Source organism: Adiantum capillus-veneris, chromosome 22, assembly GCF_014529385.1.
Source record: "Adiantum capillus-veneris isolate H3 chromosome 22, ASM1452938v2, whole genome shotgun sequence".
Taxonomy (NCBI): domain Eukaryota; kingdom Viridiplantae; phylum Streptophyta; class Polypodiopsida; order Polypodiales; family Pteridaceae; genus Adiantum; species Adiantum capillus-veneris.
The window spans coordinates 70,656,091-70,728,179 of NC_140952.1; the positions used below are offsets into that span (position 1 = coordinate 70,656,091).

At 42.3% G+C, this 72,089-nt stretch overlaps 1 protein-coding gene across 1 annotated transcript; it reads right to left on the reverse strand.

Moving 5' to 3' along the window:
- Nucleotides 1-52,521: 52,521 nt before the first annotated feature.
- LOC147429559 (uncharacterized) lies at nucleotides 52,522-56,988 on the reverse strand. Its single transcript, XM_086495807.1, has 2 exons — nucleotides 56,011-56,988; nucleotides 52,522-54,690 (listed from the first exon to the last, which is right to left on the reverse strand). The coding sequence occupies exons 1-2, from the start codon at nucleotides 56,376-56,378 to the stop codon at nucleotides 53,541-53,543; spliced, it is 1,518 nt and encodes a 505-aa protein (XP_086351933.1). The 5' UTR covers nucleotides 56,379-56,988; the 3' UTR covers nucleotides 52,522-53,540.
- Between the last annotated feature and the right edge of the window lie 15,101 nt (nucleotides 56,989-72,089).

The window sequence follows — 72,089 nt, forward strand, 5'->3', positions numbered from 1 at the left end:
TGATCTAAGGTCAGGATATTACCAAATCAGGATCAAGGAATCATATATTCCAAAGACAGCTTTCAATACTAGGTATGGGCACTACGAGTTCACAGTAATGTCTTTTGGTCTAACAAACGCTCCTGCAAGCTTCAATCGACTTATGCAGGATATTTTCAGACCTTACCTGGATGATTTTGTCTTGGTTTTCTTTGATGACATTCTGATCTACTCTAAGAACGAGGCAGATCACGAAGAACATGTTCGCAAAGTACTTGATCTTCTCCGAAAACACCAACTTTACGCTAAAGAGAGCAAGTGCACTTTTTGCTCACCTAAAGTCCACTATCTTGGATTTGTCATATCAGCTGAGGGGATTTCAGTGGACCCAGACAAGGTCAAGGACATCATTGATTGGCCTCAACCATCCACCGTCAACGAAGTAAGGGGATTTCTTGGAATAACGTGATGGTACAGGATTTTTGTCAAGGACTATGCACGTATTGCTGCACCTTTGACGAAACTCTTGAAGAAAGGAATGAGGATTGAATGGAAGACCGAGCACAAGTCTAGCTTTGCTAAGCTAAAAGAGTTCTTGGTCTTGGCTCCTATTTGAAAGCTTCCAGATTTCAGCAAGGAATTTGAAGTAGCGACCGACGCTAGCAAATTTGCTCTAGGCGGAGTTCTTACTCAAGAAGGAAGACCAGTGGCGTATACTTCGTGAAAGTTGAGAGATCATGAGAAGAATTATCCTACTCATGATTTGGAACTTTTAGCAGTTATTCATGTGTTGAAGTTATGGAGACATTATCTTCTTGGGCACAAGTTTCAACTGGTTATAGACCACAAGAGCTTAAAATGGATTTTTACTCAACCTATTCTCAATATGCGACAACGACGATGGATAGAGCTGTTACAGGAATATGATCTTGACATAAAGTATAGACCAGGAAAGGAAAATGCAGTTGCAGATGGTCTTAGCCGAAAATCCTTTCTTGGAGCTATCTCTATTCCAAATAACCCTATCTGGGATAGAATCAAAGAAGCATCTTTGGTAGATCCAGAGTACCAACGTATAGTATCTCTAGTCTAGCAGAATAAGATGCCTGAAGCTAAAGATTAATCTCTTATGGGAGGATGTCTTTACTACAGACATAGACTCTGTGTACCCAGAGACCCAGCTCTAAAGAAGAATATTCTATATGAAGCACATGATAGCCCTACATCCGGACATCCAGGCTATGCTAAGACTCTTCATGCTGTCAGGAGGAGTTATTTTTGGTTTGGGATGAAAGGAGACATACTTCGCTATGTGACGCAATGTCTTTCTTGTCAATGGATAAAGTCCAAAAGAATCAAGTTACCAGGGCAACTTCAACCTCTTGACATACCCCAGATGAAATGGGAATACATCAGTATGGATTTTGTTACAGGATTACCTTCTACAGGAGGTTATGACTCTGTTTTCGTGGTTGTTGATATGCTCACAAAAGTGGCTCATCTAATACCCGTAAAGACAACCTTTACTACTTCAGATGTTAGTCGGGTATTCATCAAGGAGATTTTTAGGTTACATGGTCTACCCAAGCGTATCGTCAGCGATAGAGATGCCAAGTTTACATCAAAATTTTGGACTTCTCTTTTCCAATCTATTGGGTCACAATTAGCCTTTAGTACAGCGTATCATCCACAGACAGATGGGCAAACTGAGAGAGTTAATCAAGTCATTGAGGACATTCTCAGAGCCTATTGTTCGCAAGAGCCAAAGAAGTGGTTACAATATCTACCTTTGGTGGAGTATGCTTACAACTCTTCCGAACACAGAAGCATTGGAATGTCACCTTTCAAAGCTCTTTATGGACAGGACTATTTAGCACCACTGAACTTCTCAGATCCGACCATCAGGGCATTAGGAGATTTCGGAGGTCTTTTGGAGGGCCTTTTGGTAGAGAGAGGAAAATAAGCTCCTCCAATGAGAGAAGAGCCTACGTTACGTAGAAAAATAGATTGATATTAACAAAAATATAAAAGGTGTCCCTCTCCTCATTTAATAATCTAGTGGTCCTTGAAGACGAGCACTCTCTTTTATTTAATGCGAGCACCTTTTTCAGAAGGTAGATGCGGTGCATTTGATACAGGATACGTCATCACTAGAACTCAAAAAGTCACAAAACTATCAAGTGGTGGAAGATTTTGAAACTTTTGATACTGCCAATGCGTCCGGAACACATATATCTCCTAGAAATGAATGTCCAATTGCCTCGCTTAGACATCCAAAGAGGCCAAAAATGTCAAACACCCCTAAAAGAACATTTTACTAACGGCGTGCGAGGGGGCATTTCAAAATTTTGGAATGCCTCCTCGCACGCCGTTAGTAAAAAGGCCATTTTTCCCTCTTTTTAGGGAGCTTTTTGAGAGAAAAATGTCCAAAAACCTCTAAAAAGGGCCTTTTTGGAAAGATAAGTGTCCAAAAATCACTAAAAAGAGCTTTGTACTAATGGCGCGCGAGGGGGCATTCCAAAATTTTGGAATGCCTCCTCGCGCGCCGTTAGTAAAAAGGCCCTTTTTTCCTCTTTTTAGGGAGCTTTTTGAGAGGAAAATGTCCAAAAACCTCTAAAAAGGGGCTTTTTGGAAAGATAAGTGTCCAAACATCACTAAAAAAAACTTTGTACTAACGGCGCGCGAGGGGGCATTCCAAAATTTTGGAATGCCTCCTCGCGCGCCGTTAGTAAAAAGGCCCTTTTTTCTTTTTTTTGGGAGCTTTTTGAGAGGAAAATATCCAAAAACCTCTAAAAAGGGGCTTTTAGGAAAAATAAGTGTCCAAAAACCCCCAAAAATGGGCTTTGTACTAACGGCGCGCAGAGGGGCATTCTAAAATTTTAGAATGCCTCCTCGCGCACCTTTAGTAAAAAGCCCATTTTTGGGGGTTTTTTGACATTTTTTGCCTCTCAGGATGTCGGAATGAGACAAGTAGACATTCGTTTTTAAGGTATTTTGGCGTTCCGGATGCATTGGTGGTGTCAAAATCCTCAAAATCTATCACTATTTTACAGTTTGTGACTTTTCAACTTTCAGTGATGACGTAAGCTGCATTTAATGCGCCGCACCTGCCTCCTGAAAAAGACGCTCGCATTAAATAAAAAAGTGACCGTTTTCAAAGACGATTGGGAATATAAATCTACTTTTCAAAGTGTCTGGTTGTCCTTTTGGACGTACTCACAAGGTGCAAGTGCATTTTAAAAAAAGTTTTTAGAGAGAGAAATACAATTTCTTACAAGGCCCTCCAAATGACCTCCGAAATTTTCTAATGGTAGAAGCTTCTAGGAAGATGTTAGAAGATATGGAAGCACAGACTAGAGCTATTTGCCAGGACATTCAGGCCGCTCAGGATAGACAGAAGCACTATGCAGATAAGAACCGTTCGGAAAGAACTTTCAAAGAAGGAGATACGGTTTTTTTGCGAGTCCGACCAAAGAAAAGCAACTTATCTCTAGGCAGATATAAGAAGCTAAGCCCAAGGTATTGTGGACCATTCGAGATCGTTAAGGTTGTGAGTGACCAAGCCTACAAGCTAAAGTTACCTGCAAACTTGAAGGTTCATGATGTATTCCACGTCAGCTTACTCAAACCCTATATTCCTAACCCTGATCAATTCTTGGACTCAGATCAGATAGTCATGCCAGCACAAGGAGTTCTCGAGCTCCAACCTGACTACGTACTGGAAACAAGGGAAAGGAAGTTACGCAACAGAAACTATCACGGAGCATATGGTAAAGTGGAAGGATTACCCTGAAGAAAATGCAACTTGGGAGGACGAACCAACGCTTATAAAGGATTACCCAAGCACATTCTTGAGATGAAGACATCTCAATTTTTCACGTTGGGGAGGTTGTAAGGTCTCTGACCCCGATCAAAAAGAGCACCCTTGTACCATGAACTGAATATAATGAAATAAGTTACTATTTTTAGCAGTTTTCCAGATTCTGTGAGTGCCATGATGTTTAGAATGTTTTAAAGCTCCGAAATGTGAATTAAAATAATTTTTTGTAAAAAAATTCCAAAAATAGTAAGTTTTTGGTCACCTGACCCGTCCAGTTCTGATTGTCTCGAAAAACTACAACCGTACCCCGAATTTCAAAAAAATGCATTTTCGGACCCCGGGGGCTGCTAAATATGGCAGGTACTCGGGCCAGTACGCCTTAGTTAGAGCTTTCTATAGCAATTTTCGGCATCAAAATCCGACTCGTATGACCCGTTTTAGCCTAGAACCAATTTTCCTAAAAATTGTCCAGGGAGGTACCGGGGGCCCGGGACTGTGTGGGAACAGGTTCCAGCCCACTCCAGATCAGCTTTAGCAGCTAGGGGGTGCCCTCTTGCTTTGTGAGAGTCCTAGGAGAGTTTCCAAGCCAGTAACTAAGTCTTAGAGTCAGGTAAACTAGCCAACCTGACACTTGGTGAGTAGGCAACTAGACTTGCCAATGTAGTGAACTGAGTGCTCCTCCAGATGCTAATAGTAGGGCTGGTCGATTTTCAGCCAGTAGGAGCCTATTTAAAGGCCTGCACACACACACACACACACACACACACACACACACACACACACACACACACACACACACACACACACACACACACACACACATATGCTCACACACACCTACACACACTCTGGGAAGGTGCTGCCGGAACACACACCTTTTGAAGGAGAAGCAAGGAGGGAGGTGCTGTCGAATTCTTGCCTCAAGAAGCTCGATTAGATCAGAGAATCAAGAGGATTATCAGCCCTTAATCACGGTAACCACGGTCTAATTAATGATTTCTGCAAATCCTTTTCATTACCATCTAAATTTCTCGTCTATTATGCTTATTCCTAGTCGTAATTCTCTATAATCACTCTCTAAATTCTCCTTAACCATATTCTATTATTTAATCATCATCCCATAGCTGAATTATCAGCCATTCATCACTCTTAATTAATGATTAGTGCACGATTATTAGAATTTCTCTCTCTAGGTAGTATAGAAATTAATCGGTAAGCTGGTAATTGTGTAGATTGATGAGAATCACTCTTTCTATCACGCATTAATATTGTAGCTGATTTAGACCCATCTCTGTTATGCATTGATATATAATTAAGGTAAGATTAATCTGTCATTAAGTCTCTACGAGGTGGTTTTTATCACACCTATGCATGCGGTGATTCTGCACCCTCTAATTGCTAGGAAAGAGATTAATCGTGCTTAATTCATCTCTCTGGTAATTCCATTAGTGAAATCCGATTATTCTTAATCATGTAAGCCGAGTAATTATCTTTAGAGCCGGTTTCCCTAGGATTATGTGTCATCCATAATGATTGCTATATGGAAAAATCTAACCTCCCATGTAGCAGGCATTGTTTGATGTTGCTAATCTATCATTTGGCTTGTTATGACGCTTACGGACATTAGCTCTTTTCCCCCAAGTTAAATTACTTAAAGTAGTGAGTTTAAAATGGCCCCGGTTAAGAGGACTCGCTTTGGTGGAGCCCATGACCACGAGGCAGGAATGAGCAAGGTGAATGGAAAGGGAAAAGCTCCCATGGAGGAACAAATACCGGCCATCTCACGGGCCATCGATGAAGAAATGGAAGAGGTAGATCATAATTTCATTTAAGTTGTTTAATTTAACATTGTACACGTTTAGTTAGGAATGACTATCCCCAAACATGTTGGAGAAGTCCGATGGAAACCTCGGCATTGAATTCATTGTACATTAAGTTCTAAAGTAGGAAGGAAATGATTGATGGGTATGCTGGTTGCAATTAGGAAAGAATGTCTGCTAGGGAAAATTTAGCTCGACATGTTCATTTTATTTCCAATGTTGAATCAGTCCTGACCCCCCTACTGATCACAGGGGGTAGAGTTCCTCGTTAAGGGCTCTTGAATCCACGACTTGCTTTCTATGCGCTGGATACCCATGACTTGCTTTCTATGTGGTGGGAACCCACATCTTGCTTTCTATGCGGTGGGAGTGTCCATGATGTGCTTTCTATGCGGTGGACATACCTAGTTGTATGGGCAGCTAGGCGACAACGGGAGGAGTGAACTCTCGTTGGAGGGGGGATGTTGTACCTCCAGAACATTGGAACTTTTATGAATAAGTTTGAGTAAAAGTTCTACTAGAATTCTGTCTTGGTGTTGTTTGCAATACTAGTTGAAGGGTTGTATTAACGAACAATGTGATTCGGAATTAAACAAGGAATCTTTATGCTGAACAACCTTTGTGGTAGTAATTAGGTCACACAAGGAAGTGTGAGTGTGGGGGTGGAAAGTGGGGGCTTGGCTCAGGTTGCCAATGCATAGGAGATGGGTGGTCCCGATTGGTCGGGAACTCTCTGTCCCCATAGTGCTTACTCGATATTGGTAATGCTCATTGCCCCTAGAGCGGGGAATTATCGAGAGTACGTGCCTCTAAAACATGGGGAAAAAGACACTCGAGGTTTCTCTCCTCTTGGAAGGTGGGTCTTAGGATCGCTAGATAGTTCAAGTACGCTTTCCCTGCGAGGTGGAGCTAGATCTCCCTGCTGGTAGGCTCGAACTCGACTCACTTTGTGATGAGAGATCGTACGCTAGTCGAACCTTGAACCATTTTGTTTGGTTCCGCAATAGATCTAGTGGCCACCGGGTTCACCATCAGATCCGCCATTGGAAACGGCGGGGTGGGGACCTCACAAGTGTCTTAGATATTCTTTAAAAGCATGACCCATTAGCCTTTGAAACGTGGCTGGTGCATTTGTTAGGTCAAAAGCCATTACCCGAAATGCAAAAATACCCCATTCGGTTGCGAAAGCCGTTTTATGACCTTCCTATGGCTTTATTGCGAGTTGGTTGTAACCCGAAAAGCCATCTAAGAAACTATATGCCTCTTTTCCTGCCACCCTTTCTATTACATGATCAGTAATGGGTAGGGGATAGTTGTCCCGAATTGTAGCAGCGTTTACTTTCTGGAGATTGACACACACTCTCAACTTTCCATTTTTCTTCGGGACCACCACAATTGGTGAAACCCATTCGGTGTGCTCAATTTCGTAAATAAACTCTACCTCCTTAAGTTTATCTATCTCCTCCTTTATCTTTTTGGCAAACGTTTCATTGTAAGTATAGGGACGTTGTCTACAGGGTTTGGTGTCATTCTTAAGGGGTATTGTGTGTTGACAGATACTAGGATCCACCCCCTTAAGATCTTTGTATGACCATGCAAACACATCTCTATACTGTTTAAGAGTAGCTACCAAAATCTTTTCCTCTTCTTCAGTAAGATCCATGGCAATATATGCAGGTTTTGGATCTTCTCCTGGCTCCGCTAGATCTATTTGTTTGGCTTTTTCAGGACCGTCGTACGATGTACCCGGTTCCTTCAATTCCCTCATAGGTTGTTGCACTAGAATTTTCCTACCTTGTATGGTATACTTCTTATAATGGGACGGTGCATCCATCTTGTCATAACTCGCGTCCTCATTTGTTTCAAAGTCAGTCGTCCATATGTCTCTGAGGGTTCGCTTGAGCTTATTGTACTGTGTTTTCCTCTCTGTTTTGGTCATTCCAGACTTTGTTTTGCTTCCTTTCTGTGACTTAGTCATTTGCTTCTCGTGTCTGTTCTTCTTGTTGTTTTTCAGTGGTTTAGTTTTGATAAACCGGCCAGTGATGTCGTCTTTGACACAATCCTCAGCTTTGACAAGCTTTAGATAACCCGTTCTATCAAACAGGCTCCAAAAACTCCAAAAACACACCTGCGGCTGTTCCTCCTCTCTTCTCCACGTTTATCCTGGTCTTCTCTCAGTTTTTTCAGTTCCCACACTTAGCTATATTAGTTGGGCACCCTTGGCCTTTTAGATGACTTCAAACAGACCCCGAACGGGCCAAAAATTGACCTCGCAGTGCATAGTGGTCACCTTTTTGCATCATCCACACACCTGGCACTGAGCGTTCCCCAATAATGCATCCCGCAACCACGTGAAGTGACCCCAAAAAGTGGTCCTCATGATGACCTTTCTGCATAAGTATCACAAGAAAACACCCACGTTGTGTCCGTACTCATTTACGTGCAAGTATTGACCCTATTCGGCCTCCTGACGCCACTAGATGCCATCTAACGCACCTGCTTACCTCATGTCGTTGACCCGTGGATAGCTTCCTCGAGAATTTTTACGCGCTACCAACTCCTCCTTATTGTAGAAAAAACACACTGGTACTGGTAATAGTGAAAATCGATGCATTATGTACATGCTGTCCTACCTGTACACATGTGGGCCCCACATAACCACCTGGCTCTGAAAAATGGGCAATTCTTTATTTGATGCATCGTGCATGTATATGTATATATGCGAAATCCCTTGCTCCAAAAAACTCCTGACATAATTTGCCCATCCCCTAGCCTGCTAGATCATTCATGATCAGCAGCAGCAAAAAGCGATATGAGACTCGCAGCGTCACAAGTCTCCTCATCCTTCACCAACACTGTTTGATCCACAGACAGCTCATCTTGCTCGACCATCATCAACCTGGCATGATACAATTTAAGACGCAATCCATGTACCCTTGACTTATGCAAAATCCCATCCAGGTTAGCCAACTGATATGTACCATTCGGAAAACACTCCACTACCTTGAAAGGGCCTTCCCACTTAATTTGAAACTTCTTTTGGAAGGTGTTGTCCAGCTTACTGTTGTAGCGCAAAACCAAGTCATGCTTCTTCATACCCTTACTTTTGACCTTTTCATTTATCTTTGCCAAAGCCTTATCCTGCATCTGCCCATAATGTTCCAATGCGCTCATCCTATCCAGCTGAACCTCTTGTAGCTGTAAGAGCCTCTCTTTGAATGCATCACTAGGCGGCCCAAGCAACTTCTCTAGCATCTTGACCGCAGGCAACTCTACCTCCACAGGCAATAGTGCTTCCTTTCCATACACCAAATGAAATGGAGTAAACCCTGTACCTGTCTTCACCGATGTACAGTAAGCCCATAATGCACTAGGCAATTCCAAATCCCAATTCTTTCCTTGGTGCTCTGTCACTTTAGAAAGAATTTGGACCAACTCACCATTGAATCTTTCATTTAAGCCATTACACTGCGGGTAATAAGGAGTGGTATGCTGGTGCCTAATCTTCATCTTTGCACATAAAAAGTCTAGCAGTTTAGCTCTAAATCCTGGCCCCTTATCTAAAAGTAGCTCCAATGGAACCCCAAACTTGCAACATATTTCATCATACACAAATTTTGCCACATCCTTTGCAGTGATCTGTTTTACTGCTATAGCCTCTGCCCATCTAGAGAGATAGTCCACTGCAGTCAAAATATAGCTTTTGCCCCTGCTTGTGATAGGTAACGGGCCTATTGCATCAATCCCCCACTTTTCAAACACATCAAACGCCATAATGGTTTTTCGTAGCTCTGGCTTCAACACTCTCTTCCCAAATGCTTGACACCTATTGCAAGACCTACACCAATGGTGAACATCCTTGTGCAAACTAGGCCATACATACCCCTCTTGCAAAATCTTATGCAAGGTGATCTTTAGAGCAAAATGGCCACCACATGCGCCTTCATGATTCTCTTCCAGCACTGTGTAAATCTCCTCCCACCAAGGTACACGTCTCAACACGAGATCAACCCCTTTCATGTATAAGACATCACCAATCAATTTTTACCTGTATGCTCTACGCACAAAGCCATACTTCTTAGACTTCTGAATCTCCTTTGGAATGATTCCTGTTAGCAAAAACTCCTCTTCTTGAGCCAAACTTTCCCGGCCATGATAAAGAGGTAAAGTGGTCCTCAGCACAAATAGCTCCCCAATCATGCCTTGAGCTCCTTCATGTGCCTCTCCATTTCGAGCACGTTCAATGTGTCTGATGATCCATGCTTCGAACTTTTTTAACAGGCCTTTAATTCTGAAGCACATTTCCTTCAATGAGGTGTTCTTGCTCTCTCACACACCCAGCACTTGCTTCACCACTAACAAGGCATCACCTTTTATGCTCAACCTTCGAACCCCATGCTTCAAACAAATGTGTAATCTGGCTTCCAGAGTAGCATATTCAACCTCATTGTTACTATGAGCATCCAATTTGAACCCTCTCTTACATACTAGCTTCCCCTCTGTGTAAGGTCTCTGACCCCGATCAAAAAGAGCACCCTTGTACCATGAACTGAATATAATGGAATAAGTTACTATTTTTAGTAGTTTTCCAGATTCTGTCAGTGCCATGATGATTGGAATGTTTTAAAGCTCCGAAATGTGAATTAAAATAATTTTTTGTTAAAAAAATTCCAAAAATAGTAAGTTTTTGGTCACCCGACCCGTCCAGTTCTGCACCTGTACCCCGAATTTCAAAAAAATGCATTTTCGGACCCCGGGGGCTGCTAAATATGGAAGGTACTCAGGCCAGTACGCCTTAGTTAGAGATTGCTATAGCAATTTTCGGCATCAAAATCCGACTCATATGACCCGTTTTAGCCTAGAACCAATTTTCCTAAAAATTGTCCGCGGAGGTGCCGGGGGCCCGGAACTGTGTGGAAACAGGTTCCAGCCCACTCCAGATCAGCTTTAGCAGCTACGGGACGCCCTCTTGCTTTGTGGGAGTCCTGCGAGAGTTTCCAAGCCAGTAACCAAGTCTTAGAGTCAATTAAACTAGCCAACCTGACACTTGGTGAGTAGGCTAATAGCAGGGCTGGTCGATTTTCAGCCTGTAGGAGCCTATTTAAAGGCTTGCACACACACACATATGCTCTCACACACACAATGCACACACACACACCTACACACACTCTGGGAAGGTGCTGCTGGAACACACACCTTTTGAAGGAGAAGCAAGGAGGGAGGTGCTGTCGAATTCTCGCCTCAAGAAGCTCGATTATATCAGAGAATCAAGAGGATTATCAGCCCTTAATCACGGTAACCACGGTCTAATTAATGCTTTCTGCAAATCCTTTTCATTACCATCTAAATTTCTCGTCTTTTATGCTTATTCCTAGTCGTAATTCTCTATAATCACTCTCTAAATTCTCCTTAACCATATTCTATTATGTAATCATCATCCCATAGCTGAATTATCAGCCATTCATCACTCTTAATTAATGATTAGTGCACGATTATTAGAATTTCTCTCTCTAGGTAGTATAGAAATTAATCGGTAAGCTGGTAATTGTGTAGATTGATGAGAATCACTCTTTCTATCACGCATTAATATTGTAGCTGATTTAGACCCATCTCTGTTATGCATTAAGATATAATTAAGGTAAGATTAATCTGTCATTAAGTCTCTAAGAGGTGGTTTTTCTCACACCTATGCATGCGGTGATTCTGCACCCTCTAATTGCTAGGAAAGAGATTAATCGTGCTTAATTCATCTCTCTGGTAATTCCATTAGTGAAATCCGATTATTCTTAATCATGTAAGTCGAGTAATTATCTTTAGAGCATGTTCCTGTAGGATTATGTGTCATCCATAATGATTGCTATATGGAAAAATCTAAACCTCCCATGTAGCAGGCATTGTTTGATGTTGCTAATCTATCATTTGGCTTGTTATGACGCTTACGGACATTAGCTCTTTTCCCCAAGTTAATTACTTAAAGTAGTGAGTTTAAAATGGCCCCAGTTAAGAGGACTCGCTTTGGTGGAGCCCATGACCACGAGGCAGGAACGAGCAAGGTGAACGGAAAGGGAAAAGCTCCCATGGAGGAACAAATACCGGCCATCTCACGGGCCATCGACGAAGAAATGGAAGAGGTAGATCATAATTTCATTCAAGTTGTTTAATTTAACATTGCACACGTTTAGTTAGGAATGAAAATATCCCCAAACATGTTGGAGAAACCCGACGGAAACCTCGGCATTGAATTCATTGTACATTAAGTTCTAAAGTAGGAAGGAAATGATTGATGGGTATGCTGGTTGCAATAGAAAAGAATGTCTGCTAGGGAAAATTTAGCTCGACATGTTCATTTTATTTCCAATGTTGAATCAGTCTTGACCCCCCTACTGATCACAGGGGGCAGAGTTCCTCGTTAAGGGCTCTTGAATCCACGACTTGCTTTCTATGCAGTGGATACCCACGACTTGCTTTCTATGCGGTGGGAACCCAAGTCTTGCTTTCTATGCGGTGGGAGTGTCCATGACGTGCTTTCTATGCGGTGGACATACCTAGTTGTATGGGCAGCTAGGCGACAACGGGAGGAGTGAACTCTCGCTGGAGGGGGGATGTTGTACCTCCAGAACATTGGAACTTTTATGAATAAGTTTGAGTAGAATTTTTACTAGAATTCTGCCTTGGTGTTGTTTGCAATACTGGTTGAAGGGCTGTATTAACGAACAATGTGATTCGGAATTAAACAAGGAATCTTTATGTTGAAAAACCTTTGTGGTAGTAATTAGGTCACACAAGGAAGTGTGAGTGTGGGGGTGGAAAGTGGGGGCTTGGCTCAGGTTGCCAATGCCTACGAGATGGGTGGTCCCGATTGGTCGGGAACTCTCTGTCCCCATAGTCTTACTCGATATTGGTAATGCTCATTGCCCCTAGAGTGGGGAATTCTCGAGAGTACGTGCCTCTGAAACATGGGGAAAAAGGCACTCGAGGTTTCTCTCCTCTTGGAAGGTGGGTCTTAGGATCACTAGATAGTTCAAGTACGCTTCCCCTGCAAGGTGGAGCTAGATCTCCCTGCTAGTAGGCTCGAACTCGACTCACTTTGTGATGAGAGATCGTCCGCTAGTCTAACCCTGAACCATTTTGTTTGCTTCCGCAATAGATCTAGTGGCCACCGGGTTCACCATCAGATCCGCCATTGGAAACGGCGGGTGGGGGCCTGACACTCTGGATCATAAAGTGCTATACCCCCTGGAGCTGCATCATGGCTCTTTCTGTATGAACCATCAAAGAACAACACATGTTCATTTCTGATCTGTGGCACTTCTTCAACTACCTTTCTTACCACCTCTTCCTTAATAATAAGGGGATTCTCCTTGTAGGTCAACAAATCAGCTAGGGTAGCCCTTGTACTATCTTCCACCAGGAAAGAGAACTGAAACTCTTGTAGCTCAATTACCCATTTCTTCACCACATTTGACATGTTAGTGCCATTAATTAACTGTGGCAAAAAGGCATAACTCGTCAAGGAAACAAAAGGTCGTGGTAGCAAGTAATGACGAAATCGTCGACAAGCAAGTATTACATTGGCCATCACGAGCTCTACCTTCGAGAACTTTCTCTCCGCTACCAACTTCACTCGGCTTGCACAATACACTGGTGTCATATAATGGCTGCCCTTCCCGTTTTGCAATAGCATGGCTCCAATGGCATCATCCCCTACTGATGGATTTACATAAAACACTTTCTGCCAATCAAGAGCCTGCATGGCTGACAACCCCCCTAACACCTCTTCCACCTCTTGAAACACTTCTTCACACTTGTCATCCCATTGCAATGGATCATGCTTTGCCACTTGCTGTAATGGATAAAGAATCTGCGAAGACAATGGAATAAACCATGCCATGTACTTCACTTTGTGTATAAAGGTTGCCAATTGCTTTGTACTCGTAGGTGATGGAAGAAGAATAATAGACTTAACCTTGTATGGATCAGCCTCAATGCCATTTTCTGACACCATATGGCCCAATAACTTCACCCTTGGCTGTGCTAGATGACATTTCTTTGGATTTAGTTGTCCTCCACACTCATCATATCGAGCCAATACCATCTGCAACTTCTCATGGTGTTCAACCCTACTGCTATAGACGCAGAAGTCATCCATAAAAGCTTTAACACAACTATGAATGAATGGTTCCAACACCCAATTTGCTCTCTCTTGATAGAAAGATGGTCCATTTGTCAACCCAAATGGCAATACCGTGTAGCAATAGCAGCCCCATGGTGTAATAAAAGTTGTCTTTGTGCGGTCTTTAAGAGCAATCTTCAATTGAAAATAGCCTGAAAAACCATCACACACACTGTACCTCTCATAACCTGCCACTAAATCCAAGATCTAATCGATGAATGGAAGAGGATATGGGTTCTTCTTAGTGGCTACATTTAAGGGTTTAAAATCTACACAAATTCTCCACTTCCCATCCTTCTTTGGACTGACTACAACTGAACTCACCCATTCTGTGGTCTTCACAGGGACTATGAACCCTGCCTTCAATAACTTGTCCACCTCTTCTCGCAAGGCTTCCATTTGCTCTTGACCCATCCTTCTTAGCCTTTGCCGCACTGGCTTAGCACCTTCTTTCAGCTCTATATGCATCTCTTCACCCTTCAACCCTCTGATCTCTTCATATGAAGTAATGAACAAATCAGGAAAACTAGCCAGCATGTGCAAATATATCTCCTTCTCCATAGCTGAGAGGTCTCCGCTGATCATTTGTGTCATCAATTCCTGCTTCTTTGACAACTCAACCTTGGTTTGCATCAGCCCTTCAATCACTTCATAAGGCCCTTCACTTTCATCTTCAACCTCATTCGCAAATGCAACTAAACCAAACTCCTGGATTTCTTTGTCCATCAAAAGAAATGCAACATCAGCATCCTCATCACTGCTGGTAGTGCTATCACTGTCCTCATCTGTCACCGTGGAAGAGTCTTCATCACTAGACTCATCCTCATCTTCATAAAGCTCCTCTAATCGTTTCCTTGTGTCCATATTATAAAGCTTCTTGGTACTTGTCTTTCCATAGAGGCTAATCGTACCATGTCGCCAATCTTGAACAGCTCCCACTGCACGTAACCATGGTCTGCCCAGTATAATAGGATATGCTCCCAACCCTGCTGACATCACATGAAAATCAACCACCGCCTTTGCATCATACGCCTCCACTTCTAAGCTCTTTACAACACCCAAACATTTTACTTTTTGATGGTTGGCCAATCTAATCCGGAAACCTGACACCCCAACCACTGTGAGACCCATCTTCTCAACGCATGAGTGTGTTATGACGCATATTTGGGCTCCGCCATCCACATAACCTTGTCCCAAATTTTTCCTTTTATGCCACACATCTACTATTGGACAAATGTCTGGTAGCTCATCCATTGCCAACACCTTTACTGAACCTCTCTCTGGCTCTTTTTCCATTGGGTTAACCATCCTCTTCCACTGTCACTTTAGCTTAGGCACCATCTCTATAAGCTTCCCAAAAGTAACATCTGCCTTCCTGCTCATCAGATCCTCCTTCAAGTCATAGCTTAATTGCCCATCCCTTAGTGGAAAATATGAAACATGAAACTTTCGACGAGATCTCCTTTTCCTCTTGGCCTTGACATCCTCACCTTCATGACTCTTTCCCTTCTTCTTACTAGGACCTAGGGCACTTCTTCCTTCCTTGTCCTCTGTAGTCCTGTTCCCAATAGGCATCACTAATGTATCCTCTAGCTTTGATGCCTTCTCCAAGGTGACTACACTTAGCACTTTTGTCTTTCCCTTTTCCTCTTGGGTTAATCCACTGGTTCCTTCATCTCCCTTAATTTCGATGCCATAATCATTTGACCTAGTTAGCACCTGTCTTGGCGATGGATACATGTCTCCCCCCATCCTTGGTGGCTTATCACATTGCGGGCTGATGTGGCCCAACTCTCCACAATCATAACATGTGGGCGTCTGCCTCCAGAACCTACCATTACTTTGTCCAACACCATTCCTAGGTCTTTCTTCACCTCCTGGCTGATTTGCAAACCTCCCTCGACCTCGATTATTTCCCACTTGACCTAGCATGTTTAGGCTGAGATTCTTCATCAAATCTACCACTTGCCTCATGTCTTGCCTTAGCCCATCATCTTGCACCGATGTAGTGACCACTGCTGGCATAACCTGAGTAGTAACAGGAACCACTGGTTCATGATGAACCCATGACATGCGACCTTGTAAAGACTCTATAGGCTAAAATTCAGACCTCATGGGCAAAGACTCCACCCCTAACTGGATCATTTTCTTCAACTTCCACTCTTTGTTCCTTGCTACCTCTAGTGCATCTTCATATGTCCTAGGCTTCTTTAGCTCCACTCTCCAACGTATATTCTCCCAAAGACCAGCCAAGAACCTGTCCTTCTTCATCATGTCAGGCGGGGGTACCTGTGGTGCTAAGGCCTTGCACATCCGCTCCCATGCCAATGAGAACTTACGTATGTACGCATCTACTGGCTCACCTTCCTTTTGCACCAAACCTTGTACTTCTTGCCACACTTTGTCAGGATCTTCTATCTTCACAAACTCCACTTCCAACCCATGCCTTAGATTGTCCCAACTCAATCTTACAGGTGGATCCGCTGCACGCAACTCCTCTTCAAATGTTTTGGACCCGACTCGTGTATCACTCTTCAAACAAATTTGGAGAAGACGTAACATCTGCGCAGGGTCATGAATCTGGTTGCTAATGCAGGCAACCTCCATCTTTTCCAAAAAATCTTCCACATCTTCATCACTTCTTCCATGAAACTCTGGATAAGAGAAAGCCATGGCTACCCAAGTTACAATGCTTTGAGAACCCCTTTGAACACACGTGCAAGAACCCAAAACTTCTGACTGACTCAATTCCCACAAACTTCAATGGAGCTCAACTTTAGATAAGGACAAACACATGCACATCAAATGAGTTTTCATAGTTGATCATCGGAATTACAATAGGCAAAGGACATTCCAAGATCTCTCGTAATCTTCTTGGCCCGAACATAAAGACTATGCGCTGCTGGAAAAAAATCTTCCTGGACACATGAACATTTATCTGGATTCTCTGAGTTAAATGAAAAGGAGTGAATTGAGGGCCATTTTGATCATCCATTAAAGCCAACCATGAAGCTCCCAAGAAGGCACAATAACCTCTGACTTAACCTCTGATTTTACCAAAATTTCAGTAGCATAACAGCATAAATGGCTCAAAAGACCAAGAAACCAGCCATCATAACTTGGAAAAATTTTGACAGAGTTTCCCCAGAAGTAGAGCAGTAGGAACCCAAAATATAGACTGTATATATATGCATAAACTGTGAACAATAGAACCCGAGCATCAAATAGGACTCACTAGTGCATAGCCTATGGCGAGGTCACGAAAAGGATGCTCCAGCTACCTGTATCACCGAAAGGATCTCCACATTTGAGAATCCCCCAGCTCAATAAAAACCTAACGCTATCGACCCTCACACGAAGGCTAATGCAAATCGCGTATAGTCAAGTCTCAGAAATGACTATCTTCCAGACCAAGTCTCAGAAATGGCCGGGACTGCGAAATACAACCAAGTATGGCTCCACAAATGCGTACAATGGCAGTATCCACAAGTAACGTACAATCCAGCAGACAATGCGCTCAAATAGGCGCCAAGTGATGCATACCCACAACAACTGCAAGTGACATTACTGCTAGTATGTCACTGTACTCCAGCTACTTGTACCTGTGTGAATCACCTATACCTGTACCTGTCCCTGTAACCTGTAACGTGTAACCTGTAGCCCCGAATCTCGAATCTTGAAGCTCGAAGCAGAAGATACTCGAAGAAGATCCTCCGTGGGGGCACCAAAAGAATGTGAGCGGGATGGAAACAAACAGAACGCCTCTATAACAACCCGACACACACTCTTGGGAAGATACACACACACACACTATGGGGCACCACTCGGCTTACACAACACACCTGGCCGCGACAGGGAACACACCTCTAGAGTGAGAGGAGAGAGACTATCCACTTGCCCACTCCCACAAACACACACACACACACACACACACACCCAAAAAACTCAGCTCAAAAGAGGAGAATTTTTTATGTTTAGATACAATAGAGCTTGGGCCAACACCAATGGGGCAAGCAACTCACACAATACGGGTAAAATATGCCAGATACAATCACAAACTGGAGCAGAAACTTCCCTCATAGGAGAAACTTACACAGCCAAAAAAACAGAAAAAGAGGGAGTAATTTGGCAAAATGAACAGCGCCGTCGCGTCCAGAACGACTTAAAACCCCAGTCTACAATGTCAAAGTGCTCAAATCCGACCTCGGATGAGCAGTTTACGGCCAAAACAGGCTCCAAAAACCCCAAAAACACACCTGCGGCTGTTCCTCCTCTCTTCTCCACGTTTTTCCTGGTCTTCTCTCAGTTTTCTCAGTTCCCACACTTAGATTTATTAGTTGGGCACCCTTGGCCTATTAGATGACTTCAAACGGACCCGGAATAGGCCAAAAATTGACCTCGCAGTGCATAGTGGTCACCTTTTTGCATCATCCCCACACCTGGCACTGAGCGTTCCCCAATAATGCATCCCGCAACCACGTGAAGTGGCCCCAAAAAGTGGTCCTCATGATGACCTTTCTGCATAAGTATCACAAGAAAACACCCACGTTGTGTCCGTACTCATTTACGTGCAAGTATTGACCCTATTCGGCCTTCTGACGCCACTAGATGCCATCTGACACACCTACTTACCTCATGTCGTTGACCTGTGGATAGCTTCCTTGAGAAGTTTTACGCGCTACCAACTCCTCCTTATTGTAGAAAAAACACACTGGTACTGGTAATAGTGAAAATCGATGCACTATGTACATGATGTCCTACCTGTATACATGTGGGCCCCACATAACCAACTGGCTCTGAAAAATGGGCAATTCTTTATTTGATGCACCATGCATGTATATGTACATATGCGCAATCCCTTGCTCCAAAAAACTCCTGACAACGTTTAGGTACCCAAATTAGATCATTTCCATCATAGTAGCTGTGGACTTCTAATAGTTGTTTGGGAATCCAACATGATTTGGTTTTCACCTTCTTAACCTGAGTGGATGCCTTCCTTTGAGGTTTCCTTTGTGAATTAACTTGAACCATAGGGGGGTTCGATAACGATACCTTGGGGACCCATTGATATGTATCCTTGGTCAGATCACGTGGAGCCTTTGATGTAGCACTGTCTATCGTAGCCATGGAAGTTGAAGCTTTAGAGGGTTGTGCTACTGACAAGGATGTTGTGACTTTTTGGATTGGAAATATTTTGTTGTTTTTTGTGTTATGAAGAGTTGAGATTTCAGGTGTTATTCCTTAAGTCGTAGGGCCATGAGTTGGTTTCTGCATTGTGATACTCCCGGTCTCCCAATCAATATTACATTTGACTGCAGACATCCATTTGCACCCCAGGTTTATATTACCCTCCATAGTACTGACAAGCATGACCAATAAGCTTTGAACCACGGTTCCATTGTCATAAATAATAGGAGTGTGTAGGAATCCAAAAACAGTAGTCTTCTTCTTATTGACACCCTTGACTTGGATGGTGCTTGTGGATAGGGGTGGTTTTCCTAGCTGACACCAAAATCCATAGGATAACAAATTTTGTTGAGCTCTTGTATCCAATAATTCCTTATATGGTACTCTCCCATAGAGGCTATTTAGTCCAATTGGATATCATAGAGGTGGCTCAGATTCCAATGGTTCCCATGCCCTAAGGAAGATAGTTCGCCTACTGCTCTCGCTATTTTGGAAGACGTGTAGAGGGTCTTCCTCCTCTTCTCGTACAACTCATCGTGAAGAAGATCTCCACCATGGGTGAAACCCAGTGGGTTGGAGACGAATTACAGTTGAATGGAGTGGAATTCATGCAACACACCGACTACGGTAATTATTTGCAGTTGCTACTAGCCAAAAGACTGGGAGTAGTCAGACGCGTCGCCATCACCTTGTACGTGCTGAGCAATGAAGGAAAATTAGAGCCTATGAAAGGCGACGACCTCCTGTGGATGTGCCGACTCATCAACACTGGCACGGTAAGAGTATAAGTAAGTGCTCCACCCTTTTTGCATGATGAAAAATGGGCCAACAACGTTCCCGTGTAGATTTTTGCAGCATATGTATGTGAATATTTATGTAGATAAGAAGATGTTCTACCAACAGAAGAGTGTGTATTTGTTTGGCGTTGCGGTGCTAGGAGAAATATTTAGCTCCCCAAACCCTATCATAATGAAATTACTTTGATTTAACCCCACACACATCACCACTCAAGAGCAAAAAAAAATTCTCCCCACAATCCCTATTCAAACTCAAAAGACCTCGACCTACAAGCCCTTGCCTGCCAACATACACTACAAGGTGAGCAGACTTGATCAACACTTGAGATCACACTTGATGGTGACCCAAATATACAAGAAAACCCATAAAAAAATCAAAAACTCCAGCCAAAAATTCCTCTCTCAAACCATTTCAAAAGCTTCACCAAACTCCACTCTATTGGACTCTTTGAAGTAGCCTAAACCCTAATGGCACCGATACAAGGTCACATAGTCTTGCAGAAAGCCATCCCTCAATTCCTCACACACGCACATCCATGAAAACGTGAGAACTTCCATATACTCTTAAAAGTGTAAAATAGAAGAGAAAAGTCTCCCATTGACTCCTCCACACACTCAAAAACAGGACACGAATGCGACGAGACTGCACCAGACCACCTGTACGAACCCTGCTTCCTCCCACACACTGCAAGGTGAAAGTGCTAAGTATTGTCTTAAAACATTTTCCTTTATCTTGAACACTTATGGAACCATGAGTGATGTGGAAATTTAAAACCGTTTCACACGAGTTTTTGACCATTTTAGCCCCAATTTTGGCAAATTTTGACCCCAAGACGACGGGCATTTTTCGCGAGAAAAGTATCAAACAGATTCCAAAATCCACCAAATTTTGTAGGCTTGGTCCTAGATACCCAAACATCATTTCCAAATGCTCACATACCATTTTTGACAACTTCTAGGGTGGTGCATGCAAGCACCACAAATAGACAGTTACCGCATGTGCCAAACTTCTTGAGCGGGACGAGGGTGCCCACACCTTCCACTTGCATAATTTACATTATAAAAAACTCAAATACATTCTCTAGAGCCAAAAGAATCCACCTAGAACCATATCTAAGGTGCCAACACCCTGTCCATGCACGTAAGTGTGCTCGACTATCGGCACGCAAACCTGACTATTCACAATGTGTACACGTTGCATCATTTTTAAAACTTGAAACCAGCTTACAACGCTCCCAAATGCATGTATTTATATCTCATTGTACATATGTCCATGCATATACATTCTACTTTGTATACGCCAAAAGCGGTCTATCAACATTGCCCACCCCTTAGGTAGAGCATTCATGCTCAACCAAGAGACTATTTTCATCTGGAACCACATCCCTTGCAAAATATTTATTCAATCTATAACCATTTATTCTATAGCGCAAGCGTTCGCCAGAGAGCCTTTCCAACTCATATGTGCCATTCAAAAATATATGCTTTACTCTATATGGTCCCAACCAATTGTCCCTCAACTTCTTTTGAAAAGTGAAATCCAAGCGAGAGTCATACTTCATTACCAGATCTCCCTCTTTAATCTCTTTCTCTGGCAGCCTCTTATTCATTTTCTCCATCCTTGTCTATACTTGTTGAAGATAATAATGACTAGATTTCACCCTATTCATCTGCACCAACTCTAGAGCAAGAATTCTTTCTTGCAACTTGTCTTTATGCTCCCCTTGCATTCTACACAAAAATTTCAAGGTGTTCAACTGCACCTGTATAGGCATAAGAGCTTCCTTTCCATAAAAAAGCTCATATGGTGTAAACTATGTTTACACTCTATACGCAGTTCTATAAGCCCACAAACACTTTTCCAAGTCCAAGTCCCACTCTTTAGGACACTCACGGGCAATACTCACGGCACCGTGAGTGATGTGGCAATTTAAAGCCTTTTCATACCAGTTTTGGCCAATTTTGACCCCGAACGGGAAAATACCAAACGTGCTCCAAAATCCACCGGCTTGGTCCTTGATACCCAAGCATCATTGCCACATGCTCACTTACCATATTTGACTACTTCTAGGGCAGTGCAGGTATCATTCGATCGCGGACAAGGCACCACAAATAAACATTTGTCGCATGTGCCAAACTTCCCGAGCGGGACGAGGGTTCCCACACCTCCCACTTGCATTATTTACATTCTAAAAAACTCAAACAAATTACCTTGATCCAAAAGAATCCACCTAGAACCATACCTAAGGTGCCAACACCCTCTCAATGCATGTATGTGTGCTCGGCTATCGGCACGCAAACGTGACTATTCACAATGTGTACACATTGCATCATTTTTAAAACTTGAAACCACCTTGCAATGCTCCCAAATGCATCTATTTACATCTCTTTGTGCATATGTCCATGCATATATATGCTACTTTGTACACGCCAAAAGTGGTCTATCAACGTATCCCACACACTTTATTTAAAATTGCAAGGTGGTGGATCTAGGAGAAACCCACCATTGCACCCACCTCCCAAGACTTGGTGAGAATGGTGAGTGGTGGATGTTAGATGCACCCACCTTCAAGACTTGGTTAGAATGGCCAAGTGGTAGATCTTGGGTTTACCGATCCCACACACTTCGTTTCAATTTGCAAAGTGGTGGACCTAGGAGACATCAACCATTGCATCCATCTTTCAAGATTTGGCTCGAATGAACAAGTGGTGGATCTTGGATCACACACCTTCAAGACATGGTTAGAATGGCCATGTGGTGGATCTTTGATGCACCCACCTTTCAAGGCTTGGTTGGTTAGGATTATCAAATGGTGGATCTAAGGTATCCCAAACACTTTCTTTAGAACTACAAGTGTAAGAATGTTCAACTTTTGAATGCACCAAATTTCAAGACTTGGTTAGAATAGCCAAGTGGTGGATCTTGGATGCACCCACTTATCAAGGTTTGGTTAGAATGGCCAAGTGGTGGATCTAAAGTCTACCTATCCCATGCACTTTATTTGAAATTGCAAGGTGGTGAATCATTCATTTGTTGGGGGCAATCATAGCATAGCCTAATCGACCCAACACCAACAAAATTATCAATCCTAGGATCGACAACCTGGCTAGGGCATGGAAGCACGAGCATCGGATGTATCGAATGAGAGGATTCATGAGTATGCTCATGCAATGCAATAGAGATTAGCCATGAATCACTAAGTCTAATCACATCATTAAGTCCACCGAAGTCTGACTTACCATAGACTAGAAAATCAAAGCACACTAATGATAAGCACACACTAATTGCATTGGTGTTGGCCTCTCCAATCACCATATGCCAATCAAGGCACTTCATCAATTAAAGCTACACACACAAGGTCAATGGCGCTAGAGTTTCATAAAACCTATCTACACACAAGCAAACAATAGGGCACACACACTATTTACAAGATAAAGAACCAACTTAATCAACCTAATTAATGATGTTAAATATCACAAATCAAATGCTCATAGAAGGATAGAGTGGTTAATAAGTAAGAAATCATTACACATACTCAAATCCAAAATAATGAGAAAGGTGAAACTACTTCATGACATAATGGAATAGAAGAATTGGGACTAATGAGAAAGTAGAGATTAGATTAAGAATGCTTCTCTAATTACAATGGATTAGCACTAGCCTCTTAAGCATGGACATTAAGCTTAAGGCTAAGCCATCCATAGAGTGAACACTCAAGAGAGAGAGATCTCTCAAAAGTGGATCCTCAAGAGTGGATACTCAAGAATGAAGCCTCCTTGCATAAAGGCTTTCTTATAAAGGCTTTCACACAATCCCTTCTACTATGAGTTTAAGTTTAGCCCTCTATCTAGCATATACAACTCTAAAACTCCCAATGAGCCCAATACCTTATACAAAGTGAGTAGGAAATATTATGCACATCCATAGCATATCTACCGCTTGATGCATAATTGGTATAACCTGTGTTAGCCGCGCTGCTAACATTCTCCCCTTCCTAATTTGGCGCACGTCCTCGTATGCCGGTGAAGCAAAATACGGTGACATGGTAGAAAGTAATTCCATGGAAGAAATGTTGAGTTGCAAAACATACAAACAAGTAATGAGCATCAAATGCCAACAAGGATAAAAAAACATGAAGTACAATGAGCAATCATGCAAAGTGAATTTTTTGCTTCTAAAAGATGGGTGAATCATAGTAAAAAACTAAACAACATAACGCAAAAAACACCTAGCTATCATGAAGATTAAACCATATGAAATTTCAATTTTATGCATGAAACACAAGCAATCAACTATGACCCTAGGCTAATGCAAGTTCATAAATCTACTAGCCTAAAAACTATGTGACCAATATTAATAATGCATCCAAGTCTATCATGTCTATGGGCTATAAAAAAGCTCCTAATCTATTAGTACATTTTCACAGCTTTTTGAAGCTCATGGAAGTTTTGATTTTTAACATTCATCGAAAAAATTAAAGCACAATACAAGGCTACCACCTCAAGGCAAGTCTAGGTACGACTCTCGGATCCTTGAACCCTCAAGAAGGTGTTCCAAAAACCTACTAGCCTACTAAGGCGATGGCTAACCCTTATCAGCCCAGGGTATCGGTTTTTGGCTTTGACCAAGCAAGCCAAGGTGATTCCCCTCACCTGCCAAGTGCCAATAAGGTGCTAGGCATCACATAGATATAACATAACATAGAAACTTTCTTTTCATGTGTCTAGTAGCATATTTTGCTACTTTTTCTTGACACTTCTTTGCTTCATTGTTTCATTTTTTAGCACTTTTTTATTGCTTCCAACATGAGATGCTTATGGAAATTGGACTAAAGGACTAAAGCCTAATCATAGTCCGAGGTCATGTTAAAAATGAATGGAGTATTAAGACTATCACTAAGAGTCTAAGACTAATGAAAAATGAACCTACATTAATCTAAGGTCAAGGCCAATTACCTATGATTAGCACACATAAAATCTAATTTTCTGATGAGTTAATATTCACAAAGCAAAGTGTTGAAACTTTAGTATGCCTAGCTTTTGAACATGAAAGAACCATAGCTTAGAAGCAAAAATTAGTTAAGCCAAGCATAGAGAATGCAGAGATGAACAAAAGAGAACTATCATGGAAGGATTACACCTATTCATGCTCTTTGTGTTTCATTGAGCAAGCATCCCCTTTGTAGAGAAGTTTCTTGATCGTTTTATTACAATCCAAGCTGATTGAAGCTAAGTGTAAACACAAGCTCTAAAGGCCTTTTATTGACATCCAAAAGCACACAAAAACATTAATGAAATCCTAATGCTAGGGTCTTGCACACCCAAATTTGCCAAAGGAAAAAAGTGCCTTTGGTTATGCACATGATGCTCTTTGATAGCAAATTTATACACATCAACAATGAGAGATAAAATTCTTCTACATAAGCACATTTGCAATTTTTACAACCTCTCATGCATGATTCAAAGATGATTAGTTATAGATCAATGAAATATGGAATTTAAAACAAGCCAAGAGCTGAAAAATAATGCAACTTTGATGAAATGAAGTGGCTCTTGCAAGGCAAATTTTACATTTTAAGCTTTCCTAAAAGTTGGCTAGACACTAGCTCAAATGAAGTTTTACAATTTCTAGAGCAATCGATGACTGCAACTTGATGAAATGAAAATGAATGGTTCTCAATAGCCAAATTTTGTAACTTGAAAGCTCTCAAAAAATTTGGGTAAACACTAGCTCAAAATGAAAAAATTTAAATTTTGACCAAGCTACATGAGCTAGCATGTATACAACTTCTAATCCAAAGAATTGGAATGGCTCTAACTAGCCACATTTTGCAATATATTGCAATGATGACCCCTTCTTGGATCAATGAAAGTTCTTGCAGTTGCCTACAACCCTTCAAAATAAATCTCAATTGTTAGTGCATGAAAGAATTTATCAATCAATACAAGTACTAAAAGCATGCTCAATCACAAGCCCAAAATTTTGCTACTCTCTCATGGTCATTCAAAGAAGCTCAATTTTAATGCTTTGCAAAGATTTTGCATTCAAATTAGACAATAGGAGCAATTAATCAAGACACCTTTTGAAATGAAGCTCATATTCCAAGACAAAATGAGTTTGCCTTTTAGTACAAAGCAGCTCTTTCATTTATGCAATGAAGTTCATTGATGCATAGAAGTGTTTCAAAAAATCCATCATGCACACACAATCAATGCTTTTCCTGCCTACTCTTATGTAACAAGTATGGCATCATAACAAAAGAGACTTGGATTGGCCACGCAAGGATATGATCAAGGTAAAAAATGCTAGTATGGTGATGGCCATCCTTGATTCAATGAAGAGTTGGCTCTCAAGGGGTCATAAGGATCATACATAACAACAAGGGAGAGAATTCCCAAAATTTTATCATATTTATGTCACACACCGAGATGGTTCTCATTCTCTCTAATGGATTAATTTGATCAAGTAAAGCTAAAGATAAATCTTTTGAAATGATGGAATCATTTCTTTCATTTTTGTAGTTTAGTCTCAAAGGGGGAAAAGGGTGGGAACAACCTCTCACATTTTTGTTTTTTATTTTTATTTTTTATTTCTCTTATTGTCGGCGACCATCACAGAGCCGATACAAAGGCCTAAAGCGGTAGCATAGTGTGCATGTGTGATTCCTCAAGAGAGAGTGTGTGTGTGTGTGTGTGTGTGTGTGTGTGTGTGTGTGTGTGTGTGTGCGTGTGTGAGCGCGCGTTGTGTGCTACAAGACAAGAAAGTGGGTAGCGTGATGCCAGGTAGAGCAAGTGTGTGTGTGGGGTGCGCCACCACCAAGCTAGGCAGGGCCCGCAGGGCATCGTGGTTGTGTGTGTGTGTGTGTGTGGACAGTGTGAGTCATGACAAACGATAGGGTTCTCCTTGCTGTGGCATGAGCCTAGGCCCGGATCAACTGCGACAAAAGGTAGCAAGAGCGTTTGTGAGGACATCAACCCAGTGGCTCATTCAGTTTGTAGGTGTGTGTGTGTACAGTGGCGCGAATCTCGACGTGAGCTGCACATCAATTTACTGCATATGTTAAGAGCAAATCAATGGAGACTCAGGCGAGACTGGGCCGAGAGTGAAGTTGGCAGGGCAGTGTGTGGCTTATTGTGAGCTTGGATGTGAGCGCCTTGACTTTGGAGCCTGGGAACTGGTCACCTGGGTCATGCTGGCTCATTAAAGTGCATGCGTATGTGTGTGTTCAATACGCAGCGCCAAGCCTGGCAAGACACAAGAGGCGTGCCATCGTGTGTGTATGTGAGTGTGTGAAAACGACAAAAGTGGCGGGCTAGTAGGGAGCCAAAGTGAGAGTGCACGCAGGCTGCGCAGTGTCATTGCGGCCCAAAAATAGGTGTGTGTGTGATTACTTTACACCTTTACAGGCTCGATCGAAGTGTGGGAGAGCCCTTTTTTTATTTTTTGAAATTTCCCCTTGGGGGCTTGTTCCCACAGAGTAAGCTTGGGAGCTACGTGCGAGAGAATAAGAGGGAGTAGGAGAGACACATATGGATGTATGGTAATGTGATAGTAATAAGCAAGTGGGCACGAGTATCTACAAAATAAAGATCAATTACAAGTGTCCATCAAGCACATGATTTGGCATACAAACCAATGCATATTTTTCATATTCGATCAATTGGCTACAATCCGACGATATTGCATCAAATCATCCTCAATTGTCTGAAATTTGAGTCATGCATCTTAATTCCAAATCTATTTATCATGCACACTCATCATGCCATGAGCAACCTAATAAGAATTCAAGTCTAATTTTCATCAAAAAATAGAAAATTCTCATCAATTTGTTCACAATACTACCCCAAAAGATCATTCATGCTTTGAGTTGAAACAATTCATGCAAAAAACTGGTTTCTCCTCAATTAAATATTGCATGCTCACAGGATGAGTGATCTAATCTTCTTTGGCCCATTCAAGTCCGATTATTTTCAATCATTGCAAAAATTAATTGCTCATATTTAGAAGCCCTAATTCTTCAAACCCAATTGGATTTCTTATTTGCATTTGCAAAGCTACACGCTCAACTCATAAGCACACCATATCCAAATAATTGAGCACATATGATAGTGGTTTAGCACCTCAATCATCCCCAATTATGTACAAATTGAGTCATCAACGATGCACACACCAATCTTTTGTTGGTCTACTAATCATCATAATTGGTGACCGAGACCAATCATTCATTTTTAATTTGGACATTAAATGCCATTGAGTAGGCACACACATTAGTGCATTTTTTCAATGTTCATCAAATTGATTCAATATTAGCATGGCAATACCCTAAAACTCTTCACAATTGAGCGTCAATTGAGTGATTATCTAAATCTTTGAGCCAATATTGTGATAACACATCAATTATTTAGCCAATTCATTATCATAGTTGAAAAGAATACCAATTATTCATTCACAAATTGGATTGTACATGGCATTGATTGACACACACATCCAAATTTAGGCCAAAAAATGTATGAAATTCACCGATCACTTTCACACTGCAATGCACAAATTGCAAGCTCGATCAAGCATAAATGAATGCATGCATGCTCAATTTCTTAAAAAATAACACTATTTTGATCCAATCAAGCAATGCACAAACTAAAAAATTGAGCACAAAAGATCAAATTTGGCTCAATTGGCAATAAATTTAGGCTTATACCTAAATGCACATATGACAATCAAAGAGAATTTTGGTGCCCCAGTTGACCATCAATCATTAAAAATCAAGTGGCCTTGGATGGGCACACACACTCAATCTTTGCCCAATTTTTGAGCATTTAGGCTTATCCAATGATTGAATTAGCCTAACATACACTTCAATTACATGATTGTATACTCACATACACTTAAATTACATGATTTCATACTCACATATCATCAATTCCATCAATTTCTATGCATGCACACACTCAAGATTAGGTGCACACACACTTGAATTTTTTGACAATTTTTTTTCCTCTTTGGTGCATTACACACACAATGATTTTTATGCACACACATGATTTCTTGTTGCAAATCAAGCTTAATCTTAACACACATAATTCATTAGTCGAAAAAGACTTTCAATTTCATTCCAAAACAATCAAATTAGGTGCAAAATGTAGGTCGATTGATTTACACACCTAATTTTAGCAATAAATTAGCAGCACATTGGAATCAAATTAATCACCCAAAAACTGAATGGAGTAGGTCAATGCACTTACAATCAATTGCATCCAAGCTAATCCGTGCTCTAGGCGATGATTCCATCATGCACACACATGTGTGGCTCTTCCAAATTAGCCCAAAAATTGACCATTATAGGCCAAAAATCAAACACTCAAATCATCAAATTAGGCATGGATTAGCACAATTAACTTGAGTTCATTACACCTCTTATAAGGGGATTGAACATACATTACACTTCAAATGTTAGTGGTTAGGTTAGTAAAGTTAGTCAAAAATTAGTAAAAATTAGCATGGAATTAGTACAATTAGCATGGAAATGAAGCGAAATTAGCAAGGGTTAGTATGAAATTAGTGAAATTAGAAGTAGAATTAAGGGTTTGGGGTATTCATACCTCAACAATTATCTTCAATTTCTTGCACAACATCATAAAATCAAACCAAAATTGAGTTACACACACTCAAAAACCAATGAAATTACACTATAAAAGGAGTTGTCTATAACTGCTAACATTGCCGCGGGAAAACAAAAGAAAAAGGAGAGAGAAATTGGTGGGAGCGGCAATTATTGCGGCTATGCACGCGATAGTGGTTTCTCAGCAATAAGTGCGGTAATAGTCGCGGCAATATACCCGCAGGTATTACCGCGTCAGTTGCTGCGTTTATTTCCGCGCTTATTGCCGCTACAACTCATTCAAAAATAAAGGTGCTCATTTGGGCCACCCAATTTTAGGTAGCTCAAATGAGCACCTGTGCGCTCCTTGCCGCACTGTCGAAGCAAGGGACTTGCCAATACACCGTATGCGAGCCACAAACGGCTCCAAGCACACAACAAGCCTAAACTAGCAAGCTCAAGAAAACAAAGGGTGTGTCACTCACCGCTCTACGCTCGCCTTCGTGGTGGATTCCTCGCCGCGATGAAGAAGAAGCTGCAGTCGTGCCGCGCTCAACCGCTTCGCCGCCGTCGTGCCTTCGTAATGCTCGATCGCACACACACTCTCCCTCTCTCTCTCTCTCACACACACACACACAAGGAGGTGAAGAAGAAGAAGATGGAGATGGAGCAAGAGCACTCTTCAATTGCACAAATGAGAGAATGAGTAAAAATTAGGTTTAGTTGGCTTTTATAGGAGCTCACCCCATTCACACTTGGGCGCCCATGCTTAACCAACTAATCCCTTGAATGTCCAAGTTAAAGTGCGCCTCTCATCGGCGATCACTCTACCTTTCCTTATTGGACCGACAAGCCCGGTGCCTGACTCTACCAAATACATAATACACGTCCATCGTAGGTGATGGGGTGTCCGTGAGCCGTGAGGGTTAACATGCCCCCCTTCCTGATGTAGATTCCGTCCTCGGAAGCTATTGAGTTGAAGCTGGTTCGTCGAGGTGGAAGAGCATTTGAGATGAATGTCCTTAGCCTTCTTCAGTCACTGCAAAATCAAACAACATTGGCACAGTAATTGCATTCTCTTAAAAAGCATATGCAGTTTTAGGTAGACAAATTGATTGGTCAAAGAATTTCAAACAATTTGATAGCAATGAACATTAAATTGCAATGTAATCAAATGCATAAACTGATGTAAAGGTAGAAAATTAAACAAGTCTGGGGTCGCTAATTTGACGGTCGAAAAGCACTAGAGATCGAATATTAATACCATGGGTAAGCTTCTTAACTTTCTGTGGTCAATTAAGTTGTTTAATCGCGAGAGCCAAGTATTCATGTTCGAGGGCTGACTAGAGGCTATATCTAGAAAACTTGTAGTTAAGCTACCATAAAAGGAATTTCTCATGAAATCATCGCCTAACTGATTACTTTTTCTTTGACCCCCCAAGGTCTTTTCACATTGATTCAATTATGATGTGTGTGCTTATTTTGTATGCCTTGGGTTTTTTGCTTTTCAAGGAAAAGCGCCCACACTGGGAACCTCTAGGGCTCTAGTACCATAGGCGATACATGTGAGTGAAGTACCAAATCAAGCTGAGATTTCTCTTCCAGCTTAAAATTTTACATTGTGGCACTTTGATTTTTTGTTTGTTCATTTTCATCATTTTAATTTTGTAACTTTGGGGGGTCATATAACACTGTTACCCTCCCCAGGCTCATCACATTAGTAAAATCCCTTTATAATACTTAAGCTAAAGGTCGATAGGGTTAAGCCCACTAGAAAGCCCTAGTACATTTCATACAATGCTGCCTAAATCGGATTAAGAACCTAAGTAACCATTGATTATTAGGAAGGCATTCCCCATGGTATTAAGAGAAGATTTCTAATACCTAGCTTGGTCAAACTAGCTTAGTCGGACTGCTTGATTTTTACACCTAAACAAGTGATTATGACAAAAGATTACATTGAATGAAATGTTTGATACTAAGCCAATGCGCTGAATATTATGCTACCAATCACAATCAAAGCAGACAATCATGGATGCAAAAAAGATAAGGGCAATGCCAATGGACAAGAAACACCTGTTTGTGTTGATGGTCGCGCTTGATTTGAAGGTTTCATGAAGATCCAAATCCTATCAATAGCAACACGTTCCTGTACACACTAGGAAACAAAAGGAATACCTCCAGGAGGCACATCAGTGGGAAAAATTAAAACTCCTAAAAAACAAACTCAAAACACAATCTAGACCCCTAACCTACCTATCTGTCACCCCTTTTAGAATCAAGGAAAGAGGATATTATATAAACCGGGTGGCCACCCTAAGGCTAGGCCTCTATCCTCATCATCTAGATAAATAAAATCGTTGTCCGTGAGGCCATAGTCTTCCTCGGTCTCTATTAGTTCCTCTTCATCATCCTCTTGTGCAAGCATGCTAATCAAGAACCTCGTGATGCGTGGATACTCATCTTGTGCAAAAGAATAAGCATGTGCCATTGGAGACACATTCGCCACTGGGTAGGGATCACTAGTTAGCCATAGACGTATCAGCCATTCTAACTCCTCGAAATTTCTCTCACATGCAAGGCTCTCTATCAAATCCCATTCGCAAGAAAGTATAGGGTAGCATACGTAGAACACTTGTTGAAAAGACAAGGGGTACCTTTCATCAAAAATAGAAGTGCATGCCTCTGGTGAAGTAGCCATTTCTGACAAGACAGATAGATTTGGTTAGGCCTTTAAAACATAAGAGTTGTTTTTGTGTGTTGCTTGACTTGACACGGTAAATTTGGACTTATATGTAAGATCTGATAGGGTGCTCTCTCATTGCTAGGCGCTCTTGCCCTTTACTATTTTTGTTTTTTTGCGAGTATAAGGCTATATATATACATTCCCTAAGATCGGAGATTGAGAGGTCAGGGAAAAAGGTTGAGAGGGAAACAAATGAATGATGACTGTCAGCAAACACTCCCCCCTTCCTTGGGTAGATCATACCGTTTGAAATGAGCTTGTCACCCTTTGAAACCAATTGTTCCAGTTGGTAATAGGTGAAGATTTTTGCCAGTAGTTTTCTATTACCCTAGGTGCCTCGTCAAGTTGCAACGGTGGTAAGGTACTCTCCCAGGATCGAACTTGAAGTGGTTCATTAGGTGATTCTTGAACACTGGGAGGTGTGGATTCTTTTGTAGCTTCATGGAGGTCCACTACTATAGATGGAGGCGGTGTAGAAGCTTTTACCTCTATGGATGTATTACATGAGGAGCTAGAATCTTCATGGGACTCCCCCCTTCCTGAGCTAGGTGGAACAAATCGTTCTTTCTTTGGTACCCAAACTAGCTCGGGAGCGGGTGTGTAACATTCTGTGATTTTTTTCTTTCCACGATCATTGATTTGTTTTGGAGCTACGGGATTGGGTTTACATGGGCCAGGTGATAGGTAAGAGTACAATCTACGTTTTGGCACCCAGATTTGATCATTTCCTTGATAGTAGCCTTAGGCTTCCAATAGTCGTTTAGGGATCCAACGGAGCGTTTCTTTACATTTCTTGGAGCGAGTGGTACGTTTCTTACAAGGCTTCTGTTTTTTAGCACTAGCTATGGTCGCTAAAGAAGCTTTAGGGACCCACTTGTATGTTTTCTTCCTTACATTAGGATGAGTCTTGTCGAAAGCGATATGCATTGCTTGTAGCATATTTAAGGGTATAGGCATTTCATCCCCCTCAGGTGTTACCCAGGTCGTCCCCCTATTTCCCCAAGTGTCTATGGTTGATGCTAGGTGGACCCAATCCACATTGTCTGATTCCGTCATACCCGGTAACACATCCATGTAAGGAGAATCTTGGCCAATGTCTGTATCCTTCTTACAAGTGTAACAATATTGTAGTGGGGCCGAGTGAACTGTGGTGTCAGAGCGATGATCAATAATGGTTTTACTCCCTAAGGGGTGTACCTTATCAGTCACCAAATCCACTCTAAGGACAGAGTCTTGGAATTGCAAATAGACATGATTTTTAGACCAATCGTGAACCATTTGTGCTTCCCTCATGAATGGTCGTCCTAAAATCATTTCATATGACATAAGGTGTTTAGAGAAATCCATTACAATGAACGTATGTCGTACCTTGTGTCTTAGAACTTTGATCTTAAGATCCTTGAGCATCCCCATAGGTTTGGCTATGGTACCATTTGCCATCTTTACCACAATGTTAGTAACACTGAGGCGGGGTTTTCCCATGGATTCCCAACAATCTTTTGTAACGATGCTAACTCCCGCACCACCATCAAGAATTCCCTTTATAGTTAATCCCTTGGTAGTGATGGGTAGGGTCGCATTAGACTCGTCGCCTTCAAAATACTGCCCTAATTCGTTAATGGGTACCTCGATCACAGACTCGTGTCCATCTAAGTCAAGTGATTGCACATGATTTTCCTCATCAATCATAATCGAGTCACGCCTATTTGGTTGCGCAAACTGCGGTAATCCCGTTCGTAGCTCTCCGTTAAGGAATGCTCGAAGTGCAAGGAATAACTCAGGATCTCCATACAGCTTTGCTATGATCGTGGTTCGGACCTCAGAAGACATGAAGTCCACTAGTTTGGCAACATTCATTGGCGTTTTGCAGGGTGTAGGTCCTTGACTAGGAACTGGTGAGGATGGAATCTCATATTCCTCAATGGGATCAGGTATTCCTTCGTTAAACATCCTCTCCAACAAGAAAGGTGTATGCTCACTTTCTGATGTCCTGTCCTCACTCCCTTCTTGGATGATACTAGATATGGCTAACGGTCTATGGTTCATGTGGGGTGGATGAACTTGCGTGGGAAACACTGTGTCATGAATTTTGACCTGCATGGGTTCTTGTTCTAGTTTCCTTTGAGTCTCCTCCACTAAATCTCTTAGATGTTTCACCTGCTTGATCTCGTCTACTGGGTTTGGGTACGTCCCAATCTTCTTTTTACGATTCTTCCCTTTTTGCCCCTGCGGTTTATCTTGGGGGTCTTGGATTGGATTTGGAAACACTTGTGGTGTTTTCAGAGGCTCTTTATGGTTTTCTCTCATTCGGTTTTCATTTGGTCCCATATTACGGTTTTCTTTGTCGGTCTTTCCTTTTGTGGTATTGGTTCTAGTCTCCATTGTCTCGACTGAATCTGAATCATCCTCGAGGTCATTCATATACACGGGGTCATCTCCTGTTCCTATGTTTGTTTTGGAACTTGGCTTTGAATTTTCCGTATTCTGTGACTTCTTCCTTCGTGTCTTCTTTTTCTTTGCTTGGATAACTGACGCGGTATCTCTCTCTTCGAGGATATGTCCTGGCCCTTGAAGCATGGACCGTGTAATCGCATAAGCAGGTGCGACGGGTGGTATTGGCGATGTCACACTAGCAATTTCGACCAAATTCAGGGGTGTGATTTTAGGCGCATTTGGGTTATAGGGGCATTGGGAAATCAAGTGATCTATGCCACAACGATTACATGTGAGTATTGGCATTGCAGACGTGCTCCCTTGATTCATTTGCATCTGTGCAGCATTCTTTTGCAGCCTAATAGGGCACTCCGCTACTCGATGTGGTCCACCACACTCGTAGCATTGAAGAGGTGGCCTCCTAGCCTGGGTGTTGATATTTTGACCTCTGGATGCGAGAGCAGCAGCTTGATAAACCGGCTTGACTTGTCCCCAACAATCTTCCATGTAGTATATAGGACACTCTTCCAATGTATCAAGTCCGTAGGCAATACTAGTGTCTATTTCCTCCTCACAGCCATCTGCATAAGCATTTGATGGCTCGCAACCCACTTGGTTCATAGGGGCGACTCTTGGATGCGGGGGCTGCGGTCCTAGCACAGGAGGTGGTAGCGGTGTAGCTTGTACAACATTTTGAGATCTAGGGACCATGTGTTGCGGTAGTTGCTCAACAGGTGGAGTAGGCATCAATACAGGAGCTCGAGGCGCATCCGTCCAGGCTATAGGTGGTCTATTTGCCATCATACGTTTGATCATTAAACAATCCTTAGCTTGGTGACCATACCTACCACATGCGTTGCAAGTTCCATTAAATTTTACTCTAAACGTAGGGCACTCACTAGTGCTATGTGGACCTAAGAAAATGGAACACCATTGTTGCTCCCTTCTTGGATACATGTGACTATTTTGAGGGGGTCGATTATCCTTAAGAGACTCTTGGATTGCCTTGGTGAGGTCTGTCAAGAATGTCTCAAATACCTTTGGCTCATTGGCAATGGGCTTTGCAGTCATGGGTTCATACTCAATGGCTTGTGAGCTAGTGGATCTCGTGTCAGTAGACACCCTCATGCCTGCTATCATCAAGTTGTCCTCTAATTGGATTGCATTGGCAGTGACATCTTCCCAGGTTGTGATACCTCTAATCACTAGTCCATTATAGATTCCTTCATTCCTCAACCCTCGAATGAATCGATCAAGCAGTTGGTTATTGTTGAAGCGCTCATTTACAGGGCAACGAGAGTTTAAGTGCTTTAGACGACTAATGAAGTCCCTTACTGACTCTCCTTCCTTACGTTCGGCCTTCTGTAGCTGAGATGCTACACCCCAAAGCACACCTTCTCGTATGTACTCCTTTAGAAACAACCTTCGAAGGGTAGGGTAGATTGTTTTCTCGTCCACCCTTAGGGTCCTATACCAATCTCCAGCCTTCCCACTTAATGTCAAGCTTAAGGCATTGCACTTATGTAGTTCGTTGCGTTCCCCTAAGGAATCACATATTTGTTCAAACACTTCAATGTGTTTCCTAGCATCTTCGTCCCCATTGAATTTTTGCGTGAGTTTGGCAATTTGTACTGCCTTACTTCTAGGCTCTCTATCAGATGCATGACGCATATTTTCCGCGATAGATCGACCTATGGTTTGAGCAAACGCTACCAAGTCACCTATGTGAGGAGGCAGGGCCGGTGGAGGTACTCTTGGAATCATATGTGGGAGAGGAACGGGTACCGGTCTTGGCATATGTGTAGATGATGCAGGATATGGAACATAACCGGGCATAGGTCCACTCGGATAAGAGCTAAGGAGCGGCACTCGAGGAGCATAAGCAAGTGGTACAATTGGAGGTGTGGGGGCCATGTGTGCATAAGGGGCTAGAGGAACATACGGTCGAGGCCCCATATTAGGTACTACGACACTAGGTAGTGGCACTGCGCTAACCGTAGATGTCATCGGTACATTCTCTGTCAGGCTTATCCCTGGAGTGAGCACTGTGTTTTCCTTGATAGAGGGTTGAGCCAAGTTAGGGAAGCTAAAGTTTTCGCTCGGAGGCTTAGATTGCATAGAGACCCCAGGTGAAATGACGTAAGATGGGTCCATGGGGCTCATTAGAGGAGTCTCCATTTGTGATAGAGTAGGCTGTTGAGCCTTGCTCGTATCCAAAAATCTCATGGGGCCAGTTGAGAGTATATCTACCCCTCGGTTTTGCCTTTCTGATTGAATAATGCCATGGATAACATTACAGATCATTTTCTGTTGATCTTCGATGCTCGTGGCACTAGAGGTGGATTGTACAATCTCTATCCATCCTACATGGTAGGCGTGGCCAGAGTGTAGATCCGTCAACACCTCAGTGTGGAGGTCGTATGTCCAATGATCATTAATGAACAATCCTTCTAGAGTCGACGTGTTAACGGTTTCTTGTGAGGTAGAAGCAATGTTGCTCCCCGTGGTTTTACTTGTCACCAACGGTACTCTAGAGGGAACTTCTGAAGGAGGCAGCTCAACAGGGCCTTCTTGGTAAGAAGTTGGCAGGATATCCACATGGACACTCTTTGGGGGTGTGGGGTCCACGTGCGATGTGAAAGGAGATTCCACTTCCCCACCCCCTTCGTGTGCTTCATTTGCATCAGGTTCCGAGCGAGTAGCTCTACCTAATGTTTCCATGAAACGGCTAAACATACTAGTACTAGGCTGTGGAGCTTCGGGAGGTGCATGGCCTTCTCTCTCAGTGTTTTGGTTAGGGTATGCTTCCATGATTTCTGAGTCGCCGAGGAGGAATCACTAGCGGCTATTTTAGGGTCTTGGGTGGTGCTACCTTGTGTCCCCGTTGAGGGTCTAGAGCTTATCGTGGATGGGTAATTGGTGTCCGTATGAACAGAGGCACCCTCAATATGCTCGTGTTCTAGCACCCGCCCAGAGCGTAAGTGCATGTGCTTTTGATACCCTAAGGTGTCAAAAAGCTGCTCTAGGAGGCCTTGTGACTAGTTTTTAGCGTGTTTTTTGTTTGTTTTTTTGCTAGATTTTTTAGAGCGTGTCGTGGAATGGGCCGTGTGATAGCTCAAAACGAGCGTATCGGTCAGAGGGTCGTGCCGTGCTTTACAGCCCTCCGTTTGGTCACTCTATGCTCTCGGAATCCCTAAAACTGTCAATTTCCAGTAGGGAACTAGGCCCAAACTAGAAAGTCTAAGGGTGCAAGTGGGAAGAGAAAGGAGGAGAGTGGAGGACTTGTCCCACATGCTCTCATTCTCTCTTGAGGGAGTAGGGTATATATATAAGAGTGAGTCTAGTATATATCATAAGACTGAGGACTGAGGCCTGGGCCTGGGCTTGGGCTTGGGCTTGGGCTTGGGCTTGGGCTTGGGAAAATGATCCCGATCTATCTTTTATACAAACCAACCCGTCCGTTTTACCGTTTTAAGAGTCACGTTTTTTATTTTCGAAAAATTTACCGGCTCGCTCACTCGCGTTTTTTTATTTTTTTTCTTTTTTATTTTTGGGAGAAAAAATAAAAAAACTTTTTTTTTCTGCAGAAATACAGAAATTGAAAACGCAGGTATGCAAAAAACGCAGAAATTACAGAAAATGCAGAAATTGCAGAAAATTACAGAAATTGCAGGAAAAAACGCAGAAAATGCAGAAAATACAGAAATTGCAGAAAATTAAAAAAACGCAGAAATGCAGAAATTGCGGAAATTGAAAACGCCGAACTTGAAAATGCAGAAAATGCAGAAATTGCGGAAATTGAAAAAACGCAGACAATAGCAGAAATTGAAACTTGACAGCAATTGCAGAAAACGCAAAAAACAGAAACCTTCCACACACTCCTTCCCTGCCTTTCCTATGATAGAAATTGCACCACAAGGAAGCGTAAAGTGCTAACCGAGCTTAGTGTAGGGCATATCCCCGGCAGCGGCGCCAAAAATGTGCGCTCCTTGCCGCACTGTCGAAGCAAGGGACTTGCCAATACACCGTATGCGAGCCACAAACGGCTCCAAGCACACAACAAGCCTAAACTAGCAAGCTCAAGAAAACAAAGGGTGTGTCACTCACCGCTCTACGCTCGCCTTCGTGGTGGATTCCTCGCCGCGATGAAGAAGAAGCTGCAGTCGTGCCGCGCTCAACCGCTTCGCCGCCGTCGTGCCTTCGTAATGCTCGATCGCACACACACTCTCCCTCTCTCTCTCTCTCTCACACACACACACAAGGAGGTGAAGAAGAAGAAGATGGAGATGGAGCAAGAGCACTCTTCAATTGCACAAATGAGAGAATGAGTAAAAATTAGGTTTAGTTGTCTTTTATAGGAGCTCACCCCATTCACACTTGGGCGCCCATGCTTAACCAACTAATCCCTTGAATGTCCAAGTTAAAGTGCGCCTCTCATCGGCGATCACTCTACCTTTCCTTATTGGACCGACAAGCCCGGTGCCTGACTCTACCAAATACATAATACACGTCCATCGTAGGTGATGGGGTGTCCGTGAGCCGTGAGGGTTAACAGCACCTTTATTTTTGACCTGTATAAAATAATGAAACATCAATTGTTTTTTTGAAGAGTATAAAAAATACCAAAGAACTAAATATGAATTTACTTTACCTTGATAATATAAAAATGTAGAAGATCAACTATTTTAAAAAAGTTACAATAAAAAGTAAATAGTTGTATATACATTGTGCTACATTGGGACTTTACAAAAGTTTTGACAAAACATTTTTCTATCTAATCCTCCTCTAACTCGTCACCGTCCAGAGGCATGTATGTTGGATCACTTTGACTTTACATAAACCCAAACCAAATTAAACAATTATCAACACCTCAAAATAATTGATACAAAATTACTTGTTTAAACTTATCGCTTGTAATGGTCCAACCGCCGCGTTGAATTGCTCGCGAGAGATGTGGTTGTTTTTAAACAACCATCGCCAAGTATCAAATTTTGTATGTCGCTCCCGATACTTGACCATCTCTCTGGTTGGAGGAAGAGTGATATTTTCCTAAGTTAGCAATAACAATACCAAATCATCAACTACAATCTTTATAATCACCGATCAACGTTATAATTCGATTAATCTTACATATTTATCCTTCCAAGCTCCCTTGCCTCCTGAGCCATAGTGCGTGGGACTTTGTCTTGCGCAAGCCTCGTGTTGTTTCTATATGATGAGCTGACTCCCACTCCGCGTCTGCCATGTTGCCACCATAGTAACTCCTATCTGGATAACTGACCTCGTTGGTTGCTGCGCACCGCACACTGGACTAATTGTTGTTTAGAAATGTCTTTATGTAGCTCTCCAACCATTTTTGTGAAAAACGTTAATCGAGGGCGTTTGAAAATTAGCTAACAAAGTGTCCTCAATGTACCGTGCATGATCGGGCATTTGGTCTCTAAACTTTATAAAACAGTTCTTATACGTTGAATAATGTATAAGAATTTGTATATGGCGTCGAAATGCTTTGCCCTGTGCTGTGCCAAAATCCACCTCCCCGCCATATTTAACCCTGTAGTAGTACCCATGCGTGTCTGGCACGGGTACGTCAGTATCCTCTTCCTCTATGTCAGGGGCGGCACGCTGTGAAAGTGGGGACTTGTTCCCCCACCACTACCAAAACATGTGAAACCACAAGATCCACTGTCGCTTCGTCTCTCATGACGCTCGTTGTCCTGAGACGAGCGTCAACGCGCACTACCAGAGGAAGTCCGTCGACGATGTTCTGGCAAAGCAGGAGTGGAATGGAGTGGCGTAGGACCTTGTGATGCCATGGGAGTAGGACTTTGTGATGCAAGGAGAGTAGGACCCTGCGATGCAAGGGGAGTAGGACCCTACGATGGAATAGGAGTAGGACAATAGGAAGGGAGAGTAGAGGGAGGTGCCGTCGGTGCGAAGCTCTGTAGGTTAGGAGTCTCTCCCTGACTTTCCCATGGTGTAGTCTGCAGAAAATACCGTAGGTCGCAAGCTGCTGCGGAGTGTAGCGGCCAAACAAATCCTCCGTCGAACGGAGGTACTGCTCTCGTAAAGAGATAGCCCACTGTAAGTCAAGATCTACAACTGGTGGAGGAACCTGAGAAGGGTAGGTGTAGGATGGCCATGCCTACAAATAACAAAGAAAACCCTATGACACTCATGGTTTACGGTTAACTACGTAGAAACATTCTTCATTTCTTTTCTTGTTCTCACCGACTCAAGACTCGAGTCCACTGGAGGTGATGTCCACCCCGGGTGGGAGCCCACCTGAAATGTGAACCAACCAAAAGAAGAGCCAGGTGGCTGCTCCTCACCAGTTGGTCTCTCGTCTGACATCTACATTACAAAGAGCAATATAAGATTAAGCTTTCTACCCTACTTACTCATCTATAAATATGTACACAAGTATATTAGCACACAAACATGTAGATACATATACATACTAGTAGACTTGTCAACTGCACCTCTTTAGATATCATTGCAGTCTCAGCCGTGGTAAAACCAAAGGTACATTGCGGTAGTCCATGCATGAGTGGATCAATGACTGCAACGTCATGATTAAAAAAGGACTATATCCAAGAGAAAGCGTCTAACCTTCGAGTGCTATGCTCTCGTACTTAGTGCCTACATACATGCATAAACAAATGTATATGTACACACATATATATGTTATGGTTGTAAATGTAGCCATCATTTTGTGTTGGCTGCACCTAGATTCAACGTCTAAGTGATCAATTGATTGTAACATTACAATTCTAATGTAATGCAATAAGTAATTCTATTTCTCTCACTGAGTCTCTCTCTCTCTCTCTCTCTCTCTCTCTCTCTCTCTCTCTCTCTCTCTCTCTCTCTCTCTCTCTCTCTCTCCCCTTTTCGGTCGTGCAGTTGAACTACGAAGCGGAAGCTCCATCCCAGAGTCATGCCTGCGCCTCCATGTAAAGCAAGCACTTCGTTCAACAAAGCGTCCTCCCCTTGAAGGTAATCTTGGTGCTGTTTGCTCAGGTATACCTTTGGAGCCCAATTTTCCTCTCTCCCTATCTCTCTCTTTTCCTCTCTCTCTCTCTCTCTTTCCCTATATATCTATCTCTCTCTATCTCCCTCCCTCTCTCTCCCTCTCTCTCTCTCTCTCTTTCCCTATATATTTATCTTTATTTCTATCTATCTCTATCTCTCTCCCTCTTTGTCTCTCTCTCTCTCTCTCTCTCTCTCTCTCTCTTTATATCTCTCTATTCCTCTCCTTCCCTCTCTATTTACTCTCTCTCTCTCTCTCTCTCTCTCTCTCTCTCTCTCTTTCCCTCTCTCTCTCTCTCTCTCTCTCTCTCTCTCTCTCTCTCTATATATATATATATATATATATATATATATATATATATATATATATATATATCCCTATATCTCTCACTCTCTCCCTCTTTCCTATCTCTCTCTCTCTCTCTCTCTCTCTCTCTCTATTCTATCCCTATCCCTCTCTCTCTCTCTCTCTATGCCTCCCTCCTTCTCTCTCTTTCTATCTCCCTTATCCTCTATATCTCTCCTTCTTTTTCTCTATCTCTCCCTCTCTCCTTCTCTCTATCTCCCTCTCTCTTTCTATCTATCCCTATCTCTCTCTATTTCTATCCCTATCCCTATCCCTTTCTCTCTCTCTCTCTCTCTCTCTCTCTCTCTCTCTCTCTCTATCCCCATCCCTCTCTTTCCCCCCCTCTCTCTCTCTCTCTCTCTCTCTCTCTCTCTCTCTCCTCTTTCTTTCATTCTCTCTTTATCTATATCTCTCTCTCCATTTATCTCTCTCTCATTAATTCTGTCCCTCTTTCTCTCATTCTCTCTCTCTCTCTCTCTCTCTCTCTCTCTCTCTCTCTCCATTTATTTTCCTCTCATTAATTATCTCTCTCTATTTATCTACCTCTATCCCTCTTTCTCTCTCACTCTCTTTATCTATTTCTCTCTCTCTTTCTCTTTCTCTCCCTCTCTATCTATTTCCCTCCTCTTCTCTCTCTATTTATCCTTCTCCGTTTATCTCCCTCTCTTTAAATCTCTCTCTCTCTGTCTCTCTCTCTCTCTCTCTCTCTCTCTCTCTCTCTCTCTCTCTCTCTCTCTCTCTCTATTTCTATCTAACATTCTATCCAAACAATCATTTCCAAATGTGCCTAACAAATCAATCATTTCCAAACGTGCGTAGCAAAGCAACCATTTCCAAACGTTCTTTACAAAGCAACCATTTCAAACAAGTCGTGCAAAGCAACCATTTCCTAATGAACGAGGTATGTTATCTTTTTTTTTTTTGGATTTATGCGCGCGCGCGTGTGTGTGTATGTAGTAGTAGTAGTAGTAGAAAACAAAAGGGAAAGAGGGGGGATGTGCTTTTGTGTTTATCTCTTTCTTTGTAGCACGGCTGAGCTTCGACTAGGTTGAGCTTCCAAAGATAATGGCAGAATACCCCCTTCGCCAAAACTTGGACGAAACCCTCTTCGACACAACTTGGAAAGATTGGAGAAGGAGAGAGTGGGAAGGGGGCGGGGAGGCTTGTTGAAGGAGAGAGAGGGAAGGGAGAGGGGAGGTGGGGGAGAGGGAGGGGGGAATCTTGGGAGCGATGGGGGAGAGCAAGAACGCAGAGTATGCTGCAAAAACGCGGCATACTCTGCCTTCTTGCCTATTTTAGGTGCGAGTTATTACCGTGGATATGGGCGCGAGTATTACCGCTGCCAGTCATTTCAAATGGATACATGCAAATCCGAGGTTGCGCCGAGGGGGGGGGGGGGTACAAACCACCCCCTCTACCTTTAGCTATACATTATTTCATTTTTTATCCTTTTGAAAATTTTTATGAAGATTTTTAATTTTTTATGGATACTTTATTTAGTAGTACTTTTGAATTTTATTAATTTCATTTTTTAAATTCTCTTTTAGTTAAAAATTAATTTTAACACTCATTGTCATTTATTCCCTTTGACTTTAACTATATGTAATTTTTCTAATGGAATTAAGTGTTTTTCTAATTATTTATTTTTTAGGACACATGACTAAATAAACAACATTTCACATGTGCAGGACATCGACTGGGATGATCGTAGTCCCCCTGGAGGCCGAGAGCGAGATCGTCGGCTCAACGGAAAACTATCTTGTCCTAGTGCAAAGTGTAAAAGGGCAATCCCTCACTTGAGGTGCATTGCTTTGGAGCACGTGGAGAACGAAGGGCTCTGGCATCCTCGAAAAAGCGCTCGAAGAGATTATAGCGCGACTCACCCATCGCTTGAGGAGGTGCCCCATTGGTCTGTTTTGGCTGGTGGTGCACCGACGCACAAGGCCGAATGGCAGAGGCAAGAGCGACTAAGCGATTTGGATGCACGCATGGTGATCCTCCCGTTGGCTCTACATCGGTAGCTCTTATGGCGTCTTCGTCGCACTTTGAGGCAGAGGATGAGCACATGTTCGACATGTGTGATGAGTTACTAGCTCATGAGCGCGACGTGTGCGAGGAGAATTGTCAGCCCTGCACTAAACGGGCTGTCGAAACGGAGGATAGATTGATGACGAGTGCCCGAACACCTCTTTACGACGGTGCACGATACTCGGTGCTCTGAATGAAAAGATTGTGCTTCCTAAAGCACCGTGGATGCTAGCCAAAGAAGAATTAGACAAGGTGAAGGGTACCATTGCCTCTATTCGCACACCAACAGGATACATGAGGTTGCTAAAGGGAGCTTTCACAAAAGCGAAGAAGGGTGGAAGCGTTCAATTGTATGGGTTGAAGTCCCATGATTGGCACAAGATGCTTCAGGTAATCTTCATACTCCCTATTCTATCTATAGTTTGTGTGTATGACTGTCACTCACTTTCCCTTTCCCTGATTTACATTGTAGTTCATTCTACCGGTGAGTATGTGTATATGTCGGGACAAGAAAGTCAGGGACGCTATTTTCAAACTAGGAGAGCTAGTAAAGTACACCACAAGACTCCACTCAGCTACACCTTTTTTATGTACACAATAATTTCAACTAGCACTTAGTGTATCCTTGTGTCCCTCTCTTGCAGATTTGTGAGCTCCAAGGAAATCGAAATAGATATTATCCCTGCTGCTGCTCAAAACACTTGCAACAGAAACTGTGTGTGCCATTGAAGATGCATTTCCTCGATCCGTCCTTCTTAGTCAAATTCACCTCTTGGTTCACGTGGTGGAGGAGATAGCTATATGCACGCATGATGGATGTTCTTCTTAGAGAGGTTTTTTAAGACTCTCAAAGAATTTGTGCGGCTACTGTCTCAACTAGAGGCATGTATGGCCGAAGGGTGGATCGTCCAAGAGGCATTTGTTTACATATCAGAGTATTTGGCACAAGTTGATCCTTCAATGCCACGCATGGGGTGATGCAAGGATGACTTCACACTTGCCAAGTGGAAAGAGGAAACTACTTAACATGGATATGAATCTATCCCGAGTGGTTGATAACTTTTTCATTCTCAATGCAAAGATTATGACCAAGTGGGTGGACTTGTGGATAGTGGCAAAGGCAAGGCGTTTGCAAGAGAGGAAAGCATGTAAACAAGCACATGAAGGAAGGAGGGCACCCCCAGTGCATAGACACCTTGCATGTTTCCCAGATCTCATTAGTGCAGAGTGGATTCATGAGAGAATGACCGAGGCAAAAGAGTGCGGAGAAGACATCACCAACAAAGAATGGGAGTATACACGAGGCTGCATACCAAAGGTAGAGTACTCATATACCTAAACCATATTGTAACGCTATTTCTTGAAATTATATTTAATATGTATTTGATAAATTAATATATTTTTCTAGTTTTTAGTGCCTTTCCTGTAACTATATGTGGTCAAAGGGTCGTCACTTTCGTACGCACCACATTGACGAGCGTACAACAACCATGGATTGTGCCATCATGGGCAACTTTGACACAGACGGTGATGAAGCCAGATACTGCGGAACTATTGGAAGGATACTAAAGGTTAATTTTAGAACCTTTCATACCTTCATCTTCCAATTCAAGTGGTTTGCAAATGTGTTTAGACGACATGAGAATGGCCTCTACATGGTGGACTCTAGTGTGCATCACACAGGGAGGAATGACAATTTAGTTTTACCGCGCAATTGTGAGCAGGTGAGTGATATGTACCTTTTTTATTCTTATTTGCTTACCGCGTTAGTTATACCAATGTTACTCACTTTGAGCTGCTATTTTATAGGTAATCTATATCCCAGCAATCCACCAACCAAAACTTTGATTCGTAATTGGGTGAAAGCATGTTACTTGTCGCGCTTTTTGTGCTAGTTAGCAGTTTCAAGTTAGCACATCTTGAAAAAGTTGGGCGTCCGGTAAATTTTTTACAAATAATATCAAAATTTGTCAGAGGTTGTACATTTGGATTCCTTGTTTCAAGTGCTTTCTATTGATATATCATATGTCATAGATCTTGGAGATGTAGATCAAGTTATTGTACTAGTTAGCATATGTCAAAATTGTGCTAGTTAGCATTGTCCGGGACATGAAAAAGCATGACAGGTTAACATGCTGTCACCCAATTCCCGTAACACCTTGAGGGAGAACCATTTTTTCCACTAATGAAGTGGAGACTATCTTCGACCCTCTTCCACCTTCGACTTTGGATGAGGTGGAAACAGAGGAGAGGGAGGTCGATGAATCAAGTCCGGCGACAGCAAGTCTTAGTGAGGATGATTGTCATGATGATGAAGATGATGAGATGGAGGATGACGAACTCAAAGATGATGAAGGCAATGCATCCACGAACGACAATTCCGTTTCTCTCCTATTGATTTAGGAGCCATGGGCTTAGAATTGGATGATGCTTCATGTAGAGATCTTTTGGAAGATGATTCATAAACATTTTGTAGTTATGAAGTTTTTTGGTCGTATAATCCATTCATCTCTCTCTCCCTCCTCTTCCTCTCTTTAAATTTGAGAATATGCTCAATTATGTTAATCAATTGACAATGATTATTTTAGTTGTAACCAAGTGTAATCTTATATCCCCCGCCTCCTTCTTCCCCCCCCTCCCCCCCTTCTCTCTCTCTCTCTCTCTCTCTCTCTCTCTCTCTCTCTCTCTCTTCTTTTTAAATTTGAAAATTATATACAATATTCTTTAATTTTTATTGAGAGGAGGGAAATACCAAAAATTGAAGGGGGGAGGGGGCGGGGGAGAGAGAGGAGGGGTTAAGCCAGAATTTGAAAGTTTAGGCACTAAATTTGAATGTCGGATATAACAACGATAATATGCACGGTAATAACAACGATAATAACAGCGAAAACAGTCGTGGTAATATTTTAAACACAAAAAAAAATCCTGCCCTCCTCTCTCTTGTTTTTCTAATTGAAATTACACCTTCTCTCTATAAAACGCGATAAAACAGTGCGGTAAACACTTGGAGATTTTCATAGTGTTAGTAGGAAAATTACTCTATTATAAACATCCTATACTCTCTAGCTTAGGTTATCGATCCCCGGCAAAGGCGCCCAATGTTGGGGACAATCATAGCATAATCTAATAGACCCAAGACCAACAAAATTATCAATCCTAAAATCGACAATCCAGCTAGGGCATGGAAGCACGAGCATCGGATGTATCGAATGAGAGGATTCATGAGTATGATCATCCAATGCAATAGAGATTAGCCATGAATCACTAACTCTAATCACATTATCAACCAAACATCTCCTACACACATTAAGTCCACCGAAGTCCGACTTACCATAGACTAGAAACCCAAAGCACACTAATGATAAGCACACACTAATTGCATTGATGGTGGCCTCTCCAATCACCACATGCCAATCAGGGCACTTCATAAAAAGCTACACACACAAGGTGAATGGTGCTAGAGTTTCATAAAACCTATCCACACACAAGCAGACAATAGGGCACACACACTAATTACAAGATTAAGAACCAATTTAATCAACCTAATTAGTGATGTTAAATATTGCAAATCGAATGCTCATAGAAGGATACCAGTGGTTAATAAGTGAGAAGTCATCACACATACTCAAATCTAAAATAATGAGAAAGGTGAAACTACTTCATGACATAATGGAATAGAAGAATTGGGACTAATGAAAAAGTAGAGATTAAATTAAGAATGCTTCTCTAATTACAGTGGATTAGCACAAGTCTCTTAAGCATGAGCATTAAGCTCAAGGCTAGGCCATCCATAGAGTGAACACTCAAGAGAGAGAGAGTTTTCAAAAGTGGATCCTCAAGAGTGGATACTCAAGAATGAAGCCTCCTTGCATAAAGGATTCCTTATAAAGGCTTTCACCACAATCCCTTCTACTATGGGTTTAAGTTTGAGTCCTCTATCTAGCATATACAACTTTGGAACTCCCATTGAGCCCAAGATCTTATACAAAGTGAGTAGGAAATATTATTCACATTTATAGCATATCTTCCGCTTAATGCATGATAAGTGTAGCATGTGTTAGCCGCTGCTAACATCACCTTTCAATAATGGTTAGAATGGCCAAGTGGTGGATCTAGTGTCCACCTATCTCACACACTTTGTTTAAAATTGTAAGGTGGTGGATCTAAGAGAAACCCACCATTACACCCACCTGCCAAGGCTTGGTTAGAATGGATAAGTGGTAATTATTGGATGAACCCAACTTCAAATCTTGGTTGGAATGGCTAAGTGGTGGATCTCGAGTTTGCCTATCCCACACTCTTTGTTTAAAATTTAAAGGTGGTGGATCTAGGAGACATCAAACATTGCATCCACCTTTCAATACTTGGTTAGAATGGCCAAGTGGTGGATCTTGGATCACCCACCTCAAAAACTTAGTTAGATCTAAGGCCGACCTTTCACACAAACTTTGTTTAAAATTGAAAGTTGATGAATTTAGGAGACAACAACCATTGTATCCCCCTTTCAAAAAATGGTTAGAATGGCCAAGTGTTGAATCTTGGATGCACTCACTTTCTAGGACTTTCTTAGAATGGCCAAGTGGTGGATCCAAGACCTAGCTTTCTCACACACTTTATTTGAAATTACAAGGTGGTGGATCTAGGAGACACCATCAATTGCATCCACATTTCAAGCCTTCATTAGAATGGTCAAGTAGCTAGAACGGCCAAGTGGTGGATCTAAGATCTACTTATCTCACAAAATTTGTTTAAAATTCCAATTGATAGGATGGCCAAGTGTAGAATACACCTAGCTTCATGACATGGGTAGAATGCATCCAACTTCACAACATGGATAGAATGGCCAATTGATGGATCTTGGATGCACCCAACTTCAAGATATGTGTAGAATGGCCAAGTGGTGGATCTTGGATGCATCCACCTACCAATACTTGGTTAGAATGACCAAGTGGTGGATCTTGGATGCACCCACCTCCCAAGACTTGATAAGAATGGGTAAGTGGTTGTCAGATGGCCAAGTGCTAGGTCTTGGATTCACCTATTCCACATACTTTGTTTATAATTTTAAGGTGGTGGATCTAGGAGACATCAACTATTACATTCACCTTTCAGGACTTTGTTACAATAGCCAAGTGGTGGATCTTGGAGTGTCCACCTTAATAACTTGGTTAGAATGGCCATGTAGTGGATCTATGGTTTACCTATCCCACATAATTTTTTTAAAATTGAATGATGCTTGATGTAGGACAAACCAACCATTGCATCCACATTGTGATACTTGGTGCGAATGACCATGTGGTGGATTTTGGATGCAACCACCTTCGAGACTTGGCTAGAATGGCTCGGTAGTGGATCCAAGGTCTAACTATACCACATACTTCATTTAAAATTGAAAGCTAGAGGATTTAGGAGACACCAACCATTGCAACCACGTTTCAAAACTTGGCTAAAATGACCAAGTGTTGGATCTTGGATGCACTCACCTTCCAAGACTTGGTTAGAATGGGTCAGTGGTGGATTTAAAGTCTACCTATTGATAGCCGTTTTTTGGCTTTTCAAAATTTCCGTAGTAAGCTACCTCACCCTACCAAAATCACTTAAACACTATGGCTATCCTCACTCTTTCACTGTACATAGGCATGTGTGAGTTATGAGACTTTTCCCCTATCTCCTTAAAACCCTCAGCTAACTAGTCATTGGACTAGTTGAGACAAAAAATAAATAAAAACAAAAAATAAAAATATATTAATGTCCATTTGTGTGTAGATATTTCATTGTATAAGAGCCTAAATATAGAATTTTTTTATTATAATTCTTTTGATATTTTTAAAATATTTTTATCTAAGTGTGTTATTTATCTAAGTTATTTATATTGACTCACTATTACCATAATGTTTCTTACCATTTTTCATACTCTTTATTCCATATAGAAATATTTTCATCCAAACCTCTCTAAATTTTCATGTGAATCCACTCCAAGAAAAAATCACAAAATACCTTTTATCCAGTCATTCTCTTTTATTAAATTGTCAATTTTTTAAATTCCTTTTTTCATACTTCTTGTAAATAGTTTTAAATCAATAAAACAAATATGGATCCCGTCATTTGATTCCTTATATTTTCATAAATTTATTTTTTACATTTTATATTTATATACAGCTGACACTACTCTAAGATTCCATGAATTGTTTATATAGTAACCTGTTTTTTTCTCCATCATATCCATATATCATGAATAATCATAATCCATGTATGTTTTCAAACCCTCAAAAATCTAGTAGGTCATGCTCTCATGCAAGGAGGGATTCACTCTTGGACAAAAGAGGGACCACTAAAGACTTTTGTAGGAGAAAAAACAAGCATTTTCGTGGGATTTTTGGCGTCCACCTCCACTCCAAATTTGTGGTGGTGACCAAAATCCAAAATTTGTCTCACAAACTGAATAATCACCTCACAATTTTTTATAATTTTTGAAGGTGTCATCGGTGAGATATGATTTTTGTGGTGAACCCTAGACAACCCACTTTTTCTCACAAGTCAGCCTAGTCTTCTCTCACCTTCCTTCACACTTCCACACACACACACACACACACACACACAAACCCATTTCTCACTATCTGTTCCTTAAACCTGAACCTTCCATGGTTTCTCTCACACTCTTCACCATTAACCTCCCCTCTCACCTTCATAGCTCTCATATGAACTCTACATGTACATATACCATCTCTATGCCTCTCTCTATTACTTCTAAATTACAATTCCTTCTTATCTTTTCTCTATATACATAAAAATGAGCATGTAAAACTATGATTAATGTAATGGAATTGACCTATGAACTTTGAAAATAGAGGAATTAAGAAAATTAGAGTGAGCATTTTCATGAGACTACTTTGAGAACATAGAGGGTGAACTTAATTAGCAGTAACAACATAACCATATATTTAATTAACTTGGCATGAACAATACTTTTGCAAGAGAGAGTGTTAGAGAACTTGACAGTAGTTGAGGACTGGATTTATGTGGAGCCGGTCCTCCCTACAATAGGCTTTTGTAGTATAGATTCTCCCATAAAGAGAGACTTGGTACAATACAATGTTTGTGTTCCTTGTGACGTAGGTGATGCAATGAAAATGGAAAGCTTCATGCATCACGAGCATAACATAATCTTGTAAAAGCATTAACCATCCCCGGCCTCAATCACAAGGTCTCAAACACCTTCAAAGGTGGAGAGAGCTAGCGGGGAATGAGAGTAGGGAAGAGGAAGAAGAAACATTCACAGGAGAAAGAAATAGTTCCTCACTTATCACATCACTCTTCTTGCTTAGCATATCATAAGAGCATAGTAATGAAGATGGAGAAGATGGCAAGATTAAGCATTGAAACATGGCTCTTGGTTGGATTTGCATTCCATAGCCAAGAGTGTTGGTGTAGGCCCTCAACTTTTCAAAAAGCTTGGAGAAGGAGATGGAGCTCATGCACTTTGCACCTCACACAATGAGTGTGTGCGCGCACGCGCGTCGCGTGGGAGAGTATACCCCCCAAGCTAGCCCCTAGCTTCCTTGATCGACCCCCCCCCCCCCCTTTTAGCTCATGCTGGAAGTTGATTGGACCCCTTCAAGCCTAGCCAATCACATACAGAGTGCATATCAAGCAACCATGCTAGCCTTGGAACAAGTGTCCCCCTTTTCCCTTAAAAAGAAAGGACTTGATAAATGCGTAAACAATTAATTAAATTAGCTAAATTATCATTGGACCCCTTGAGAGGCCAACCAATAGGACTTGTGTGAGGGTATGTGTGTTCTCTCTCATGTCCCTACAATAAGGACTCGCCCCCTCATGAGTAGGGATATTTGTTGACTTTTGGAACACCTTAGCCTGTCAAACACCTTAGTCATGGAAAGCCTCAAGCACCTTAATCATAAAGCACCTCAAGAACCTTAGTCAGCAATCACGACAAGCACCTGAAGTACCTTAGTCAACAAGCATCACAAGCACCTCAAGCTTGGCCCGGGTTCCCACCTCAAGAACAACCCTAGCTTACCTAAGGTCAAAGGACTTTTAGCACTAACCTTTGGAGGTCTTTAATAAAGCGAACCCTAAGGTCTTTAAACTCCATTAGCTAGCCTTGTTCTTTGACAGACCATCTCTCATTTGGATCCCTTTAACCTTGGCCCCGTGTTGAGATAGATCCATAAGCACATGTCTATATTCTAACCCTTGTTCTCATTTATTCTTCCACATTAAATGATCAGTTTAATATAAGAAAATCATTTGGGTTGGTTAGATATTAGATTTTATGACATTACCTCTCTCTTGGAATCATAGTCGTCCTCGACTATAAAGTAGAAGAGATAAAGCCTTAGTTATTAGTCGATGTTTCTTAGTGGATAGAGGATCCCTTTTTACCCTATGACATCATTCCAAGTTGGATGACTAATCCATTTGGGGCTTAAGAGACTTAGATTCCGCAAGCATGTCTGATCTTTAGTCCATATCATAGTTCCACAGCAGAGTGACAATTTCTACTTAATGTTTGAGAGACGTCGTCAACACAAACATGATTCTAAGCAGGCATACTACTTAAATTTATGCACAAGAAAAAGAGAATTAGTCTTATAAGACAAAAATGTTGATCATTTAAAGGAAACATTTACATTTTCTTACTCTAATGTAGCATTGACAAAGTTCATACTATCTCAAGTTGTATTCCTTGCATCCATCTAGCATCTTCAAAAGGATAATTTTTGAACTTAATAAGATACCGTCAGGGATAACATTACCATGTCGTAGTACCTCCTCACCTTGTTTTTGGTTATTGTTGGTGCATATTTCACTCCATGTAACTTTGAACGAAAAGAAGAGATAGATTGCATTGCCCGAAGAAGCTTTCTGAAACTAAGAGCGCCTTTCTATATGGCCGTCAAAACCGCTTTTTTGATGGTTGGCATGTCGACTTGGATAGCGCTCTGAAATGAACATCGCAACCCCATATCGCTCATTTTCACCGGCTAGAACCAGTATATAAAACAAGCTGGTAGCCAATTGCTTTCCGTGTGTGCATTGTATTCAATTCGAAAAGGTGGGATTCAATAGGCAATCTACGGTTTCGGAGGCGAGAGACACTTCTGGAGGGTGGTTCAACCACCCCCCAAACTAGCAATAGTTCTCATCTCGACGACAACACGTTAAGCAAGCCTATGAGTTTGCCTTTTTTATTTAGGGGCACTGTCAAAGGCTCTTTTGGAGGGTCTACAGGAAGGCCCTCTACGTCAACCTTGATCTTTTGATTAATTTCCAAGATACTCAAATAACATTCTTTTACAGTAAGCCGTGTGGGGCCAAAAAGGCATGTATATACTTTCATTTCCCTATATGGAAGGCCAACTAAAAGCGCCGTTGTATAGGCTAGTGTAGGTGGAGGTCCCTCCGCACTATCTGACACGGGCATTTTCAAATGGGATCAACGGTTGGGATAATTTGGGTTAAGGCCCTCGTCAAAGTGAAGAAGCTCTGTGTAAATAAGACAGATCTTCCTTCACTTGCTTTACCATAATGGAATATTTTTCCTAATGATTTGGATTCTCTACGTTGGCCAACTGGATCTAGTGAATTGAGTGTGGTGGATTGAGTGTTTATACAGACCCGAGCTCGATTCCCACCGGCGAATTCCAAACAACGAGTGAGGCCAGGATCTGTGGCCTGCCTCTTCGGCACAAGGGATCTCTCGTCTGTCCAAAGAGAGACAACGGATCCTCGACTTTTCTGCATATGCAGCATCACCATCCTGTTTGGCTTTGGAAAAGAGAGGCTCTGCATCTTTGCGCTCTTCTGCAGGATAAGGGCCTTCCTCTTCATCGCCAGCAATGGATGCTACTAACCCTAATGTCACGTCTGCAGCTTCTTCTTTTCGGCCATCTTCACCTTCGCCATCTTCTCTGAATTCCCTCTGTGGACCACAGTATGCATCAAATCGAATGTATGCAATGAGAAATCCCAGGTACCCCGCTATGGCAACTGCGGACACAATGAGATAAGGGGTGGGCAGAGTGCCAAGCAAGTGAGTGACACACAAGACCGCGATGTCTAGCAGCACATGGAGAAGGGAAATGGCCTGGAGCTTCACACGGAAGATGCAGCAGCCCAATTGGCTGGCATCACTCGCAAGACTAACCATGGGATAAAGAGGCCCCAGTATCATGCTCATATAGCTGAATGAGAGTGAGCTCAGCAAGCGGTGCAAATCCCGCACATTTTTCTTCATGGCCTTCGGTGAGTGAAGGAGCCAGAAATGAAGAGAATACAAAATAATGTTGCCTCCAATGACCAGCAATGGAAGTGAATCAGACACATGAAATCTAGCTTGCTCACGCACAGTTCTTAGCCGAGAAAAGTATTCTCTGATGTGGACAATGACATTTGTAAATGTTAAGCACCGTAGCAGTGCAGCAAAAAGTGTGAATCCGGCCCCTATCGTGCCTGCCCAAACTTTCTGCTTGAGTGTAATGGCATTCTTGGCAATGGACTGCACAGATGTTCCGCCATTGTATGCAGCAGAGATGAGAGATGCAGCCACCGATACTTTGAATGTGTCGGACATGCTATTCAAAAAAATGCTCTCTCGAGTTAGCACCAGATAGCCACAGAACTGCAGGATAAGCATGGGGACGCCCTCCATAGCACTTCCCAAAATGCAATAGAGCCCATTCATTTCTGCAGATCTGAGTTCTGGCACCCTGCAAAAATCGTCCAGAGAACAATGTTGATTAGGAGCTGACCTGCCACGCATGCTGATATGAAAAACTTTAAATTGGCTTTTCAAAAATGGAGATTTGGACACAAGGGGGAATGAACACTTAAGAAGAGACTGTGAAAGCAACCTGCAATGCCGGCAGTCCTGTTAGGTGATTGGCCTGAACCATAGGACACTCCGAAACCTTATGGCTCAACAGGGAACCTCTCAATGTATAAGACATGAAAGGTAAATATGTCAGAAGGCGAAAGCTCTCAATGCTAAAGACTTGTGCTGGCTCTCCATTGTACAAAGGAGATTGTTTCTAGAATGGCACTTCGTGATGAAATTGCAGAGAGGACAATCCAAAAACTGTGTATCTCTGTCAGAGTGTGCAATGGAAGAGAAACACATGAGAATGCCGGGAATTCAATCACTCCACAGGCAGAATGATACAAGATGGTCAAAGTGTGGACGAGGGCCGCATTGAGTCGGGCAGAACCTCTAAAAGACCCAACATAGAAAATCCACAAAATTAATAAAATGGACACAATGTCTAGTGCAACCCCTACATGTGGCTAGAAACCCTACCAAAAGGGTGACCAACACACAACTAAGGGCCTAAGTGCACTTGAGAAAAGTTGAAAGCAAGGGTGAAAGATTGTGGAAGGTGAACATAAAGCTCTAACAATATCTACAAGTCTGCTTAATTCCAAAGCGGATGAAGCATGCAACTTGATCAACATACCGAAAAACAAACTTATAAAGTCCATCAAGGTGGCCACATGAAGAGTCCAATACAGTCATTATCTGTTAGGGATCGCATGTGGAGATTCCCTTGGAAGAGGGAATCATGTGTTTCAGGTGAGTCACTCTTCATGACTATCCACTTCACGACGTGATCCACTACTCTCTACAATTTCCACAGCATATACATAAATGACTTGCAATTACAAGAACATACCCAAAGAAAAAGAAAAACAACATAAAGGCAGATATCAAACGGATATCAAAATGAGAGATGTCTCAATTTCAGGCTTTCTACAAGAAATCCTGAAATTGCTTGCAGACAAAGGATCATGAAGCAGAGATTGGAGCCATGACTCTTGACAAAAAAATCACAAAAACATGTGCACATCACTTGCAGACAAAGCTTCATGAAGCAGAGATTGGAGCCATGACTCTTGACAAAAAAATGATGAAAACAAAATGCATAAAGTTCTGCATATCTAATACGACCGTATCGTAACCAAATCGACATGATTTCTAGCCTTATTTAATTAAGAAATGGATGGACAAGAAATGTCTGAAGATCAGAAGTTACCCTGCACAGCTGAGAGTGCGCCAGAGGAGGTTCGAGAGTCGGTAGAGATGGATCAAGGGCAGAAAATAAGCAGCACAAAGTGGGGCATCACTGTGTTTAAATTTGAGCTTGAAGAGAATAGCGTTCAGAGAGTGGCAGCACACCATAATTGCAAGCAGGGCATAGAAGTAGCCTGCCAGCTCACTAGTCTGGTGCCGACAGGTTGCATCGCAGCTACGAGCCCCCCCTGCCTCACGCCTTGAAAGGCTGACAAAGCGTTGTGAATATTCCACTACCACAACTAGATTGCTGCCAAAGTCGAAGAGATACGTGCCCGCCGACAACAGAATGCTGCTGACAACCACTACGTTTTGCAAAGGAGCAGCCATTGCTAGCAGACCGTTGCAAACACGAGAGGCCCGTACTCTGCGCACTGCCTCATATCTCACTTACTGTATGATGCGGTGAGGGGCTGATTTTGCTCACTACATAGCCATCTCTGTTTATAAGAAGCAATCTACTGGAGGGAAGTCCCATTGATCTATCAAGCCCCGAGCTTTAACCCTGGCTATGCCGGTGAGCTTTCCTCCTACTTCAATTCCCTGCTTTTTGCATAAGCAGGAAGCATTACCGTCATCTTAGTCTCCATGGCCTCTTATTACAACTGCCTGCAAGAAGAAGCATACAAAACACGCATAAAGAGCAGGCTGCGGGTAGACTCGTCTGTGTGTTGTCCTCGATAGTGCCGACTATAAATTGACAGGGTTGAGAAAGTGCTGCCCCGCAGAAGGCGGGCGCCAGGAGGCTGTCGCTTTCTAGGTGTGGGTGCGTTCAGACTGCCGCAACTCCAGCCATTAGATGACGTGACCACGCCACGCGGCTGTTGATCATGGGCAGTCCTACTCCATTTGGGGGAAAAATATGGTTTGACCTTTTGACCTCCTGAGTCCTCATCTCAAGGCGAATGTCTTACCACAACACTAAAATGCATACGAATTGTTATGCAAGAAAATAGGTAGCATTATATTAAGCAGTTTTTGGCATACATGCGTTCCTAGTTCACACCGAGTTTACATCAAATTTCACACCACCAAAATGCACTGCACATACCTTGCAGAGTTCACCTGCAAGTTCAAAACGAGTTCATATTTGCCCAAGTTTACAATTACTTTACATCAAGTTCACATTCCAGATAGATGGTTGTGATTCTCACTAACATGCACGTCGATTTTTTACCATAGATCCCCTCTAAAACTGAGAGTTTGTCAATTTACTAGGAGGACAACGTCACTCCACGGAGGTATCGGGTTCCAGTCGTGTTGAAGCAAGCGGGATATCAGTCGCAGGTCCTTTTTGCATTTTCTTGGACCTTTACCACCTCGAGGTCAGTGTGGATAAGTCTACGTCATGGATCCCTCAACTTCATCCCGTGTCACTTAGAGAGAGAGTGTGTGTGTGTGTGTGCGTGTGTTTGTGTGTGTAGGTAGCTTTCAATATAGAGAGCAGGTATCATCACATCATTACAAGTACAGTAAATGAATTCTTTAAACAAAAGATACTTCCAGTATGTTGAACACATTTCAAAAAAAAAATTGCTCTCAAAAAAATGAATATTCCTTCTCGTCAACTAAACAGGCGACGAGCTGTAGTCTCCTGGATCCCGTAGGGTTTGTTGCTTCGGTGCTATTGCCCGGATGCCGCTTTGGCGAGCATGCAAGAGATAAAGTGCAGGCAGCCAGGCCTAGGTAGGAGCGCAGGGTTCACGAGGGATGACATGGTAGAGAATGAGCAGTTCAGCAGGTCGACGAGGCAAGGGACTTCTAATTTTTTTTAAACATGATGAATCGCCTGAATTGCAACTCGGTGTGGTGGCTCAGCTGGTTAGCCTAGAAGTTATTAGGTATGCTCTACTCAAAGGGTTGAGTTCGATCCCTCAATTGTCCTTTTACAGGTTCTGGTCTTCAAAGGGTCGTCGATGAGATCCGCATGGAATCTGTGTAGAATTGAATATATTAAGGAAGTAGCCAGTATGTGTGTAGAAGAAGGTAATTACAACAGAGTACTTATAAAAGAATTTGTGTGCAGAATATAGAAAGCTCCACAAATGATATGTGCATCCATTATGAGACAAGGACAAGTTATTACTTAACTCATAGACTGGAGGTGTCTTATAAGTGAGGCACTTGTTATTGACGGCCACTATATGCTATACAAATCAAAGGAAAAAACTTATATTGCCCATAACCAGAGTGGGAAGGTCCATGTGGAATTGGTTAGCGCACTATGGCCCAATGAGCGAATCTTGTAAGTTGAACGCCTCGGGATCAAAGACCAACATCTTCATATAAATCTGAAGGTCCTCCATGAGAGAGAATATAGGTAGGATTATGACAATTAGTACTCATAGTGGGGTGGTGAGGGAGTGGGGGTGATGGAGGAGGTGGGGAAGGTGGCAGGCATGCAAGAGGTTTTTTCTGATAGATCCCGCCATGCAGGGCTTGAGTCAATATAAGGGGATAGTGAATTCGTGTAAGGTGGTACCTTGAATTTACCCCCCTTCTTTAATTGCATGATGGTTCCCCACATCTTATTGTACCCTTATAGATTTGCCAAAAATCCTTAATAAACTGTAACTTAAAAATAAGGGGGGGTTCCTTCCATATTCTCAAATGAAGCAAAAATTGGTGTGTGTAACCAAGCTCCTTCCAACCCACACTAGAATAGGATCAAATTTTGACTTGGAGAGTCCACTAATGGGGGCACTAGGCCCCCATTAGGGACCTAGTGCCCACATTTTGAGGGGGGACGGTTATGGAGCAAGCTCAACGGAGCGAGCTTTGGAGCGAGCTTTTTTTTTTTTGGAGGGCCACCACCACTACCTCCCATTGCCGCCCCTTAGCACCCATCGCCACCACCACCTAAGTCCACCACCGGTGGTTAGTAGTACTAGCTTAGTGCCACCATGAGCCGTCTCTAATCCTACCACCACCACCCATTGCTGCCCCTCCCCACCATTGGAGTAGCCAAGGACCTCCTCTCTCTCTCTCTCTCTCTCTCTCTCTCTCTCTCTCTCTCTCTCTCTCTCTCCTTTCTCTCTCTCTCTCTCTCTCTCAAATGCCAAGGCACTAGAAATTTTGCTAGTGCCTTGGGTCTCTTTGTATCAAACCAAGTCTCCCTCTCATGATCCCTCCAACCCATCCACTCTCATGTCCCCTCCTCTCTCTCTCTCTCTCTCTCTCTCTCTCTCTCTCTCTCTCTCTCTCTCTCATCCCCCCACCTCTCTCTCTGTGCTCACACTTCTCTCCAGCCCTTTCCTTCCCTTTCTTCCCCTCCCTCTCTCTCTCTCTCTCTCTCTCTCTCTCTCTCTCTCTCTCTCTCTCTCTCTCTCTCACACACACACACACACACACACACACACACACACATGCTTGAGCCTATCCCCTTGTCAGTGATACACACTATCATAGCCATTTGGCTCAGCTCCTACTTCCTTCGATGTGAGACAGGACGTTAGGCCCAATGGAAAAGAATCAATTTGATTGTGCACATTTTATGCTCACTGCAAGTTTGAGAGTCTGAGTACCACACACTACTAGAGTGCTCGGCTTTTGGTCACATCCAAACTTGCTTCCCTCACATTTTTAGCCATGACTTGGACCTATACACTTTCCTCTCCCATCCACAGTATGGGCTCTCCATTGTGACTCTCATCACCACAATTTTGGATTATCGAGTATCACTCATCAGCCACACACATACTACATCACATGTAACATTGGTCCCATAGGTCATATTTGACCTCCGATAATGATAATAAAATCTCTCTCTTCTCTCTCTCTCTCTCTCTCTCTCTCTCTCTCTCTCTCTCTCTGACGAGTCTGATGATTGAGTTGAATCATGCCTTGAGCTTGTTAATGCAAGCTTTGAGATTGCGATTCTCTTCCATGACACAATTGAGGGCCGTTTGGAGGTGTTCAATGAGCCAAGCTTGCTTCGAGCTGCCAGGACAACCGCAAAGCTCGATCGTGTCCTCACAAGGTTTTGGGGTTGTAGTCTTCTCTTTGGTTGTCATATCGCCCACGATGAGACTGGGTTGGCTTGTAGCGTAGGAACACCGGCTAAAGTGTGTGAGTGTGTAGACTAGTGTAAACCTAAAAGATAATGTATGTGGTGGCCGCGTTGGCTAGGGTCGACTGTAGAGAGAGAGAGAGAGAGAGAGAGAGAGAGAGAGAGAGAGAGGAAGGGCCAATAGAAAGAAAAGAGGGAGAGGGGGGGAGGGATTGTGAGAGGGAGAGAGGGGGAGGGATTGTGTGAGAGAGAGAGGGGGAGAGCATTGGCTTTTTTTGTTTCATATAAAGAGGAAAAAAGGAATGGAAAGGAGTTTAAGTTAAAAAAAAGGCTCTCCCAAGCAAAGCAATAGCGATATGCTTTAAAAAAAAAAAACCCAATCCCCCTCTCTCCCTCTCACAATCCCTCCCCCCCCCCTCTCTCCCCACTCGCCCTCTCCAACCCCCCTATTAATGTTTAAAAAAACAGGGTATAGTGTTTTCAACCGGCTAAAACTGTAAAATCTCGATAATATGTTGAGAGGTCCTTAAAGAAAACTGTGAAATTCACAAGTTTAAGTGTAAATACCGACAAAATCTTCAATTTCTGACCTAAAAATCGAGAGAATTTCAAGTTTTCCCTTATTTTCTTCAGTTAGGAAAAATGTATTTCTCTGGCGCTATCCCTGTCTCTCTCTCTCTCTCTCTCTCTCTCTCTCTCTCTCTCTCTCTTCTTTCCATTACTCTCTCTAAGCCCCCTATCTCTCTCTACCCCCCCCCTACCTCTCTCTCTCTCTCTCTCTCTCTCTCTCTCTCTCTCTCTCTCTCTCTCACCCCATCTCCTCTTCTCTCCCCCCCTCCCGCAAATCCTCTTCTCTATCTCTCTCTCCCTCCCTCCCGATCACCTCTCTCTCTCTCTCTCTCTCTCTCTCTCTCTCTGTCTCTCTCTTTTCTATCTCTCTTTCCTTTTGTCCAGTAAGAGAGAGAGAGAGAGAGAGAGAGAGAGAGAGAGAGAGAGACGGAGCAAGCAAGAGAGAAGAAAAGAAGAAGATAATTTTAATGTCGTAGGAAACTATCCCAAGAGACCTTAAAGATCTATCCAATAAGGAGAGTTTGGGGGGGGGGGGGGGGGGGGGGGGGGGGGGGGGGGGGAGGGGGGGGGGATTGAGGATATATATATATATATATATAGAGAGAGAGAGAGAGAGAGAGAGAGAGAGAGAGGATGGGGAGAGAAAGAGAAGGGAGAAGAAGGGGAAAGACAGGGGCCGAGAGAGGGGCAAGCGGAGAGGGAGAGGGGGGGGGGGGAACGGGTTAGAGAGAGAGAGATAGGGGGAATGAGAGAGGAAAATGGGAGGGGGGGAGAGAGAGAGAGAGAGAGAGAGAGAGAGAGAGAGAGAGAGAGAGAGATTATATAGTGATAGGGAAAGAGAGAGAAAGAAGAGGAGAATCTTGAGGAAGACGGGCGATTGCTGGAGGAGGGAGGGCGGCTAGAGGAGTAGATGGAGAGAGAGGAGGTGGAGGAGGAAGCTGAGGAGGAGGAGCAAGGGAAGAGGAGGAAGCACATGGGCGGCAAGAGGAGGAAGGGGAGGTAGGGAGGCAGGTCCTCCAAAAAAAAAAGCTCGCTCCAAATCTCACTTGAAGACATAACTCGTTTTGAGGCATGAATTGACTTTTTTGAACTTACAAGATTATAGTTCCTCTGAAGAATCCAAGTACTTATAAATGATCCACCAAAGTTTGATTCGTTCAAAACCGTTGATGCAGAAAAGCACGTACAAGGTCCTTGATGTCTTTGCTTTCTTGCTCTGTTGAATGATTTTTGAATATGATGGGTTTGATTTGGGAGAGGATGACTTTATGAGCCCATCCTAAAGGTCTGTTGCTGCTTCTGTGAATAAATTTGAGAACCTTTACTAGCACCATCAATTCCTTATTTATCTTGATTTCAAAGAATGTCATCAAAGTACAAACAGGAATTTAAAAGTATGTTAATCTTGCTTTTCACATCGGCATCGGTCCTATCATTGGATCGGAAGTGTCGTTGTGAAACGTTAAACCAACAAGCACTATTTTTGTTCACTTCGGCATTGGTTCTATTTTGGACCGGAAGTGTCATTGTTGAACATGGTTGTTTACGTTCAATTCACAGGCAGCTCTATTAGTCTTTCCGTCGGCATCGGTTCTATTATTGGACTAGGAGTGTTGTTGTGCAAGCTAATAGGCTGCTTTCTATGTTTTGTGTGTGATATATGTGCTTTTAGACTAGTTTGGTGTTGCTTTTGGCATCAACTCTACTATTGGGTTGGAGGTGTCGTTAGTTTCATTGAATGATACCCTGGTTTTTAGGCTACTTCAGTGTTGCTTTCAGCATCATTTCTACTATTGGGTTGGAGATATCGTTAGATTCATTGAATGATACCCTGCTTTTTAGGCTAGTTTGGTGCTGCTTTCAGCATCAGGTGCACCATTGGGCTGGAGATGTTGTTAGTTTCATCGAACGATGTCTTTCTTTTTAGGCTTAGTTTGGTGTTGCTATCGGCATCAACACTATTATTGGGCTGGAGGTGTCGTTTTACAAAAGATGCTGGAGGTGTCATTAGTCCCATTGATTGATGCCCTACTCTTTAAGCTAGTGTTGTTGTTAGTTTCAATGAATGAATTTATATTTGTTATAAAATTTCAAGTTATGTTGTCTTTAAAAGTCACAAAATATGTTATCATTGTAGCATAGATGGATCCTGTGGAAATGAAGGAGTTAAAAACAAAGATCAGAATTCTCATGGTCACATATATATGTGCCCTAGCCATGGAGGAGATCATCTCTACATTAGAGAGTGAGACGTGTAGAGAGCATTTCTTTGATGTCAAAATTGAAGCAGTTCGGATACACTTCTCAGTTTACAATGCAAAGGCTATGCGTAGGCTAATGGGGATAGAGTTGTGGGCAATATGACACAATGCTTATGAGACTTGGGCATTGATGCACTAGCCGAGAAAAGCTACAACATTGGACTAATGTATGGTGTGCAGAGAGATCAAAATCAAAAAGAGTGCGCAATATTGATGCGCAAGATGTCCACAGTCACAAATCTAGAACCATATTTTTTTATGAAGCTTCCTCTCAAGATGCAGTAGTGGGAAGGTCTGATGCACAAGCAAGGGTGGACCATGAGGATTTAGTGTGCACTCGCTTTATGTCCCATTATGCCATTGGTGTTTACCTCACACCCGAAGCTATCAAGCATGTTGTGGTTTAAACTTAAGTTTTTATCGCTCACTGAAGACATTGTAAATGTGTTTCTCACATACATGGATGAACGTGAGAAATCCAAAAAAGCATACGCCTGCTTGCACGCACTTGCAGATGCAACTGGCCCAAATGAACAAGCAAGAGTTTTCGCGGGGATCAGTGAGTGGGCATCAGAAAACGACAAGCAATGGAAAGACATCAACAAAGATGTCACCATAGAGATGGTGGCTGACTGTGTCTAAATTCTCCATCCACAATGGGAGATTAAAGCTGGACAAATGTGCTATGCCAAAAATTTGCATGCACGCCGAGTCCATATACCTTGCATGCACAGGGAGTACACTAAACCACAGGGATTGTCCCTTTGTGGATTGCAAAGATGTTATACGTGTAGTATGTCCAAAATGAGCAAGTGGACTTTAGCAGCAGGGCCCCCAATAAGAGCATAGTGGATATCCAAAGTCAGACTGTTACAATATCAAGAGAGGATCTAAGATATGCATTGGCCAGTGCCACTATGCAAACACATGACGTTGTGGAGGAATTGCAAACACAGATTCGTACCTCAACACAGACGACGGGTGAAGGTGACACAAGTAACTCCAAAGTGTTACAGAGAGACATCAAGCTCCTTAGGAGTTTTCATGTAGCTCCGCTTCCATGATGGAAAAAAGAACAAAAGGATGTAGAATAGGCTAATTGAAGCCTATATTTATTGAGCATTGATCAGGGCTTGATCACAAGCAAGCTCAATGCTAAATGTATGCCAGATGTGGCTTAAAAGGGCCAAAGTTGTCTTGTTAGTGCTAAAAGTGGAGATTTTTGAAGCTGTCAAAATTGGAAGTTTATAAACTAAGAATGTATTACTCAGAATGCTCCATTTGCCTATCTTACGGCTCGTTAATTGGAGCTACGACGAGAAAGTTATAACAGATTGAAGTTAGAATAGTTGCAAATCCTTATCGGATTGGGTAGTTCTAGATGAAGGTTCGGGGAAATTTTGAGTGCATGAGCCTAAAGTGATCATCATATGGTGGACTTTGATCTTTTTGGATCGCCAATCAAAATTTTGGTTGCCAATATATTTCCAGTTGAAGTTTCACAGGGGACTAGTGCTATGCCAGGTTGGTCGACTTAGTCAATCTGCCATATGGGAGTTTTTGGGCTTCGGCCAGATTCTAGAATGTGGTGTGCATTGTATGAAATCAATAGGATTTGGAGCCTAGATTGGTAAGATAGTAAATCTTGAAGTTGGCGTCAATATCGACAGGGAGGTACCACAAGACTTTTTCTAGATTTAGGGTTGTCGATTCGAGGCCTCGGGAAGGATGAAATGCGGTAAGTTTTGGAAGGATTGAAGTCCAGGACGGTGGATTCCAGTGGGTTTTGATGGCTTGGCAACTGGGTTTGTGAGCAATAGAAGGCAAGCAGTAAAACATAGGGGGGAAATGCATTCTTTTAAATGAGGTTTTGAAATTTTTTGGAGTGCTTTGGAGGTCTGGTGAATACAGAGGCACCACATGGCAGGGACATTAGTCCATAAGCAAAGTCCGAGGCCCGATGTGCATGGTATATGAGATGGGGTGAGTATGCTCCTTGGTATCATTGGAGAGGGCTTGAGCTCCCTTGCGTGGTCGGCTATGGAGGTATCTGCTGTGAGTGTTGCGACCATTGATGGTAGTGGTGCCTGGCGGCGGCTGTCAATCATAGGCTGCCCGATGGGTGGCACACATCGCTAATGATGTGGCAGTTTAGAGGGTTTTTCAAGCACTTGTAAGGGCCCCTTTCTTTTGACGAGCAAGTTGGGGAGCACTGACAACTTCATCAATGCTCCAAATAGAGAAAGGGAGTGCTTGTGCATGCCTTGGGAACCGATGGTCAAAAATAGCAAGTGGACGGTCCCATGTAAAAGTGAATCTAAAAGAGGCAGTCATGCAAAAATATAAGAGGGGAGACTCACACGCCCATGTAAAAGAAAATTTTGGGAAATTGAAGAGTTTTTCTTTTTGGCAATCAAACACAAAAAGAGAAGTTTTAGAGAGTTCTTGAGGACAATCAGAGGGAGGGTTTGTAGAGTTCTCGAGGGCAATTGAGTAGAGAAGAGAAACACGGAGAGGAAGGTCTTTTGATCATCTTTGTGGAGAGCTCCACCATCATTATTGAGCACTCCATCATCTTCATCGGGTGCTCTATACAGTTTATGCTAAGCTAGCTTTGCTAAACTATTGTCAAGGGAGCTTAAAATCCTTAATTTTTATTTAATCCAACTAACGGTGCCGTTAATGGCTTGCCTTGGTAACCTAGTGTGGATTCTTGTCCGTGCTATCAAGTTCAATTGTTCTCTGCTTCATTTTTCTTTGCAAAGTGTTTATTGATCAACTGTGCGGTGTTGTGCATCTCTACCTTCTCTCTTTTCCCACAGCCAGCAGCCCAACGTTCTCCCGGTTCGCCTTTCAAACCCCATATCCCCCAAAAGTGTGACCTCCATGAGATGGAGAAATGGTGTCAACAACAATCTATCATGACTATGATGGAGCATCCCAACACATTGCGGCCACCTCCAACTTATACAGAAGATGCAGAGGGTCCTTGCCCGATTTGTGAACACATTTTTGTAATGGAAATGGCCTATGAACTTTGAGAATAACGAAATTAAGAGAATTAGAGTGAGCATTTTTGTGAGACTACTTTGAGAACATAGAGGGTGTACTTAATTAGCGGTAGCAACATAACCATTATACTAAATTAACTTGGCATGAACAATACTTTTGCAAGAGAGAGTTATAGAACTTGACAACACTTGAGGACCGGATTTACTTGGAGCCGGCGGTCCCCCTCCAAAAGGCTTTTGTATTATAGATTCTCCCATAATGAGAGACTTAGTACAATACAAGCTTTGTGTTCCTTAATACCTAATCGATGCAATGAAGATGGAATGCTTCATGCATCAAAATTATTCCATTAATCAACTTAATGAAAGCATTAACTTGTTCTCGGCCTCAGTCCCAAGACCTCAAACACCTCTAAAGGTGGAGAGAGCTAGCATGGAATGAGGGTAGGGAAGAGGAAGAAGAAGTAACATACGAGAAAGAAGTACCTTCCTCACCATATATTACTCTTATAGCTTAGCATAGCATAGTAATATAGATATTAGAGAAGATGAACATGCCATTGAAGCTTGGCTCTTGGTTGGATTTGCATTCCATAGCCAAGAGTTTTTGGTGTAGGCTCTCAACTTCTCAAGCTTGGAGAAGGAGATGGAGTTCTTTGATTCGCACCATCAAAGTGTGTGTGTGATTGTGATAATTAGAATAAGGATGCCCAAATCAGTCCCCCTCTCATGCTTGGTTGACCTCTGTGTGTGTGTGTGTGTGTGTGTGTGTGTGTTTTGTATTATTTGATTATATCATTTGGACAAGTGTCTTCTTTTCCCTCTTTGAGAGAAAGAGCTTAATTATTTATTTGAATGCATCTAAATTCTATTGGACCCCTTTAAAGCCTATGCAATAGGATTCAAGCACATCATGAGTTAAAATGGGGAGGATCTTGACATGTGTCTTTTATGCTTCTTAAGAGATCATGTTGGAACTGAACACTTCAAGCATCTTAGTCATTTAAGCATGACAAGCACCTCAAGCCTCGGCAAGGTTTCCACAAACACCTAAGCACCTTAGTCAGCAAAGCACGACAAGCACCTCAAACTTGAGTAGGGTCCCCACCTCAAGGTCAACCCCAACTTGCTTAAGGTTCTAGGTCTAAGGACTTCTAACACTGACCTTTGGAGGACTTTAATGAAGCTAACCCTACGGTCTTCTAATCTCCATAATATGAAAATGTCTATATTCTACGTCTTGTTCCCATTCATCTGCCCCATATTAAATGATCAGTTCAATATGAGAAAGTCTTTTTGGGATTGGTAGATATTAGATTTTATGACATAAACTCTCTCTTGAAACCATAGTCGTGCTCGACTATGAGGTAGAAGAGATAAAGTCTTAGTCATTAGTCTACGTTTCTTAGCGGGTAGAGGATCCTTTTTACCCTTTGACATCATTCCAGAATGGATGACTGGTCCATTTGGTGCTTGGGAGACTTAGCTGCCGCAAGCATGTCTACTCTTTAGTCCACATCATACTCCCAAAGTAGAGTGACAAATTCTACTTGGTGTCTGAGTGACGTCATCATCACAAACCTGATTCTAAGCATGCATACTATTTAAATTTGTGCACAAAAAAGGCTTAGTCTTATAAGAAAAAACATTATTCATTTAGAAATCATTTACATTTGCTTACTCTAGTGTAGCATTGTAAGCATTGACAAGGTTCCTACTTTTCTTAAGCTGTATCCTTGCATTTATCTAGCATCTTCAAAAGGATAGTTTTTAAATTTAATAAGATATTGTCGGATAGTATTTCTATGTCTTAGTACCTTGGCTTCGTGTTAAAGAATCGATTCAGGTTGCAACACCTCTTCTTGATCTTCGATCCCTGGCGGGTCCTCAATTATTGGTTCTTTTGGTGGCCCACCTTTGTAAGGATTGAGTAGGCTCACACAAAAAGCATTGTGAATGAGCCAATGGTTGAGAAACTTAAGCTGATAGTCCATCTCATTGATTGGTTTTAAGATTTGGAAAGGACCATAGTATCTTTCTGCTAACTTAGCATAATACTTTTGGTGGCCCGTAGGATTTTTGACCATAGTTTGGCTCAATAGAGCCTTGGGAAACTTGAGTAGGACCCAATCATTTTCCTTGAAGGCTAAGGCCCTTTTGTTCTTGTCAGCAGCAGCCTTTTGTGTTTGTTGGGAGATGGATATAGCCTCCTTAATCTTTTGAAAAGATTCTTGTAGTTTTGGCTATACTCATCAGCGGCGGCGAAGATTTTCCTATGTACATTAAGTAGCAAGGGACTTTGAGGTCTTCCCTCAATGATTTCAAAAGGAGCCTTTTTTTGCAGTGGTATGGACATTGTTATTGTACGCATACTCTACAAGAGGTAAGTACTTCTCCCATTGGGCACATTGATCTACTTCTCACATTGGGCACATTGATCTACTTCTCCCATTGGGCACATTGATCTACTCAAGACTTATGCTACTTCTGTAGCATAAGTCTTGAGTAGATCAAGAATCGTAAGGTTGACTATTTCACTTTAGCCATCCATTTGTGGGTGATAGGCTGTAGAGATCCTCAAATGACCAGTAATTTTTGGAAGGGTCTCTTTGAGAATCTAGGTACACAACTAAATTTCTCTTTTCAACATTATTGATGTTGGCAAGCCATGGTGTTTAAAAATTTGGGATATGAAGAGGGTTGCCATTTGGTGTGCTTTGATAGTCTTTTTGACAGGTATGAAATGTGCTTGTTTACTAAACCTATCAACTATGGTCCATTTTCCCGTATTCCCATGGATAGACTTAGAAAATCCAAAGATAAAATCCATGCATATGCTCTCCCATGGTGAATTAGGAATTGGCAATGGTTAGAGTAATATAGGTTGCTTCCCCCTATCATACTTGGTCTTTTGGAATACCACACATTTAGAACATACTCCTGTATGCCCACTTTCATGGTAGGCCAATAGAAATACGTCTCTACTCCTTGAAGAGTAGGTTGAATCCCTCTATGTCCCACATAGGGAGGATCATGGGACTCATACTTTACTTTCTCGCGAAGTGAGTGAGTAACACATAGCCGATTTCCATGGAGAAGATAACCATCCTACAAAGTGAATGGTTCTACTTTCTTCCCTAAGGCAAGGGCTGAAATTACATCTTTAAAATCGGGGTCAGTAGCATACTCATCTATCATGGAAGATAGATCATTGTGAGTTTCTATGGACACCGCATTGACCCTTGGCCGTCATGATAGTGTTGGAATTAGAATTGCAGAGAAACACACACGGCTTGGAGAAGACGAAGGAAGCTCAAGGCACACAATAGAGAGTGTCTTACCTAGTGTGCAATGGAAAGATGGATAGCCCTAAAGTGATGGGCGTATATACAATGCTCAGGGGAAAAAACCTCCTAAAGAGAGAAAAAATTCCCCGGCGGTCCTAGTGTGTTCACACACATCACTACCACATGTATATGGTAACAAATCCCCCCTAGAATGATGTAGTGAACGAGAGCTGGCACATGAGTAAAGGGAAGTGCCATGCCCTGAGGACATGATCAGTCCACAAAGAGGAGTAAGCCCAAAGCTTTGTGGAAATCTTCAAGCTTCTCATGAGACAATGCCGTTGTGAAAAGATCTGCAAGGTTGTCCTATGTTGGCACATAAGCCAAGATCATCTCTCCTGCTGTCTGCTGAGAGCCTCTCCCTGACATAGTGGTAATGGACCTCAATGTGCTTTGTGCGAGCATGAAAAACTGGGTTCCTCGCAACTGCCAATGCACTGTGACTGTCAGTGTAGATAGTGTTGACAGTGTCTTGTCCAACACCCAAATCAGCCATAAGGCGTTTGAGCCATACACACTCAACCGTAGCTGTGAAGATTGCCCTGTACTCAACCTCACAACTCGAAGTGGCCACAATAGGTTGCTTCTTGCTCGACCATGATTTATATGAACTGCCAAGCATGAAACAAAAACCACTTGTGGACACTCGTGTTTCAAAACAACTAGCCCAATCTGAGTCCGAAAAAGCATGTAAGTCTTGTGACAATGATCCCCCCTTGGGATAGAACAATCCAAGATGTAAAGTGCCACTAAGGTAACGGAAAATCCTCTTGACAGTCTGCTAATGCTTAGACCCTGGGCTATGCATAAATCTGCTGACCTGTGAGACTGCAAACTAAATATCTAGCCTCGTGCTGCATACATAAATGAGGCAGCCAACAACGGTTTGATAAAGAGTGACATGATTAGGATTGCCAGCATCATGTAGACTCAACTTCAAACCTGTTTCCATGGGAGTGGCAATAGGTTTGCAATCCTCAAGTCCAAAATTACATAGCAATGTATCTATGTAACTTTTTTGACACAAGGCAATACCACCATCACACTGCTTAAACTGTATACCCAAGTAATGATGCAACAGCCCCAAATCTTTCATCTTGAAAGTAGCATTCAAATCAGCCTTAAATTCAGTAATATGTCTCTCATTTGGTCCAGTGATCAGCAAATCATCGACATACAGAACCACAATGAGAAGTACATCACCCTCACGCTTTACATACAATGTGCTTTCTATTGGACTATTACGAAAGCCTCATTTGACCAAATGAGTGTCAGCTTTCTCATACCAAGCACGAGGAGATTTCTTCAACCCATACGAAGCCTTCTTACATCTGCACACTTTGTCCTCTTTTCCTTTTATGACAAAACCATGAGGCTATGTTACATAAACTTCCTCAAATATGTCACCATTCAAGAAAGCAGTAACAATGTCTGATTGATGTACATCCCAACCAAAATGAGCTGCCAATGCACATAGAAAAAGCATAGTAGTCATACGACAAGTGGGAGAAAAAGTCTCTTCATAATCTATGCCTTTTTGTTGTGCATAACCCTTTGCAACAAGTCGAGCCTTATGGCAATCGATCTCACCATCCGGCTTGCGTTTCAACTTGTAAACCCACTTTGTACCAATGGACTTTTTGCTAGGAGGCAAATCACATAAAGTCCATGTGTCATTTTTTGTAAGTTCATCATATTCTAATTGCATGGCAGCCATCCAATTTTTTTAATTTTGTGCTTCATCAAAAGACAGAGGCTCTTGAGCATCATATAAGCTAGACACAACCAAAGCATAACAATATGATGCATGGCGAGAGCCTGAACGAGTACGACTAGACAAAGGTGCATCCAATTTACCATCACACAAAGTGTGCACTAGCCATTTTGGCATACCTCTAGCCTGCTCATTTTCAAACCTTTCCTCATCAAGTACATCATGTACATCTACATCCGTAATAGGCTGATCTGTAACATTTTTGGAAACCCCCATAGGCTGTACATTTGCCTCATTGGAATTTACATTCGTATTTCCACCACTGAAAAGAGGCAACAAAGTGTCATAAATGTCCTGTGAGCTTACATTAATGTCTCTAGTACATGACAAAAAGGGCTGAACAGAATCTTCCACAAACACTACATCCCGTGAAACCAGAATACGCTTTGTTTGCGGATGATACAACCTGTAACCTTTTCTTTCAGCACTATAACCAACAAGAATACATTTGACAGCCTTATCATCCAATTTTTTGCGCTGTGTTTGTGGCACCAAATCATATGCCAAACAGCCAAAAACACGCATGTGCTCAATAGAAGGCTTTCTATCATGCCATGCTTCATATGGAGTAATAGATTGCAAAGCTTTCGTAGGACACCCTTTTAGTACACAAGTGGCACACATGGTGGCCTCAAGCCAAAAAGAATGCGGCAAAGCTTGAGCATACATCATGCCATTTCTATAAGTGACCTGTTTTTCCTCTCAGTAACACCATTTTGCTGAGGTGTATAAGGCACTTTACATTGGTGTTTTATCCCACGACTAGCCAGAAACCCCCCCTCAATCGGAACGGAGGGTGCCATTGTACATTTTGAGACATTTTCAGCCATAGCCAGAAATTGTTTGAAGCACATTTTCACAAAGGCATTGTCTCGTGAGAAGCTTGAAGCTTTCTGCAAAGCTTTGGGCTTACTCCCCTTTGTGGACTGATCATGTCCTCAGGGCATGGCACTTCCCTTTACTCATGTGCCAACTCTTGTTCACCGCATCAATCCAGGGGGGATTTGTTACCATATACATGTGGTAGTGATGTGTGTGAATACACTAGGACCACCGGGGCATTTTTTAC

Bases quoted from the DNA above. Each gene is read 5' to 3' on its own strand.
- LOC147429559 (XM_086495807.1), bottom strand. From the start codon at position 56,378: ATGGCTGCTCCTTTGCAAAACGTAGTGGTTGTCAGCAGCATTCTGTTG. The intron at 54,691-56,010 runs GTAACTTCTGAT...CGATTTTTGCAG, and splicing joins CGCACTCTCAGCTGTGCAGG to GGTGCCAGAACTCAGATCTG.